The 71,674-nt window shown below is 40.6% G+C and overlaps 3 protein-coding genes and 1 pseudogene across 5 annotated transcripts; 1 reads left to right on the top strand and 3 right to left on the bottom strand.

Annotated features, from left to right (window-relative positions):
* Positions 1–15,365: 15,365 nt before the first annotated feature.
* On the bottom strand, positions 15,366–30,869 carry MAIP1 (matrix AAA peptidase interacting protein 1). 2 transcript variants are annotated; one of them, XR_010746644.1, is made up of 5 exons: positions 30,319–30,869; positions 24,187–24,258; positions 20,721–20,847; positions 17,789–17,932; positions 15,366–15,755 (listed from the first exon to the last, which is right to left on the bottom strand). XR_010746644.1 is itself a non-coding variant. In XM_066346097.1 (5 exons), exons 1-5 carry the CDS (start codon positions 30,766–30,768, stop codon positions 15,677–15,679), a joined length of 876 nt encoding a protein of 291 aa, XP_066202194.1. In that variant the 5' UTR covers positions 30,769–30,865; the 3' UTR covers positions 15,366–15,676. The 2 variants fall into 2 exon arrangements, 1 of the variants encoding a protein (XP_066202194.1); XM_066346097.1 differs by having other exon boundaries at positions 17,789–17,936; positions 30,319–30,865.
* Positions 30,870–30,990: 121 nt separating this feature from the next.
* TYW5 (tRNA-yW synthesizing protein 5) lies at positions 30,991–52,398 on the top strand. Of its 2 annotated transcripts, XM_066346094.1 has the most exons (8): positions 30,994–31,171; positions 37,082–37,236; positions 42,097–42,166; positions 43,290–43,334; positions 44,068–44,205; positions 48,622–48,709; positions 49,099–49,215; positions 51,724–52,398. In XM_066346094.1, exons 1-8 carry the CDS (start codon positions 31,094–31,096, stop codon positions 51,978–51,980), a joined length of 948 nt encoding a protein of 315 aa, XP_066202191.1. In that variant the 5' UTR covers positions 30,994–31,093; the 3' UTR covers positions 51,981–52,398. The 2 variants fall into 2 exon arrangements, with proteins under 2 accessions (XP_066202193.1, XP_066202191.1); XM_066346096.1 differs by lacking the exon at positions 44,068–44,205 and having other exon boundaries at positions 30,991–31,171.
* LOC136378828 (BOS complex subunit TMEM147 pseudogene) lies at positions 45,174–45,952 on the bottom strand (annotated as a pseudogene).
* A 5,551-nt stretch (positions 52,399–57,949) lies between the features above and the next one.
* Positions 57,950–69,463, bottom strand: C7H2orf69 (chromosome 7 C2orf69 homolog). The gene is made up of 2 exons (XM_066346093.1): positions 68,024–69,463; positions 57,950–59,453 (listed from the first exon to the last, which is right to left on the bottom strand). The coding sequence occupies exons 1-2, from the start codon at positions 68,351–68,353 to the stop codon at positions 58,626–58,628; spliced, it is 1,158 nt and encodes a 385-aa protein (XP_066202190.1). The 5' UTR covers positions 68,354–69,463; the 3' UTR covers positions 57,950–58,625.
* Positions 69,464–71,674: the final 2,211 nt, after the last annotated feature.

The following is a 71,674-nucleotide window of genomic DNA, read 5'->3' as shown; positions in this document are numbered from 1 at the left end:
ATTCAAGAGGCAAGTAATTATTGGTTTAAGGCCCTGGCGATGACTTGCTGAAATAGGGAATTGGGGCCTAGATGGGAATCGGGAGGGATCCTTCAAGCGGATGTGTACAGGTGGGTGGTGGGTCGCTACCATTGGGGTCGAGGTGTTCAAATTTGGGGGTTGACAATGTCTGGTGTAATAGGGGGTGTGATCAGGTTAGGGTGATCTGTGGTAGTGGGAGAGCCTTCAGTAAGGGGTGGTAGAAGTAAGTGGGAAGATGTTGTCACCTGGATAGTGGCTCCAAGACTTCGTAGAATGACCCAACCCAGAAGGGGTACAGGGCATGATGACATAACTAAGAAGGAGTATGAAAAGGGGAGTCTGTCCAAACTGCATGTCAGGAGTGGTGTGCGAAGAGAAAAAGAAGGGGTCTCATTCACTCCCATAACCGAGACCCGTGAGGGAACTAGAGGTCCAGAGTGTGATGGTAAAACCGAGAAAGCAGCCCCCATGTCCACAAGAAATGGACGGGCTTACCCGCTACCTGCAGCATTACCCTGGGCTTGGCGAGGGTGATGGGGGTCTTTGAGTCTGGGCCACATCAGTCGTCCATGAGACCGAGAAGTTCTAGCAATGGGCCTGCCTGGCTGGCCTAGCCTCCCATTTGGGTGGCTTGTCCTCCGCATGGGGATGCCGAGAAAGAGCCTGTTACCTGAAAGGGGCAATCGCTCCGCCAGTGACCAGCTGCTTGCAGTCAGGGCCGGGTTTAGTAGTGGCCTCGGGCAGGGGCACTGTCAGGCCCAGTGACCCCCCTGCCACATTTAAACAAGCTTCTGGTGGGGATTCCTCTTTGCGGCGCAGACTTGGGTCGGGCACCTCCTGTGCCTTGCCCCTGTTGATCTACTGACCTCAGGGCTGCCGCAAGAGTCTGGGTTTGGAGTGTTACCTTCTGCTGCATGCAGGCCTGGTGATCAGCCTCAGCCTTTTCCTCTCGACCATTAAAAACTTTAAATGCTATATTCATCAGGTCTCAGATAAGGGTTTGGGGGCTGAGAATAAGAGGAAGGGGCCTCCTGGGGAGCCCGAGGCACCCAGATCTGGTCAGAAATGCCGGAGCCAGAGGCAGGACAGGGCCAGGCCTTCCTGCAAGAACACCGGGGCTGGGCCGTGGGGTCAGGAGCCCCACAGACTCGGGTGGGGGTCAATGGCCGGCAGAGGGCAGCCTGATGGGTTAAGAACACAGCAGAGAAGGGAGGGGCTCCTGGCCGGCAGGGGTGGGGGCTTCCTGGAGGAAAAAGACCTGAGCAGAAGAGGTCTGCAGAGGGACCAGAGAGTAGTCCTGAGAGAGGGGCACCCCCAGGGGTCAGGCAGGAGAGGAGGGGGAGAGAGTTCCTCAAGGGGGTCAGAGAAGGAGGAAAGATCAGACGCAGAGGGTTTAGCTGAGGTTTCTCTGGCTAAAAAGACCTGTGTCGTAGAGCAGGCGGCACAGAGATTAGGACAGGAGCGCATATACCAGAAGCCCTGGATGCAAGGGATTTCCAACCATTTCCCAGTTCTCTGGCAATAGTTCTGTAAATTGGTGAGGGTGTTAAAGTCAAAAGTCCTTTCAGGAGGCCACCTGGCCTGGTTATCCAGTGGGTATCATGGCCAGGCCACAGTGGAGAAGATCAGTTTCTTCTTCTTTAGGGAGGAATCTATGTTTGAGAGATTTCTGATAAGGCACCCTAGGGGTGTTTTTGAGCCAGGTTTAGATTCCTGCACCTCTATGGTCGCCCTCAGCCTTGGGGTGATTAGAGATGAGAATTGGCATCCTGCAACTCAATCTCTGGCTACTGGACAGTCAGGCAGAGTGGGAGTGTCTGGGACGTCTCCACGGGCACACATGCACTGAGAAAGGGTAGGAGGTCCCTGACGCAACTGAGATTACGGACAGGGAGTCTCAGAGTTGGAAAGAACTGAGGTGAGGCCAGAGGCAGAGGACTTACTGCACCATGTGCCAAAGTAGTGGGGGGTCGGAAGTCCTGGTCTTCCTCGGAAGGGAAAGGGAAAGGAACGGTCCTTGCGGACTCAAGCTCCTCCTGTGTTTTGGCACCAAATGTTAGGTATTTTCTGCTGAGGAAGAAAGAAGGACATAGCCACCAAGTGTGGACAAGCAAAAGCTTTATTTAGAGCGCTCCTGCGTGAGGTTCACTGGTCCGCAAGACAGGGGCCAGGGAAGTCACGCAGCTTCTCCCGCCCGGGGCTAATTTATAGCGTTGGTAGGGTGGTGGTGGGTGGTGAAATTTCATTGGCTGACAGACAGTTGTTATTTTTCAAAATGCTCCTGGGCCATTTTATTTGGGGGGCATGGGTGTGGGTGGTTCCTCATATGACCTTCCCCCATTGCCAACCGACCTCACAGATAGTAGGCTTATACCACCTAGGTTTGTGTAAGTACACTCTAGGATGTTCACACAATGATGAAATTGCCTAAATGACACATTTCGAAGAACATATCTTTGTAGTTAAGTGGCACATGACTGCATTTTAATCAACAATCAAGGTTAACAACTAATTACCCCCAACATTACTGAAGAAAAGTTGAAAAGCATTAGAGGTTTCTCAGAGCAGGGTTCTAATCCCAGATCTTCCCCTGGCTGTGCAAATCTGGTACCAGTGAAATGACAAGACCTTGACTCTTATCTTCTTGAAAGAAAGAATTCAATCAAGAGACAAAGTGCACAAAGCAAAGCAAGAATTTATTGGCCATACAGAAATACACTCAGAAGGGACTGAGCAGGCAACTCAACTCATGAGAGTGAGGGCCTGGATCAGTCACAGAGCTTAGGTATTAATGGGGTTTTACTTCCTGGACTTTCCCAGGCCTGTTTTCCTTTTTTTCTTTCCAGCTTTTCCCTCTCGTTTATGCATCTTTATTATACTATGTAGCTGATACCATATCAGGAACTCATGTGGTGAGGCTTATTCCAGATTTAAGATTCATCTAGACCTGGGTGCAGAAATGCATGAGGGCAATTTATCCCCTGCCCCTTTGCCTGTCCTAGCTCATTCATATCTAACTAGATACCTAACCTAACAAATCCATGCAAGTATTCAGGCACTTTGAGCCTGGTGAAAACAAAGGTCAATGACTTTGATTAATTTTAGTTTTATAATTGCGGGTCAAATAAGTTTGTAAATATAATGTATATGTTTGCTCGCTTATAGTTTGCATTGGGTGTGGAGGACAGGCTGTAAGCAGGCAGAGTCCTTATAGCCTAAGGCTTAGTTTTTAAGACTAAGCCTTTCCTACCCTTTTAATACTAAGATCTTCTCAACACCACGCTTTTCCCCACACCCTTGACTGTTGCATGATGTGGGGTGGTGCACTCTTATGAGGGATCCCATTTATGCCTTGGATAAGTGGCTTTGTATCAGAGACTTCCTTATTTCTATACTGGCTTAAATGCTTTAATTTCTACACTATAAAATAAGGGAGATCGGGGCACTCTCTCTCTCTCTCTCTTCCTGAAATTAGCATTGCAAGGAGAGGCAGTCAAGATGGTGGAGTGCTGAAGGAAAAGCCAGTTCGTGCAGAGTTTGTGCAGAAAGAAGGAGATGGGGAACAGAGGTGAATAAGGCTGGTGAGGTAGAAACCTTTGATTCTAGGAATACTTTGGGAGCCCTGAATGGAAAGGGAAGTGCTTTCCCACTGGGTGCGAGCTAAGATTAAAGGTAATGGCCCACCAGTTTTGGGCTCCATTGTTTCATTACCATCTGTCCAAATCAAATATAAACCTGCGTTGGCCAGGCGGCTTTGATGGCGGCCATGGTTACTGGCCATACAACAGTCTAGTGCTAAAAATCATCTCTCTCTCTCTCTCTCTCTCTTTCTCTCTCTGTCTCTCTAGAGACCTAGCCTTTCCCTTGAATAATCAGCAACCCCCGAGGCAGCAGTCCAGACCTGACTAAGGGTCACAAGGTCTGGATCCGTGGCAGGCTGAAGATAACATCTTGCTATGTGTCAGCTCCTAAGCCCTAAGGTGGAATGACCCCCTGGCTACTTTCCCACGAGACCAGACAGGATGCTGGAGCAGACCTAGGAACAGACCCCAAGACCTGAAGAAATGATGTATTACTCTTATCTCATCTCTGACCAATCACCTTCCAGCCCAACCCCAAACCTAATCCACAGTGCTTTGTGATTCTGCTCTATATAATCTATGACCTACACAACCATCGGGGAGTTCGGGGCTTTAGAGCATTAGCTCCCCATTCTCTGGGTTGGCCAGTTATATACTAAACTATCTTTGTTTCTATACTGCCAACTCCTGCTCCTGCATTTCTTTGGGCCAGTGTGCACAGGCAGACTGACTTAGACATTGGGGTCCCAGTGACAACACTGGGTTTCTTAATTTGACAAATGGGGGTAATAATCCCTATTTCATTGGCTGATGTATTCATTTCCTAAGGCTATAGGAACAAAGTACCATAAACTAGATGGCTGAAAATAGAAAACTTTTCTCTCATAGTTCTGGAGCCTGGAATACTGAGGTCAGGGTACCAACAGGGCTGTGTTCTCTCTGAAGGTTCTAGAGAAGAATCAGTCCTTCCTTGTCTTGTCCAGCTTCTGCTGGCCCCAGACAGTCCTTGGCATGTGGCAGCAGAACTCCAGTCTCTGCCTCATCTTCACTTGGCCGTCTTCTCTCTGTCTCTGTGTCCTCTTTTTTCTTTTTTCTTTTTTTTTTTTTTTTGTATTTTTCTGAAGCTGGAAACGGGGAGAGACAGTCAGACAGACTCCCGCATGCGCCCGACTGGGATCCACCTGGTACGCCCACCAGGGGGTGATGCTCTGCCCACCAGGGGGCGATGCTCTGCCCCTCCCGGGCGTCGCTCTGCCATGACCAGAGCCACTCTAGCGCCTGGGGCAGAGGCCAAGGAGCCATCCCCAGCGCCCGGGCCATCTTTGCTCCAATGGAGCCTTGGCTGCGGGAGGGGAAGAGAGAGACAGAAAGGAAGGAGGGGGGGGGGGTGGAGAAGCAAATGGGCGCTTCTCCTATGTGCCCTGGCTGGGAATCGAACCCAGGTCCCCCGCATGCCAGGCCGACGCTCTACCGCTGAGCCAACCAGTCAGGGCCCTCTTTTTTTCTTATAGGAATATCAGTCAGATTTAGTCAACCCTAATCCAGGATGATCTCATCTCGCTTCTTAACTAGTTATACCTACAAAGACCCTATTTCCAAATAATATAAAATTCTAAGGTTCCAGATGGACAAGAATTTGGGGTAAGGAACACTATCAACCCATGATAGCTGATTAAAGGTTTAAATGAGAAGTGCCTCATACAATAGTTATATGCTATGGTCTTTAATAAATAAAGAGGTGTGCTGTTGTTCTTATTGATGTTGTAGTTGTTTTCCTAGGGAGTGAAGAAACAGGGGTGGTTTGGAAATGAAAGGGCAGGCCTGAGGAGTAGAGGGAGAGGGGCAGTGGAGCAAAATGTAGGCAGTTCAGAAAGGGAAGGAGAAAGTGCTCAAGCGAGAGTTGTCTACTGGGCTTGGTTCCTGTAAGGCCGGTGGCCCAGCCAGGCAGTGTCACATTGGATTCAGGCCGATGGTAGAGGAATTGCGGAAGCAGAGAATGTCGGGCCATTCCCATTTATCGGAGGCTCGTAAGAACAGGTAGATAAACAACAAAAGGGAAAGAGCTAATAAACAAAGGAAAACCTGCTGTTCGCAGTAAGGGCAAAGGGGCAAGGAAAACCGCACCTCACGGTGACAGGAGAGTAATCTGGGAGAATGGCTGCCCAGGGGAAGCGCCCGTAGCCTTATATAGGCTGTGCCCACGTGCCTCTGCCACGTGCTCACGCACTAATCAAGTACAGTGCTTGCAACCAGTGAACCCGCGAGCAAGCCTAACACCGCTGCCCCACAGTTCCTGTGCCCTCAGATGCCAGCACCTGCTAGGGTAGGATGTAGGTGATCAGTGCATCTGGTCCTGATGGCAGCCACGGCCTCACTTTCTGGTTTCACTGATTTTCTAGGCCTACAAGCTGACACAAAACTGAAGACTACATGTTCTCTTCAGTTTGATTGACATTCTTTCTCTGTGATCAATAGACCCGAGGTTTTCTTCCTAAAATCATTTAACGCCAACCAGAACTTCACTGTTCTGAGGGCTTAATGATTAAGGGAGTAGCCATGCAAGGCAGAAAGAGGCAGGTGAGTCAGGATGCTGGATGGGGCCAGTTGGAATCCAAAAGAAAGAAAGAAAGAAGAAAATGTCATATTAGAGAATGAAGTTTCTGCACAGTTATATACCCAGGACAAGCTATCATCATTGGTCAGGAACACTGGACACCTCAGCTTGGCCTGTGGGGCCCCCTCACAGTGTGGCCTCACTTTCCTGAGAAAAGAGAAACAGAAACATCTGAGGAAAGAAACCCTCTTAAGCACCCACTTCTTCCTCTCCTCGTACAGGTGCATCAGTATTCTTCTGACAAGAGTGAGAGAAGAATTGATTCTGGAAGCAACACACCCAGAGTGCTGAGGCATTCTCACTGAAAAGTAAATGATCAAGCGCTGAGTGTGGGGAGAAATTCCTATGATTTCAGAAGAAATCAGATTCCTGAGCCCTGGAGAGGAACCAAGCATAACACAAGTGTGAAGTCAATGGCAGCTGGAAAAGCTAGGCCCCTTCCTCCCCAAGGTCAGGATAACAGGTGTTGTAGATGCTCTAAACTTTCGCCAGCACAGTTCTGAATACACCGAAATTTCATTCTGTTGTTATTGTACACGGCCAAACTGGAGCTAATAGTTTTGATATTAGTGTGATACTTCTTTATGTCACCAGAAGATATGGAAGGGCAAGAGGTGAATTATGACTAAAAGTTATTAAGTATATAGATTTCCTCAAAGACTTCTCCAGAGACCAGCCTAATAGCTTCTCAACCAGGTTTCCTTAACCCTTTTCTTGGTACTGTAGGGAAAACAGCTGTGTTAGGCTTGCTCGCTTGCATTTTACACGATCAGTGTGTGAGCATGCGGCAGAGTCACGTGTGCATAGCCAGTGTGAGGTTACGGGTGCGGATCGCTTGCCCGCCACTGCGAGGGGTGGTTTTCCTGTTTGCTCGCCCGCCGCTGCGAGAAGAGGTTTCCCCTGCCTGTTTGCTCGCAGGCTGCTGCGAGAGTCTAATGAATGGGAATGGCCCACCGCTCTCCAGCTCCATAGTTCCTCTAACATCTGCCCAAATCCAGTGTAAATCTGCCTGGCCTTGGCCACCAGGATTGCTTGAATCATGAACACTTTTGACAATCTGATGAAGCCCACGTATCATAATAATGTTTTCAACTAAATAAAATAAAATATTTAAGATCACAATGCATACTAATGATCCAACGACACTTATTGAAATACTGCAAATTAAAATAACAAATTTGGGATACGGTCCATATGCACTTCTTTATTAATGCATTAAATGACAAGATCCAACCCCAGATCCTCTAGCTACCGTAATTTTGAAGTTGTGATGGATATAAACCAACATTTCAAGATCTCTGTAGCCACCTTAGTGGTATCTACAGATACCTATGATTTGTTGCTTACATTCATAATGGAAGAAAATGCTAAATTTCAGTTAGAGCTTAGTGAAAATAAACAGTTTTTCCCCCCATCAAAGTTCACAGACTTCTCTGTCCATGGAGCCAGGTGGCCCCCAAATTTGGAACTCCTAATCGGAGCAAGCTTCTGAAAAGTACCCGATTTTTGGTGGTGCTCTGAGGGCTAGCGGAAGCACCAAGCCAGTTACGTTAGCAAAGGAGGACCCCTGCTGGCCAAATGGCTTATGCTCTTCAACCCCAAACTCAATTTAATTGGCCATGTTAGAAAACAGTAGGCCAGGCAATTAATTCAGCGACTCACATCAAGAAATGGAGCGGGAAGGCTACTTGTCAGCCGGCCCAGGGATGTCTAATCGGTTTAGATTTAAAAGGCCCATTTGGTATAATGGGAAAGTGCTGATGGTACCTGCTGTTGGTCATTAGCCGAGAAGATGCTAGCCTGTTTCTGAAGGGGCTGCTGCCCCTCTGCCTCCGCTCCTGGTCAACAACACAGAAAACCTGCATGTGGCTTCCAGGTTAGACTTTCCCATGGGCTTCTCTGACCAAGATTTTTAGAAGCTGCTTTCAAAGCTTGGAGCTTGGAGCCACGGAAAAAAAAGGAGAGGAAAAATGAATTCAAGACTTACTGAGTGCCAGAAACCAGGCTCAGTATTTTCACATAAGCGATTGCAATTAATTCCTAAAGCAACCCTGCGTGGAAATGATGATGGCTATTGTTGTGGTGGTTGTTCTTTACAGAAGCAACGGGAGCGTGGAGAGGAACGCTGTGACTTGCCCATGGTCCCTCTGAATGAACGACTGGGGTGGGGGTGGGGGGCCCATCTGATGCCCCGTCTGCCCCGCAGAGGCAGCACTTTGGGATTCGTACAACAGTTCTGGAGCCTGTTGTTCAATTTAAATCTTGGGCTTCACCACTTATTAACGGTGTGAATTTAGACAAATTGATCAGTCATCCAGTGCGCCTTAGTTTCCTTGTCTGAAAATAAAGATAACTAATAATACCTCATTGTTGCAAAGATGAAATGTAACCCAACACCTGTAGGCAATCAACAAACGACAGCTACTATTACTCTCAGGTAGGTGACAGTGCCTCCTGAGTACCAAAGCTGCCTCCAGGCAGACAATAACCTACCCGAGTGCCCCTCAAAGCTGCAGGCTTTCTTCCCCGGGAGCACTCGGCAGGGTCTGGAGACATTTTTGATTGTCACAACTCAGGGGTATCTAATGGGTAGAGGCCAAAGATATTGTTAAACACCCTACAGTGCACAGGACAGTTCCCCACAACAAAGAATTGTGTGGCCCAAATGTCAAGAGCTGAGGTTGAAAAGTTCTACCATACTGAACACGAGTGAGGTAGAGTATATTTTGCCAGGTATGATGAGGTTCTATATTGAAACTGCAAGTCCTCATCCTAATGGAGGGAAGCCAGACAATCAACCAAGCAAGCAATAGGAATCTATTAGATGACAATAAATGCTGTGATAGAAATCAAACACGGTGGTGGATAGAGAGTGCTGGGGTCAAGCTGCTTCAGACTGGTGACCAGAAAGTCTTCTTAAAGGAGGTGGCATTTAAACTGGAACCTGAATGGCAAGAAGTGACCAGCCATTAAAGATCTAAGCAAAGAACATAGCTGGCGGAAGTTCCTGCAAAAATGCTAAGGTGAGGACAATCTTGATGTGACTGAGGAACAGGAGGAAGGGAGTTAGGGAGTCATGGTGGGAAGGGAGATAGGGAGTCAACTAAAATTCCAATGAAGCCCCACAGGATGGCTTCCTTTGAACAATGCTACTTCTTGGTTTACTCCTGTCAGGAAAACAGCTATTAGGCTTGCTTGCTTGTACTTTGCCTGATTAGTGCGTGAGTACATGGCAGTGCCACGTGTGTATAGTCTATGTAAGGCTACGGGTGCTTGCCCTCAGGGCAGATGGTAGATTGCTGATTGCCTGCCCACCACTGTGAGGGGTTGTTTTTTGCTGTTTGTTTGCCTGAGAAGCGGTTTTCCCTGCCTGTTGTTTATCCACTGTTGCGAGACTCTATTAAACAGTAATGGCCCAACCCTTTCTGGCTCCGCAGTTTCTCTACCGTCTTCCCAAATCCAGTGTGGACCTGCCTGGCCTCGGCCACCAGCATTACAACTCCCTGGAAAAAAAAATATTGCTTCAAAGTACTTGACGATGACTAAAATATGTGATGTGTTATGTTATTAACTTTAAATCGTTCTAAAAGTTATATTTTTCCTTTGGGAAGCAATAATAGGAAGTCTCTTTTCTAGTAATGAATTATTTAATCAAGTCAATTAGTGGATTTGGTTGCTTCCGGTTTAATAACCCTATGTCTTCCTGTCCTCTGTGTGTGGGTGTGTGTGTGTGTGTGTGTGTGGGGGGGGTATCTCTCCAAAAGCTGTGCCATAAGAAGGAAGCTAAAAGAAGGGAGACCAGATCACAGTTCTGCTTTGCTCCAGTGGAGTTTTTTAGCTGCCCTGAGTAAAATGCAATATTGCAATACACTATTTGTAAATCAATAAAGCCAGGATAGGGGGCAGGGAGGAGGGCAGGCAGAGCGCTCTGCTAAACTCATACAGCTTTGCCCATAGCTACTCTGAACTCACACCATCTGAGGCTAAGGAAAGGCTCAGAAAAGAAACAGATTATCTAATTCTTGCACTGTTCCTGGTGGATTTCTTTACATGACGGCAAAGAGTAACACTGGATACTTTGCCTACTTCTCACAAAATGCAGCCAGAGCTGTAAGCAAGTAAATGAAGTAACTTTTGATAGAATGTCCAGTAGACTAACTGGTTTATAAAAGGGGAAGGGGCAGGCAGGAGGAGGTTTCTATTTTTGAAGACGGGATAAATTATGGCTAGGGTTCTCCAGGCAGAGATGTGTGTGTGGTGAGCCCTCAGAGGTCTGAACACACTATTTGGAGCATGTTTAAACATCTCTGAAGTCAAAAGGTCTTTTCTAGGTGTTCTATTACATTTAGGTTTTAAAAAGTAGCTGAGCAATGTGTAGGCCTAGGCCCAGACCATAGGGGCTCTGAAAACTAAGGTCTAGGCTAATGAAGCTGACAAAGCAAGCCTGCCAGCTGTTTACCAGAGTCCGTGCTGGTTCATGATTCAAGTAACCCAATTAGGGCAATTTGCTAGTGGCCTCTGCCTCTTCTTAGTCTTAGGACTCCTAGTTATATTTGGGGCAATAAAAGTATCCAACTAGAACTGTATTTATATTTCCCTGCCCCATCAATATTATTTGTGTCCATTTGACCAATTCCTATCCAATGAAATTAAGTGGAAGGGTTTCGTATGACCTCTGGGAAAGCATCCTAAAAGACAGCTGATGTATTATTACCCTTTGCCTATTTTTTGCTTTCCTCCATTCTGCTGCCTGCAACATGGATATGATGGCTGGAGCTCTACCAGCCATTTTGTACTGTGAGAACAAGGATCATATCCTAAGAAAGGAAGTGGTGATTAGAAAGAGCCTAAATCTCCAAGGACTTTGTGGTGTTGGCATACTAGCCCAAAGCATCCTGACTCTAGATTTCTGTCTAGAGAAATTCTAGAGAAATGAATTACTTTTATATTATTTAAGTCAAGATTTTAAATGTTTTTATTTCATGCACTCAGAACTAACCCTCAGTGACAAACTAATCATTTTCATAATCTCTCCTTAGTCCACAATGTAAGATTGAATGACTAAGATGAAGTACTCTCATAAAGTCTTACCTAAGTTTCTTTTTTTCTTTATTTTTTAGTGAGAGAGAGAATGCGAAAGAGTGTGTCCCAGGTAGATGCTCTATCTATTGCACCACCACCTGGTCAAGGTTACCTGAGTTTCCTGTCTGATCCGTGGTGGCACAGTGGATAAAGCATCCACCTGGAATGCTGAAGTCACTGGTTCTAAACCCTGGGCTTGCCCTATCAAGGCACACCTGAGAAGCGACTGCTATGAGTTGATACTTCCTGCTCCTCCTGCCCTTTCTCTCTCCTCTCTAAAATCAATAAATAAAATCGTTTTTAAAAAGAGTCTTACCTAGGTTTCTTAAAATTATTTTGAAACAATAAACAATTTAGAAGATTAACAATAGATGAGGTCTTAACTGACCAAATTTTATTTCATATTTCCCCCCCTCGCTAATCAACGGGGTGTTTTAATGCACCTTGGCAGATCTCATTAAATGAAAGAATGGAATTGAGGTGTTCTATAGCCTTTTTTCATTTAAAACTGGTTTAAGACAACTGCAGTCGTTAGGACACAGAAAGAGAGACCCTCATCTTCCGGTTCCTATGGCAGAATAGTCAATAATTCTCAGCTAACAACGTATCAAATTAAAAGCAAGAGGGAGAATGTTCCTGTCATGTGATTCAGGAAACTCAACTGTAGTGACATTCACTCGTTTATTTGTGTGGATTCCAGCATTTAGATCCCATACACAATTAGCTCCACCTTGTGGTGTTTAGGATAAATGACATTATAGGACTATGAAAGCAAGGTCAAGTATCCAATAATACCACACACTTCTTGAGAGGGAGAATGTTTCCGATCAAAGAAATCACATTTAGATTACAAGGGCATCAAATCAAAAGCAAGAAGAAGAATGTTCCTGTCATGTGATTCAGGAAACTCAACAGCAGTGACATTCACTCATTTATTTATTCATTCAACTAATACTTACAGAGGTGTACTCTGTGTACCAGATATTGTTCCAGAACCAACACAGAAAAAACTCCCTGCCTTAGTTGGAAAGACAGATATTGGGACAAATCAACATCATAATATATATATTACAATGTCAGGTGTGATAAGTGCTATAAACCGAAATAAGTCTGGGTTAGGACACGGAGAGTGATGGCAAAAGGATGTTTTTAATAAGGTTGACAGAAATAAAGGGAAGCAGTCCACATTTAGCTCCTTTAGATCCAAAATCTCAAATATTTATAAATATGAACATTCTTTTGCAGACATAAAGTGTCAAAATGCTTCAAGATGCCCATATCTTGGTTTCTAAACATCATCCCTGCCTTACATCATACAGGCTGCTGTAACAAAAATATCACAGACGGGTCAGCTTAAACAACAGACTTTTGTTTCTCACAGTTCTAGAGGCTGGGGAGTCTAAGATCGGGGTGCCAGCAGGTTCAGTGTCTGGTGAGGGCCCACTCTTCCGTTAGCCATCTTCTCACTGTGTATCACATGGTAGAGGAGCAAGGAAGTGTTTTATTGTTTTTTGGTTCTAATATAGGGCACTAATCTCAGGCGAACTCCACCCTCATGACAATCCCTCCCAAAGGCCCCAACTCTCATCACTTTGTGTGTGTGTGTGTGTTGGGGGGGGGGGTGTCAGCATTTCAAACAGAATTTGTGGGAGGGGCACAGACATTCAGTGTATAGCAGTTGCTCTGAGAATAAAATCATGACTCCTTGGAGAAGCCACTGATTTTTCAGCTGAGGCAGGAATAGGACAAAAGATCCTGGGACGTATTGTTATGCCAGCATGTGCAGAAGCGCTCACTCGAAGACTAAAAGCAGGGTCACGTTAGTCTCTAACATGCTAAAGCAGACACGTTGTAGGGACTCCCACTGGCCAAACTGGGGGCTATTTAAGGAAAAAAAAAAGCAATCACTATTATTAACACTATGCTGGATGATTAATATTTATGCAGTGAATTTGCAATGATATTCATAAATATCAGTTTTATAGAATGCCAGAACATATAGAATTAGAGAATCATCATTTTGCCAACTATTATTATTCAAGGACCATGTTGTATATTAATTTGTTGTTGCTGATGTAACAAGTAATTACAAATTTAGTGGCTTAAAATAACAGTACATATCTAAAAGTTATTCTCAGATGGAACCGTGTGTACAATATTGTGACATATGTGTCTGGTCTTTATCCCAGTTTCTGGCATAGAACTCTTAAAACCCTTGGAACTTCCTAAGTGATAAGAGCAATAAAGGTGTCTTGATATTCGTAACAACCCCTTTCAACCACACCTGAGTTTATGTTTATGAGGTGACTTTTGAAAACCACCTGAGGATGGAGGGCTAGTTGACAGACTGTGTGATTAGAGGGTTGGGACTTTCAGTACCATTTCCCTGACTTCTGGAGAGGTGAGTGAGGCGGGAGGTTCAATCAAGAATAGTCAATAGCTAATGTTGAAATCAATTACCTCTGTAACAACTCCTCCATAAAACCCCAAAAGGATGTTTCAGAGAGCTTCCAGGTTGACGAGCACTTGCAGATGCGGGGGGTGGCATGCGCAGAGAGGGCGTGCACGCTCCACGTCCCTTCCCACATACCCTGCCCTCTGCATTCATCCCATCTGGCTGTTCCCGTTATATCCTTTTATATAATGGATATTCTGTAACTAAAATCTGAGTTCTATGAGCTGCTCTGGCAAATCAATGGAATCCGAAGAGGGGGTCATTGTAACCTCCAGTCTATAGCCAGCTGTCAGGAGCCCAGGTGATAACCTGGACTTGTGACTGGCATCTGAAGGGGGGTGGGTATCCTGTAGGACTGAAACTAACCAGTGAATCTGATGCTATCTCCAGTGTCAGAATTGAGTCGAACTGTAGGACACTCCTGTGGTGTCTCACAATTGCCTGACATTATGGGGAAACCCCTCCCTGACACATATACTAGAATCTAGTACCAGAATGGTCTGCAGGTGTGCGGAGGTAAAACAATATAATGAAATGTTAACCTTTGTTGAATCTAGGGGAAGATTATATAGTTGTATATCATACCTGTGGTAGTTAATTTTATCGTTTGACTAGGTCACAGTACTCAGCTATTTGGTCAAACATGTTTCTGTGAAGATACTGTTTAGGTGACACTAACATTTGAGTGAGCAGACTCGGAGGAAGGGAGATTGACTTCCATCACGTAGGTGGACATTAATCACTAGTCAAAGACTTTCTCCCCTGAAAGGGATTCTGGTAGCTGACTTGCTTCAGATTGAACTGCAGCATCCACTCTTCCCTGCGTCTCCAGCCTGCTGGCCTATTCTGCAGATTTTGGATACCAGCCTCCACAATCTTGTGAGCCAATTCCTTAAAGTAATAATCAATTGCCCAATATATATGGGTTCATTTCTGAATTTCTTCTGCCCATTGGTCCTTAACATTTCTTATAAAACAGGTCTTCTGGCAACAAATCAAGTTTATCTTTTCCGTCTGAAAGTCTTTCCTCACCTTTTCTGAAAGATATTTTTGCTAAATATAGAATTATAGGTAACAAGTTCTTTTCTTTCAGCATTTTAAGGGTATCATGCAAGGTCTCTAACTTGCAGTTCAACAAAAATGCAGTCTTTCTCTGTAGAGAGGTATGTTGTTCGTTCCTCCAGCTGCTTTTACAGTTTTCGCTGGTTTTCAACTTCATGATGCCTTCAGTGAGGTTTTGTTTGTGTTATTGTAGTTGTTGAATTACATTTTCCTCAATTAGGACCATTTTGACATTATTTCTTACATTATTATCTCCCCTATCCCAATTTCTAGGACTCCAAATACAGGTATGTGACAAGACTTGGTATCTCACAGAAGGCTGATGGACTCTTCTATTTGTTTTTCCTCTTTGTGCTTTAGAAAGCTTCAAGTTCACTGTGCAGTTACTAGTCTATTATAATTCCATCCATGCCTCCTTCTCATCTAGCTAGTGACAAGAGGTAATCAAATAGCACTGATTTTTGAAAGTAAATCTATACATACTTGAATTATTAATTTAAATATATTAAGCACAGATAAAATATTTAAGGACTATTAATTTAGAAATGTGTAGTTTTTCAATACCTTTTTTATTATCTATAAAATTTGTATGTGTATACATACACGTACATGTAACATCAGAAATGGTAGTGAATGATACCAACGAGCTACTGTAGTTTATTTTGACCTCTTTTCTAGAAGGTGATGACAATCTGTGGAAAATGCTTATTATATCCTGCCAATATACTGCAAGGAGTACTTCAGAATACAAAAGTCATCCACACACTTGGCTAAATGAAGATCAACTGATCCAAAATTTTTCTTCCTTAGTTTTTTTACAGCAATAAAATCAGTCCAATAAGCTGATTTTTCCAAGAAAGATTATTCTAATAACTTCGAGTGGTCAATTCGTGCAATGGTCCAGTCAGGCTTTACTCCTTGTGTGAACTCCCTCTGAAATCTAGAAAAAAAATCACAAATAATTTGAATCCTACATCAGTCCCATACTTTTTAGTTAACTAATTTTTGCAAGTATACATTAGAGGCAGTTTTTAGCAATAAGCTAATGGTCAGTGGTAAATAAAAATCAAAATAAAAATGTTCACCAATTCTATCACAAAAAATAGCCCCATAAAATCAGAAGCTAATTCTCAACTAAAACAAGTATTTTTAATAGCCTAATCTACACTCCAACAACTGCCACTCCTGGGAGAAACTGGGGTATTATTCTGTCATACTGCCTATAACATGTGCCTAAAAAGAGGAGAAAGAAATTGGACACAGTGATGAAAACAGCACTCAAGTGTTATTGGTTTACCATATACATTACATCAGTTTTGAAAATAACAGTGTTTATAGGCTGCCCATAGTCTTAGCAGGAAATATCAGAGGGACCAAAGGTTAGTATTGGTTATAGTGTTGTTTAATTATAAATGATATCACAAAAGAGACAATTCAGTAAACTCAAATAAGTATTTAAATATATATAATTATGTCTTCATTGACTTGCTTGACTTGTTCACTGCTTCAAATTTTATTAGCACAAAAATACACTATAGTGTCTTTAGAGAGAGACAGACAGACAGACAGACAGGAAGAGAGAGAAATGAGAAGCATCAAATTGTAGTTACAGCACTTTAGTTGTTCACTGATTGCTTTTGCATATGTGCCTTGACTGGGGTGCTCCAGCTAAGCCAATGACCTCTTGTTCAAGCTAGTGAACTTTGGGCTCAACCAGCCACTGTAGTCTATGATCCCGTGCTCAAGCCGGTGACCACTTGCTCAAGCTGGTGAGCCCGCACTCAAGCCGGAGACCTTAGGGTTTCAAACCTGGGTCCCCAGCTCTATCCAGGTTGATGCTCTATCCACTGTGCTACCACCTGGACAGGTTATAGTGTTGTTTTTCTTTTTAAATTATTTTTTAGAGAGACAGGAAGGGGGGGAGTGAGGGAGGGCAAAAGGATGGGGGGGAATATTGATTTGTGGTTCCACTTATTTATGCATTCACTGGTTGATTCTTGTATGTACCCTGACTGGGACTGAACACCCAACTTTGGCATGTCAGGACACTCTAACCAACTGAGCCACTGGGTCAGGGCTATAGTGTCTCTTTTAGACAATTTGTTAACCTCCTACTAGACAGTACTCCTAAAGGGCAGGAACCCTTTAATTTTATACTTGAACTTCTACCAGAGTACTTGATAAATGGAAGACAGTCAGTAAATGCCTAATGAGTGGATAGTCCATGTGCCAATTATGGCAGATTTTATTTTCCAGCAAGGGCCATTAATCACATCTCCTATCCAAGGGGCTCTTCTGCAATGTGACCTTGCTATTACCCCGTAAAGAGATGGAGTCTCTCCAGGCCCTTTTACCTGTGCAGGTCCTGTGACTGCTTTGACAAGTGGACTGTGTTGTTGTTCCAATCCTGGGCATAGCTCTTTACTAGTCTAGCATCTTCTGTCTTCTGCCTCTTGAAAGCCAATCCCCACAAAACATGTGACTAGCCTGAGACTACCACAAGCCCAAGCCACAAAGAAAGGCCTTGGAGAATGAGACATGTGGAGAAGCCAGTGAGCAACAAGGGGACACATGTGTCAGTGAAGAAGCCATTGTGGAAATGAATCCTCCTGCCCCGACACCCCAGTTGATGCCAGATGAAGCAGAGAGAACCCCATAGCTGAGTCTTTCCAAAATTCCTGAGCAGTAGAATAGGTGCAAAATAAACAGGCTGGTTGAAGCTCCTGAGCTTTGGAGTGGCTGGTATTGCAGCAGTAGAAAGCGAAACACTGTTTAATTACATTCAGAAATATTATCTCCTTCTAATTTCTGAACTCAATTGTTTCATGGCCAGTATGTCATTATGAATTTTTCTCTTCATAAATAACTTATAAAATTTCAATCCTTTCTCCTAAAGCTCCCTTTAGTTTTCATGCCTTCTTACCGCCTTCCATTTTCTCAAGAAAGGAAACAATGACATGTGATCAGACTCACTCATAGCTTGCAGTAAGAAGTTGTTTAGTTTCCATGTTTCGATCTCCCACCTTAACCTGGAACACACCAGCTCCACTTAAAGTTTCACTGGGGATGTTGGCACTGGTTAGATACCAAAAGCACATCAGGATGTTAACAAACTTCCTTCCTTAGGAAAAAAAACATACACATACACACACAAATACAGATCACAATAACCTATTATCCATATATCCAAAATGAAATCAAAATTGGTAATACTTATACAGTGCTACAAATCAAATTTTGTGCTTGCTCTAGTCTAATGTAAGATACTTTTGTTGTTGCCTTTTTATTTTTAGAAAATTCTCTTAGGGTAAGTAATGTATTTACCCTCTTCTCTGCATTGCAATAATAATAGCTACTATTTACTGAGCAAGCGTAGTATACAGATTATTTTCAATTTGTAGCATTTTCTAAAATTATAATAGATAGTTGTTGTCAAACCAAAAATGAGGGGGGAAAACATTTTCTGCTGCTAAGTAATTAACAACCCCAATCGCCAGAAAGAAGACTTCTACCCTAATTCACTTTGCTATATCTAGTGATTTTACACCATGTCTTGCGTAAAAACCAGGTCGTGACTATGATGCTAAGAGGCAGTTTGAAATATTAGGAGAGAAAAAGTACTTATGAAAAACATATACCTTTACAAATGGTTTCAAATTATGAAAAAAAATTTTAACTATTAAGAATCCAAATTAGAATCGCCTTGGAAAGTGTATAAACAAAGCCTAGATTTCCTATATGCCTGGCCTATAATAATATGCCAATATTTGTAGCAGGAATAAATAAGTCAACAAATTTTCAGGGATGCTGTAGGGAAAACATATGCATTGGACAAGGAAGATGAACCAGATAAACAATGAAGTTCCTTCTGACTTTTTTCAGTCTCCAACTAAATCTAACTTGGTAGTTCTACAGTTAATCTTACTTTCAAAACAGTCTTTAGCTGATATTATATACTTTTTCTTTTTCTTTTCAACTGAGAGGAGAGGAGATAAAGAGACAGATTCCTTCATGTACCCTGACCGAAATCCAGGGATCCACCTGCCAACATCTGTCTGGGGCCAATGCTCAAATCAACCCAGCTATCCTCAGCACCTGAGGCTGACGCTCAGACCAACCAAGCTATCCTCAGTACCTGGGGCAGAGGCTCGAACCAATCGAGGGGAATAGAGATGGGGGGGGGGGAGAAAGGGAAAGAAGGGGGAAGAGAAACAGATGGTCATTTCTCATGTGTGCCCTGACCAGGATCGAACCCGGGATGTCTACACACTGTGGTCATACTCTATCCATTGAGCAAACCAGTTAGGACCATACTTCTTCTTTTATTTCTTACCCCTTCTATTTAATACACAGCTAGACATTTAAAATGTTCAATTGTTTCCTTCCAGTTAGGAAAACTAAAACACAAATATTTTTGATTTGAGACATGGGAGCAGCTTGTCCTAGACAGAATATTTTCATCAATTTAAGTGACGATTCTCTCTCCGATGACTCAAATAGCAGTAGAGAAAAGTTCCAGATAGAAGAGTATAAGGAACTATTGCCTATCTCAACTCTTCCAAGGCTAGGGCTTTAAAGAATAAATATATTATTTTCAGGTATTGTAATGCCCCCAGCTTCATACTTTTTCTTTAGGATTGCTTTGGCTATTCGGGGTTTTTTATAGTTCCATATAAATAGATCTGATGATTTTTTGCTCCATTTCTTTAAAAAATGTCATTGGAATTTTGATGGGAATTGCATTAAATTTGTATATTGCTTTGGGTAATATGGCCATCTTGATTATATTTATTCTTCCTAACCAAGAACAAGGTATATTCTTCCGTCTCATTATATCTTTTTCAATTTCCCTTAACAACATCAGACTAAGAAGTTCTTTGCTCAGCAAGAGAAACTGATAACAAAATAAACAGACAGCCAACTAAATGTGAAATGATATTTTCAAACAACAGCTCAGATAAGGGCCTAATATCCAAAATATACAAAGAACTCATAAAACTCAACAACAAACAAACAAACAATCCATTAAAAAAATGGGAAGAGGACATGAACAGGCACTTCTCCCAGGAAGAAATACAAATGGCCAACAGATACATGAAAAGATGCTCATCTTCTTTAGCTATTAGAGAAATGCAAATCAAAACTGCAATGAGATACCACCTCACACCTGTTAGATTAGCTATTATTAACAAGACAGGTAATAGCAAATGTTGGAGAGGCTGTGGAGAAAAAGGAACCCTCATACACTGTTGGTGGGAATGTAAAGTAGTACAACCATTATGGAAGAAAGTATGGTGGTTCCTCAAAAAACTGAAAATAGAACTACCTTATGACCCAGCAATCCCTCTACTGGGTATATACTCCCAAAACTCAGAAACATTGATACGTAAAGACACATGCAGCCCCATGTTCATTGCAGCATTGTTCACAGTGGCCAGGACATGGAAACAACCAAAAAGCCCATCAATAGATGATTGGATAAACCAGGAACTGCATTATTCCATACGTAGGTGGGAGATAAAAGTGAAACTAAGAGACATTGATAAGAGTGTGGTGGGGGGGGGGGGGGGAGAGGGAGAGAGAAAGGGGGAGGGGAGGGGCACAAAGAAAACTAGATAGAAGGTGACAGAGGACAATCTGACTTTGAGTGATGGGTATGCAACATAAGTGAACGACAAGATAACCTGGACTTGTTATCTTTGAATATATGTATCCTGATTTATTGATGTCGCCCCATTAAAAAAAATAAAATCATTTAAAAAAAATATATATATATATTATTTTCTCTGAAGTCCCATAAATATCCACTCGTACCACAAAACTCACACTATTTCACAATTTCCCAGTAGTTTAGCTCATCTGGAGAATTACAGATCATCTAAAGTTTCCCGTGCTCCAGCATTACCTTTATCATCGTAGTAAATGGAGATGTCTCCTGTTGACGTGTACACGATTTCATCTATGTCAGCAGCAAGGGCGTTTTTATGGTTGTCAGGTAGTGAAGTGACCTTTTCTTTCAATACATGCAGCACCTAAGTTTGGAAAAAGCAAACTGAAATTCACCTCTTGAGTTTTTGGAACTTTTTCAAGAAGCTCAGTAAGTTCTTCATGGAATTAATTCTTCTAATCCTATTTTTAAATTTACCACCACATTTACTCAGCTTCAAAAGCAAGGCCGAAAAGTATCGTTACTCAATTAGGTAATTTTTCACAGAACAGTCTATATAAGAACAACTGAGAGGCATCATTATTTACTTATGCCTTAGTAGTAAGTCATTCTATGCTTCTGTATGACCCAAAATATCCCAATGAGTTATACAGGTACTCTACAGTGTGTCCGTAAAGTCATGGTGCACTTTTGACCGGTCACAGGAAAGCAACAAAAGACGATAGAAATGTGAAATCTGCACCAAATAAAAGGAAAACCCTTCCAGTTTCTGTGGGATAATGTGCCAGCATATGCGCATGTGCACATGATGACGTAACACCGTGTATACAGCGGAGCAGCCCATGGCCATGCCAGTCGAGATGTGGACGGTACAGAGGAAAGTTCAGTGTGTTCTGTGGCTCACTAAATTCGAACCTGTGACCAAAGTGCAATGTGAATATCGGAGCATTTATAACGAAGCGTCACCACATAGGAATAACATTACTCGGTGGGATAAGCAGTTGAAGGAAACCGGCAGTTTGGTGGAGAAACCCCGTTCTGGTAGACCATCAGTCAGTGACGAGTCTGTAGAGGCTATACGGGATAGCTACCTAAGGAGCCCTAAAAAAATCTGTGCATGAGCCTACATCGAACTGCACTGAATAGGTATGAAACTGGGAGGGTTTTCCTTTTATTTGGTGCAGATTTCACATTTCTATCGTCTTTTGTTGCTTTCCTGTGACCGGTCAAAAGTGCACCATGACTTTACGGACACACTGTATTTTGGCTGATTGCACATATACTATTTTTAAGCATATATAACAGTGGTTCTCAACCTGTGGGTCGTGACCCCGGCGGGGGTCAAACGACCAAAACACAGGGTCGCCTAAAGCCATTGGAAAATACATATTTCTGATGGCTTTAGCCACTGAGAAGCCACGCTACCGTCTGCAGCAGCGCTATTTAGCTTGAATGCATGCAGTTATGGACGTGCGTTTCAAACTGAATGCCTGCGGTCATGTGCAGACGTGATTGCATCATCCGTCTGGGGCCTAAGGGGCGGGGGAAGCGGGGAGAACGCTCTATAGTCCATAGCAGCACGGCTGCTTGTCCATAGCAGCGCATTACATGTGTCCGGCGCTTGCTGACGTCATCAGTGGGCGGGTGCAGCAAGCGCCAGAGGACAGAAGCCTAGGAGGCGGAGAGCCAAGAGAGCCTGCGAGACAGCCTGCTGGTGTAAAAAAGGTTAATAATGTAAAAACAGTACACACACCATACACACAATACTGTGTAAGTGTAAGGTGCTTTGTGTGTAATCATTACACAGTACACAAAGCAGCTTACACTTACACAGAGCACCATACATTTACACAGTGTGAACTACATCGGTCTTATACTATAAGAGACCACTATAAGATGTAGTTCACACTGTTCCCCAATGTATAATTATCTCCCATATCTCCCACTATTTTCCCATATTCTGAATGAGGAAACTGCTGAAATCAGCGGTTTCCGGCATTGAATCGGCCTCCTATTGATTTCATTGGGAGTGCGGCGGATTTTGTGGAAGAGAGCTCCTGAGAATCTCGGGTTACCACACAATCCTCCGCAGCCTCCTTTTGATTTCAATAAGAGGCGGAGAAATGACAGTTTCTAACACATTTCTTCCTCTCCTATTCAAGTCAATGGGAGGCCGCAGCAGATTCTGCTCAAATATAGAGCATGTTGCTTAATTTTTTTCACGCTAGAACTTTTCCTAGAGCAGAAAAATTCCAAAGGTGGAATCTGCCACCCCAATAGACTGAAAGAGGCCTCACACTGAGGAATCTGCTGTGCGGATTCTGCAGTGTAAAAGATCTGCCTCCTATAGAAATCTGGCTAAATGTCATGTTCCTCAAAGAAGGCAGATAATGTAGGAAACACGTAAATTTTATATTTATCCAATTTATTTTTCCAAAGTTGAAGTTTCATTTGGAATGATTTAATTTTTTCAGACAAATCGAGGGACGTTGCATTTGGTCCTTGCGGTGATAAATTTAAGTCATTCAAGATGACAAAGATGTCCACCAAGTAAGCTATTTTCTGCAGCTCAGTTTTATCGCTAAAAAGTGCTTCGAATTGCGGTCTTGCTTTCTGATTAAAAAATGTTTTCAATTCATCATGAAGCTCAAAGACACGTTTTAAAACTTTTCCTCTTGACAACCATCTGACTTCAGTGTGAAATAACAGAGCATTGTTTGGTGCATCTAGCTCGTTGTACAGTTGCCAAAACAGCCGACTGTTTAAGGCGCTCGACTTCTGTGAAAGAACATTTGCACATGCTTGCAGACAAAATTTCATCATACTTTCCTAATCTACCTGACACCCCATTTGCACTTGCCAGAAGTCCATTCACAGTGAAAGTTGAAGATGTTCCGGAGACAGCGCAAGAAGAGTTCATTGACCTAATTAACAATGATGCAGCGAGAACAGATTTCTCTACAATGCCACTGACAAAATTCTGGATTAAGTGTTTACAGTTATATCCTATTCTGTCTGAGACTGTGCTGCACCTTCTTTTTCCTTTTCCAACAACATATCTTTGCAAAACAGGGTTTTCCAGCTTGCTGGTAATCAAGTCTAAATACCAAAGTAGACTTGTGAAAAATGATCTTCGCTGTGCCCTTGCAAAGACTGCCCCAAGAATTTCTGAATTGGTAAGCAAGAAGCAACCACAACCATCTCACTGAATTTGGCAGCATACTGTTGCAAAATATTGCACTGTTTACTATTATATTACTGTTGTTATATTTAAACCTATGCTATGCCATGGTGAAATGTTATTTATTTGGAATTGTTGTTATATTTAAACCCATGCTATGCCATGGTGAAATGTTATTTATTGGAATTAGTAATAAATATTTCTCAATATATAATTAAATATTGTTTTTGTGATTAATCACTATGTTTAAATTATGTTTGATTTGTAGCAATGAGAATACATAATGCGTATCAGGTATTTACATTCCAAATCATAACTGTAGCAAAATTACAGTTATGAAGTAGCCACCAAAATTATTTTTTGGTTTGGGGTCACCGCAACATGAGGAACTGTATTGTGGGGTCACGGCATTAGAAAGATTGAGAACCACTGATATATAAGCATATACACAATGTACTGTGTATCATTTGATTGCAAGGATAATACATTTATTTTTATAGGAAAATTAAAAGTATACTTTACCTCTTTGACCACAAGTTCTTCCAACAGATCAAATTTACACTGTGACAGCAACTTGGACACATGAGCAAAAGCCTTAAAAAATAGTGGAAGGAGGGTAGTGATTATTATTTCAAAATATGCAAAATACCATACATTGTATAATGTTCAAACTTAAATAGCTAAGTGTAACAAAGGCTATTTGACAATAGAGGCAACAAACAATGTCAAGCATTAAGATATTAACGCTGGGTACAACTTCTTGTAGTTGGTTGGCTCTTCTTTTCTCATATGGCCTTCCATATGAGAAGGCCATAAACAGCAGTAAGCAGGCAGATGGCTAATTACATATCCACTCTCAGGACCCGGGAAAAGACAGTGCATGGTGTGCACACTAGGGCCTGAATAAAAATCCTCCTCTATGTTTTCTTTTAAAATAATGATGAAGTAATCAACCATTCAGAGGGTTATATGCCTCTCCCTGCCCCACACCACTTTTATCAAACACAGGTAGCAGTTGGGAAGCAGCACAATATAGACTCTACTGAGAGTCTGAAGAGCTGGGTTTTAGTTTGAACCATTAAGCTAGATAAGGCAGGTGTAGGAATATGGCAGAAAAGATCACGCCTTTACCCAGTGGGTTTCAGCTTTGACGTATGAGGTCCCATTTTAAAGTGGGAGGAACCAACTGCAAGCCTCCACATTCCCAGCAGTGAGAAATGGAAGCTTGCCTAAGACTTGTCCTGTCTTCAAGGAAGGAGGAAGGCAAGTTAACTGACGAGGTCAAGAATGATGACAAGGTTAGAAGGGGATGATGTGGGAGCATACAGAAGAGCCACCCAAGCCCATCTGGGAGGACCAGAGAGGGCTTCCTAGAGGGAGTGACATCTAAGGTAAAATCTGAAGAACGGGCAGGAGACAGAAGGTTCGCAGGCATGTCAGAGAGACAACATTACTAATTATTATGGGCTGAATTGTGTCCTCTTCAAGTTCCTATGTTGAAGCACACTAACTCCCCGGACTTCAGAAGGTGATTATATTTGGAGATAGGGCCTTGAAAGAGGTAACTAAGTAAATGAGGGTGGGTCCTAATCCAATCTGACTGGTGTTCTTGTAAGGGGAAACTTGGACACACAAGGAGGCACCAAAGGCACATGTGAATGGAGGAAACCACCATGTGAAGACTCAGAAAGAAGGCAGCTATCTATAAACAAAGGAAAGGGGCCTCAGAAGAAACCAAACTTGCCAACCCCTTGATCTTGGGACTTCTAGCCTCCAGAACTATGAGAAAATAAATTGTGTGGTTTAAACAACCCAGACTGTGATATTTCGTTATGGCAGTTGTAACAAACTAGTCCAGTAAAGCTGAATTTTGAGAAAACGCGTAAGTGCAGATGGATTCAAGGACCCTTTGAAAACACCCTTCCAGGCCCCGAGGATTCAGAGACCCTATATATTTTAGTAAGCTTTCATGTGTGGAAGATGGGTGGTATTTTGGTAAAAAGAAACAAAGACCATAACCATCATATTGAAACCCAGGCTCTATTTTGTGTGGCAAAGGCAGATTACACCTGAGCAAATTATCCTACACGGTTATAATGACCCATATGGAGGCTGCCTTGCTAAGAAAGGCTTTGATGATATAGTGTCTAACCTAAGAAGCTTTCTAGGAAATAGCCCTCTTTTTCATAGCAAAAGCTAAGATGTGCAAGCAAAATATAAGAAAACAAAAACGTGTATGATTAATATGGTTTGAGGGCAATAATAGGGAAGATACAGCAATATGCACATATCAATGGAAGGATACTGTGATACAAAAAACGTAAATTTGGTCTTCATTCTAGTTCCTGGCACAGAGCTCCTTAAAAAAAAACCCCTTTGGCCCTGGCCGGTTGGCTCAGAGGTAGAGCGTCGGCCAGGCGTGCAGAGGACCCGGGTTCGATTCCCGGCCAGGGCACACAGGAGAAGCACCCATTTGCTTCTCCACCCCTCCGCCGCGCTTTCCTTTCTGTCTCTCTCTTCCCCTCCTGCAGCCAAGGCTCCATTGGAGCAAAAATGGCCCGGGCACTGGGGATGGCTCTGTGGCCTCTGCCTCAGGCGCTAGAGTGGCTCTGGTCGCAACATGGCGACGCCCAGGATGGGCAGAGCATCGCCCCCTGGTGGGCAGAGCGTCGCCCCTGGTGGGCGTGCCGGGTGGATCCCGGTTGGGCGCATGCGGGAGTCTGTCAGACTGTCTCTCCCTGTTTCTAGCTTCAGAAAAAAAAATGAAAAAAAACAACAACAACAAAAAAAACCCCTTTGAACTATAGCTGAGTTTATGCTCAAAAGTGACCCTTGGAAGATGGGGGCTACCAGCGGAACCAACCATGCGATTACAGGTCCGTGACATTCAGCCTCACCTCCAGACTCTCAGGGAGGATACTGGTGCTGGGGATGGAGTTGACTGCCAGTGGCCAGTGAGTTAATCAATCACACCTACATAATGGAACCTGTATAAAAACCCTAAACAAAAAGGTTGGGAGAGCTTCCAGGCTGGTGGTCCTCGGAGATGCAGGAACCTGGAGGGCATGGAAACTCCACCCCCTCCCCACATACTTTCCACATGCACGTCTTCCATTCGCCTGCTCTTTTAAAGTAAACTGGAAATAGCAAGTAAAGTGCTCTCCTGAGTTCTGTGAGCCATTCTAGCAAATAATTGGGGTGTGTGGGAAACCCCGATTTATAGCTAGCAGATGAAAGGTACGGGAGGCCAGGACTTGGGTTGGTATCTGAAATGGAGGCAGTTTTGTGGGACCAAGCCCTAACTTTGGAATCTGCATTAAATGGGGGAGTTAGTGTCACTAAGCTGGCCTGATAAGGAGTATCTAACCTCAAGAGTCTTCTAGGAAATATCCGTCTTTTCCACAGAGAAGGCTAAAATGTGCAAGCAAGATAGAGTGGGAAAAAGAACATGATTAATGTAGTGTGATGGCAGTAATAAAGATTAGTGCTTACATCATGTCATGTATACACAAAATGGAGAACAGGGTCTGTGGAACTAACAAGGCCATTTATAGCACTGCATCGCCTATTCCCCTGGCTCAGGTGCTGAATAAAAGCTTCCCTATATTGTACTTAACCATCTCAATTTTAGCGACTCTGAGAACCAAGACTGTTTGTGGAGTGGGTCACAGGACAGTGGACCTTAGCAGTCACTAACTTGAGCCAATCATCTGACTTTTCTGGAACTTGGTTCCATCATTCATTAAACTAGAATGATAAACCCTAAGGTGCCTTTTCATTTTCATGTTCTATAATTAAAAAAAGAAAATGGTAATAAACATGATATAATTGATGAACTTGATATTCACAATCCAAGATAACACCGTATTGCTGGCAGGTTAGCCTAAGGAGAAAGGGCAAGTGGAATAGATACACTAGCTAATGGTTTTGTACCAGATTATTCCCAAGTCCACATTCATACAAAGGAAGATACAGTTGCATTATGAGATCTAATAGGGAGAAAGTTTTTCAGCCAAGCCTTTTTAAATCTTAGGTGTTGAAGAAGGGATCTGGCTTGAACTGAAACATATGTTAACTAACCACTAATCTAAGGGAATTGCCGAACATTTGCTACAAATGACCCAACATTCTTTCTGGATATCAGAAGAGCTAAATACACAAAAACTGACTTAGAATAGACAAAACTGCATACAGACTAGCTGATGAAGGGGTGGAGCTGCTACTTAATAGCAACGGTGGAGGGGGGCTAAAATAGCTAACAACTGAAGGACTTCTAAGATCAGAGAGTGACTAACAAGTGTCCCAAGCTCCTGTGATCAAAGGAAATAGGGACTAAGGTTTGATTCTCGCCCACGTAGGAAGATGACTTCCATTCTTTATTAACAAATAAATGAGCTGAGTTCTACATGTGTCATGATGTAGACAAGCTCATATGTCATCAACAGACACTGTGGAGAATAGGATCATGCAAATTTACCTCTGCATGGACAAAAGATTTTGAGAACTGACATGAGTTTACCCTTTATAATGCTATTAATCAAGTTTTCTTTGCTTTTTAATTTTTTTAATAAACACATATATCAGTCAAGAGTTGAGTCAGGGAAGGAGTTAATATTGACACTGATGATAACATTTAATTTATAACTGACAGGTTACATACCGTATTTCCCTATGTATAAGATGCACTTAGGGGGAAAAATTTGGCATCTAAAGACTGGGTGCATCTTATACAGTGGTTGTAGATTTTTTACTTGCATTTCTCGCTTTTTTGCACTTGTTGAGGAGTTGTATGAATTTTATGATGAATAAAACTTGAATTCAGTAACTTTATGTAATACTTTTTTTTTCCTCCAAATTTCAGGCCCCCAAATTAAGGTGTGTCTTATACATGGGGAAATATGGTAATATACAGGTATTGATCAACTTAAGACCTATGCAACTTACTGACCATTTGACTTTATGACCACAATCGCTAGCCACGACTGCTCCTTGTCTGGCAGCGCAAGCGTTGCCCAGCTGGGCTTACGACAGTACGGACCAGCTTCTGGCAGCACTACCATCTCCGCGGGCACCATTTCAACTGTTATCCCAGACTCAGTACAGCAATTTGTGTTTTGTGTCTTGGATATTTTTCACAAACCCCTCCTAAGATGTCTACCAAGGGGAACTGCTGCCTCAGATGACGACATCAACAATCCGCAGCCAAGCACCAGCGGCCAATAAAATGTTTCGTACATGTTTATATATTTTGATATGTTTTGCAATTGGGAAATGTTTCCTATGGTATTTTTTACACCTGTATTTTGTATTTTTGTATGCACCTGTATTTTGTAATTTTGTATGTTTTGCAAATATTAAACCAGTTGTACTGGTAACTCAATGTTTTACTTAAACCTGACGAATGTAAAAATAAGAAACAAAATGGTGTAGAAATGATACAAATGGCATAAAGTGAACAAAGAAAATTAAGATATATAACAATAATGAAAGAAAATTAAGATAAAATATGACAAAGATTTTTATAACATCATTTCACAGTACTGTACATATAGCCTACTCAACTTACGACCAAACCATGTTACGACCGGTCTGTTGGAACCAATCATGGTCATAAGTCGAGCACTAGCTGTAAATGGCTGTTTGTAGAAATAATCTGAAATGAATTGGGAGTAAACATCAAGACTCGTATACAACCAACTGTAAAATGATTACACTGATGGCATAATTTTAAGGTACATGGAGGCATGAACTGGGAAATAAACTATGACTTCTATTGTTTATCAATAGTTCTGAGTGTTTGGGAATGACAAACTCTCTATTCTCTAGGGAATTCAGAAGAAAGTTATTGACGGACTTGCATCCTAGAACATGCAATGTATACACACAATCTATCAATCTCAGGACCCAAAGTGACCAGCGTGTGGGAACAGTAAGGTGGAACATTATCAGCCACTCAGAAAGAGGGACAGAACTGTCAGGGTTAGGGCCACGCATCATCCGAAGCTATTTCTCATTATGCAGGCTGCTGTGCTCTCACAAGTGTCCAGGTTGTCTCAGCAAATTCTTTGAAGGAGGAAAACTGCTCATCTTTAGGAGTATAATGTGGAGGGGTCGGAGTGAAGGTAAGAGGAATAAAGAACAAAGGAGGTGTAGCAATACCTGGCAGGAAGTTTTGTGTTTCTACCCAAAATGACATTATAGAACTTTAAAAATGTAATCCCATTTACTCTTCAAAACAATCTTACCCACGAAAACAGCTGTTCAGCAAACATTCATGGAGTACCTACGATGTGCCACATTGTCTTTTGTATTTTGCAGAAAATCACGTTCATAAAAGATAAAGCTTCGTGGCTTTTAAGTGGCAGAAATGGGCTTTGAATCCATTTCAGATTCAAAACCTGTAGAGAGCGTTCAAGATAACTGGAGAACTTCACCCTTGTGTCTCAATCGAACCGAGGAGGGCCTCGGCGACCATGGAAACAGAAGCAGAAGCTTAGTTTAAAGGCGAAGAAGTGGCCCGACGGCTCTCTGCCGGGGTCACTACCCACGTTTGATCATCTGAGACCCTGTGGGACACCTCACCGCTAAGCACGTCTACGTGTGAGAGTTGAGTTGCATGACGCGTACAGGTCAACCCCAAGGAAGTGAACAAACCTGCTTCGCTCCCTCTGAGAATTCTGCGATGCTAAACTCTCTGTCGAAATAGGCCCAGATAAGGAAGGCGTAAATTCGAGTCCGAATCCAGTTGATGGGGTTGGAGAAGCCCAGAACAAACATCTTGGTTTTCTGGCGCTGCGGGGGCTGCTCCTCAGTGCTATAACCGCGCCGAGGGCAGCCAGGGGCAGCGGGGAGGGATACGGACGGCGCCGGGGGACTGAGCAGGAGACGCCGGGGGCCCCGAGCGGGCAGCGCCAAGGCCGCGGAGGCCCAAGGGACTCGAGAAAATGGGGCCGTTCTCGAGCCGAGGTGGCGACGGCAGAAGCAGCAAAGTCCGGCCAACGGCGGTCTCATCTCGGCTGCACCGGAGACCCGGGATCGGGCGGCTCCACCGGGCAGAGGCCAAGAGTAAAGCAAGCGGGGTAAAAGCCGAGTGGTCAGCGCCATTTTTGTGACCTCTAACCTCTGTGCTTGCCTGTGCTGTACCGAAAAACAGTCGGTGGGAAACCACCACCCCAGCTGGGTTCGGAGACAGTCTGGAGAGTAAACCTGACCTGCTGCTGCCACCTCTGGCGAGTCCGCCGTCTCCCCGCTCCGCAACGTACAGCCCACAGCGGCCCCGGGCCCAGCGCGTGGAACAAACGGCTCTCGCGAGTTCGGCGGCTTCGCGGACCTTTCCTCACCGGGGCGTGTTTCCGGGCGGATCGGTAGTTGAAGAACGTGTTCTAGTGCCTAGGTTCCCGGGACTGGCAGAGGACGAGCGTGAGCTCCCATGGTCGGGCAGCGCCTCCCGGTACCCCGGCTCGAGGGCGTTTCGCAGGAGCACTTCATGCAGGACCTCTACCCACAGGTGAGGCCCTCGCGCTGGGCCGAACCGCGGAAAGCCAGGGATACCTGTCCCTACCACCCAGGCGGCTCCGAACTCGTTTCTGGCGGCCCAGGGTGTGGGGAGAAGGCGGAGGGCGTCCTCACATGGCTGGTTAACTCCGTGGCTAAAGGAGAGAGCGCATGGGGATGTCAACGGCGTTATCCATTACATTTCCCGGAGAGAACGCCCCACGTTTCTGGGGAGCAGGATAACAGCGGAGAGCTGGGTGCCAGAATCGTCTTGCCTAATAATAAGCACTGCTTGCTTTGTAGGAGTCTTATTACCTAGCCTTCAGCCGTTACCCTGGCAATGAAGGGAGATTTCTGGGTCATTACCATATCCTTCCACCTTCCTATCTTCCTTTGAGTTTCTTCAGGTTTAGAGGTTTTGGTGCTTCCCTGTTGGCGCGAATGGCGCCTGTCAGTGCACTTGAGTTACTGAAATTAAAGGAGTTTTTCACTGTACTGAGACAAAGGGAAGCAATGGTAATTCCCCCAGGAAACTTCCGCTGGTCTTGGTCTTGGATTTTGACTAATCTGGGTTCTAGTTCAAACGTTAGACTCTCTTACATGTGTAATTCGAAACGGAGTACTTAAGAGAAAAAATATTATGGGAAAAATGTGTTTTTACTTGCAGTGCTTTGTAAGGCAGTTCTAGCTCCTGAAAAACATAATAAGGAGTTCAGATATTTAAAGGAAAGAAATCCATAAAGTTGTAGTTAGTGTGCATATGGTAGAAAATACCCCAGCAATTTTACTTGATATTTACGTCTATAAAGGTGGTCATAGAGCTTCTTCAGTTCTGAGTATTATAAAATTCAGAGATGAAGGTTCTTTTTCTTCTTTTAGCAGTTAGTAAGCTACAGAAGATTCAAGCCCTCATTTATTTGAGGGACTAGTACTGTATGGTTGGTTGTCTGCCCTGCCTCAGGATGTGTTAGTGTAAGATGCCTTCAGGGCAGTATTGTGAAGGTGGAAAGGTTGGTTGTAAGTGCTATGTAAAATGTATATAGCAAAACATATTTTGTAATTTAATCTTCCCAGACAAGACATATAAATATGACATAAATTATTTCATAAAATGGAAAATTATAAACAGCACTCTGGTCAGGATGTAATAAAACTAGAAATTTAGGATAAAATTGGAAAACAAGAACTTTCTGCTTGGAAACTAAAGAAAAGCTGTGAGCGGGTATAGTCTCAGTCTAGTCACATGTTTTTTTTTTGTTGTTTTTTTTTAATTTTTTTTTTTTAGATTTCTTATTTATCCATTTTTATTGGAGAGAGAGAGAGAGAGAGAGAGAGAAAGAAAGAGAGAGGAAAGAGATAGAGAGAACAGGGGGAGGAGCTGGAAGCATCAACTCCCATATGTGCCTTGACTGGGCAAGCCCAGGGTTTTGAACCGGCAACCTCAGCATTTCCAGGTCGACACTTTACCCACTGCGCCACCACAGGTCAGGCCTAGTCACATGTTTTATGGTTATTGGCTCTCAAGAGGCAGAAGACAGAAGATACTAGACTAGTAAAGAGCTATGCCCAGGATTGGAACAACAACACAGTCCACTTGTCAAAGCAGTCACAGGACCTGCACAGGTAAAAAGGCCTGCAGAGACTCCATCTCTTTACGGGGTAATAGCAAGGTCACATTGCAGAAGAGCCCCTTGGATAGGAGATGTGATTAATGGCCCTTGCTGGAAAATAAAATCTGCCATAATTGGCACATGGACTATCCACTCATTAGGCATTTACTGACTGTCTTCCATTTATCAAGTACTCTGGTAGAAGTTCAAGTATAAAATTAAAGGGTTCCTGCCCTTTAGGAGTACTGTCTAGTAGGAGGTTAACAAATTGTCTAAAAGAGACACTATAGCCCTGACCCAGTGGCTCAGTTGGTTAGAGTGTCCTGACATGCCAAAGTTGGGTGTTCAGTCCCAGTCAGGGTACATACAAGAATCAACTAGTGAATGCATAAATAAGTGGAACAACAAATCAATGCCCCCCCCCATCTTTTTGCCCTCCCTCACTCCCCCCTTCCTGTCACTAAAAAAAAAAAAAAAAAAAGACACTAACCTGACCAGGTGGTGGCACAGTGGACAGAGCATTGACCTGGGATACTGAGGACCCAGGTTTGAAACCCCAAGGTCACCGGCCTGAGTGTCGGCTCACCATCTTCAGTATGTGGTCACTGGCTTGAGCACGGGATCATTGACATGACCTCATGGTCACTGGCTTGAGCCCAAGGCTACAGGCTTGAACAAGGGATCACTGGCTCAGCCTGAGCCCCCAGGTCAAGGCACATATGAGAAAGCAATCAATGAACAACTGAAGTGCCACAACTACAAGTGAATGCTCATCTCTCTCCTTCCCTTCCTGTCTCTCTTAATCTCTTGCTAAAAAAAAATAAGAAAAAGCAAGCTACAAAAGAAATACATGGTATGCCACTTAAATAAGAGGAAATAAAGAAGTATATATATTTATGATCATGTTGCAAAAAATATATACAGGAACCATAAACCAGCAATTAATGAGACTGGTTATAGAGGATGAGTGAGTACAAGGTGGAAGGATTTGAAAAGGGTGATTTTTTTGTATAGTTTGGACTTTGGGGATCACTAATGTTTTACATTCTAAAGTAATAGTATAATTAAGGATGAAGAATGATTTAAAAGACGAAACTCTAACATAGAATTTTAAAAAATAACAAGTGTATCCGAGTAATAGGGAAGACTAGAAGTAACCCACGTCACTTTTGAATATAATACTTTGATTTTATGTTCTCAGTCTAAAGACAAAAGAACTGTAAACAAATACTGAACTCTGGTTAACATTTTGATAGTTATATGACTTAGCAGTTGTGAAAGTGAAGAGTTACAAATATATAAACAATAAAGATTAGAATTAATCTTGTGATAAAAGTGTCCCATAGAGCCCAAGCTCTACGTCATTCAGGCGTCCCTGATTCGACTTCCCCGTGTAGTGGGACACTCCTGCTTATCAGCAGGGCTGGCAGCCTCTTCGAGACTACTCTTGAGGCGGCTATGAGAATGCTACTGTTAAATTCCACCAGAGGAAAGACACGACTGACACACAATTTAGTTGCAATAATCACACAGGCAATTTATTACTCACAAATCCTTTTGGCGTGCCTGGGTACAGCTTAAGGCCCCTCCACCCCTTCCCTGTCAGCGTGCTTCTCTTGGCTGTCCTTGGTCAGAGCTCAGAAGGGAGTGGAGACAGTCCACATCAACATGTGCGATTACTTCAGCAGGGGGCCACTCAGCTTTAGTACCTTTTCTGGCCAGTGCCTTCTAACAGGTGTCAATCTAGAGGATTATCACCTCAAACCACCTTTTTGGGAGTTCCTTGCAGGGAATCCCCTCTATGTCAGTCTACTGAAATGTTTATATCAAACCACTTTTTAAGATGTTTTTAACTTAAAGTTAATGTAAATAACACCAAGCCACTTTTTTTTTTTCCTGAAGCTGGAAACGGGGAGGCAGTCAGACAGACTCCCGCATGCGCCGGACCAGGATCCACCCGGCACGCCCACCAGGGGGTGATGCTCTGCCCATCCGGGGCGTCGCTCTGTCGGGACCAGAGCCACTCTAGTGCCTGGGGCAGAGGCCAAGGAGCCATCCCCAGCGCCCGGGCCATCTTTTTGCTCCAATGGAGCCTCGGCTCGGGAGGGGAAGAGAGAGACAAAGAGGAAGGGGGGGGGGTGGAGAAGCAGATGGGTGCTTCTCCTGTGTACCCTGGCCGGGAATCGAACCCGGGACTCCTGCACGCCAGGCCGACACTCTACCACTGAGCCAACCGGCCAGGGCCACCAAGCCACTTCTTATCTAGGTATAACTTCATACACATACTAACTGGGCCCTGCTTGTAAGTCAGAGTCTGTTTATCACATTACAGAGTTATGGCACCAAGTTACTATATTAATTCCTATCCAAATGGCATAACTTTAATTTTAATAATTATTTTTAATATTATTTTAATTACTTTTATATATATCTTCCATATTTTTATATTTCTATATATTTAATAACTATAACCTTATATTACTACAACAAAAAGATCAGAATTGGAAGTAAAGGATTGGAGGTTCATACATTCACATCCATTAAGTGTGCATGTTTATATATATAGTATCTATTGAGAGAAATAAATAGATTCAAGTATATGCATCTATGTTGTGTGTGTATTTATATTTTGGAGGGTGAATATATACACACTTTCATCTATATCCTAGCCCTGTGCACTGAGAAATAATGTTACTTTAATAATAAAAACACCACCCAGATTATGGTTTCTAAATAGCATTAACCAGTAAAGAAACCAGAGCTGCTTGAATAAATGACTATAGAACTGACATAAAGTATATAAAAGGATGCTGCTTTGTGTTATTTTGCCATGAAATACGGAAGTGCTCGTATAAGAAGTAACAAGTGCCTGACCTGTGGTGGCGCAGTGGATAAAGCGTCGACCTGGAAACGCTGAGGTCGCCGGTTCAAAACCCTGGGCTTGCCTGGTCAAGGCACATATGGGAGTTGATGCTTCCTGCTCCTCCCTCCCCCTTCTCTCTCTCTCTCTCTCTCTCCTCTCTAAAAATTAATAAAATTAAAAAAAAAAAAAAAAAGTAACAAGAGCCAGCTTTAAGGGGCTCCTACTGGCTAAATCTGGAATCATTTGAGCATCAAAATTGTATCAATAGATCATAACCTAGTGAATAAAATAAATGGGAAGTTTGATCTCATTTTGACACTAGGATGCCAACTACTACATGTAGAAGATGATGGAATTTTTTAAAAACCCAATTTTATTCATAGGAATACTTAACTCGGACAGGAATTACCATTTGATGAAAATTAACATCACAAATAATAGTTTAGAATATCATGTGCCACCTGATATGTTATTCTGAGAAGGACACAATACTGCTTCTGTGATACATTCCTTCCAAAAATGCATAACCTGAATCTAATTATGAAGAAGCATCAGATGAACTGAAACTGAAGGACATTCTACAAAATAACTGGTCCATACTCTTCAGAACTCAAGGTCATGGAAGAAAAGGCTGGAAAACTGTTCCAGAGTAAAAGGGCCACTAATGCAATGTGACATCTCAGAAATAGGGTGAAAATAACTATAAAGGATGTGATTAGGACAATTAGCAAAATTGGATAGGGACTGTTCCAATATTTGGATTAGATAATAGTAAATCAGTGTTAACAATAATTTTGATATAAGATATGTAAGATAATGTCTTTTTTCCTCAGGACATATACTCAGGTTTTTAGAGATAAAGGAGCAGGAGCATGATATCAGCAACTTACCCTGAAATAATTCAGAAAAAATTGAAATCTTTTTAATAATATATTCTTCCCTAACACACATAGTGAAAATGAGGGTAGATGGTAAAGGAAATGAGGTGAAATGTTAGGTAAACAGTTGGTGAATCAGAGTAGAGGGCATATGGGAGTTCTTTGTGATATTTCACAACTTTTCCATAAGTTTGAAATGGTATCAAAATAAAAAAACTAACAATATTTGACTATAAAGTACAAATATTAATTTACAGTTATAATAATAAATTATTAGTCAATTTACACTCATGAAAAGGCTTTAAATAATATTCAGATTTTTCTTATCTCTTAGCTATTGATGGTGTCACTAGTTTGCTTGGTTTTTGTTTTCCTAATGTTAAAATTTTGTTCTGTGTATATTGGATGGTTGTTTTCCTGTTTTTTACAGCATAAATTATCAAAAGGTTTGCATTTGAGCATCTTGGAATCAAGAATCATTTCTTTTTATTTTTGTCCCTCTATTGCCAAATACAACTCCTGATATATTGTTGGTTTTTCCTAATTTGTTTGTATTTTTTTGCCCACTCTAGAGAAAACCTCTAGTGTTGGAAGGAATTGATTTGGGGACATGTACAAGCAAATGGACAGTGGATTACCTAAGTCAAGCTGGAGGGAGGAAGGAAGTGAAGATTCATGTTGCTGCCGTTGCCCAGATGGACTTCATTAGTAAGAACTTTGTATATAGGTATTATTTTTTTCTGAGGTTTACTCTTTGGACACAAATAACTTATCTTAAACTTTTAAAATATTTTTGCATTGTTATACAACGACCATATGGCACTTCATCTTTTGGCTGGCTTGATATACTCATGGACTAGCTAACTAATTTTTAAAGAATGGCTTTTAAAGGACAAGAATTCTGAGTTTATGTAATTATACACAGACATCTCAAACATTTTTTTTTTCCCTTGGGTGTACGTATCCCTGAAACCTTCTGGAATCATAGAAAGAACAGAATTGTCATAACTAGAGTTAGATTACATCTGTAGTTGAGAGTGCTGTATTCATTCAGTGCTTCATTAATTAATTGATCCTACAACAGTAGTTAATGATTACCTAGAGTAATAAATTCTAAAGTTTTTCTTTATAACCATTTTTTTTTTTTTTTTTTTTTTTTTTACAGAGACAGAGTCAGAGACAGGGATAGATAGGGACAGACAGGCAGGAACAGAGAGAGATGAGAAGCATCAATCATTAGTTTTTTGTTGCGACACCTTAGTTGTTCATTGATTGCTTTCTCATATGTGCCTTGACCGTGGACCTTCAGCAGACCGAGTAACCCCTTGCTCAAGCCAGCAACCTTGGGTCCAAGCTGGTGAGCTTTGCTCAAACCAGATGAGCCCGCGCTCAAACTGGTGACCTCGGGGTCTCGAACCTGGATCCTCTGCATCCCAGTCCGACGCTCTATCCACTGCGCCACTGCCTGGTCTGGCCAATTTTTATTTTATTTTTTATTTTTTTACAGGGACAGAGAGTGAGTCAGATAGAGGGATAGACAGGAACGGAGATTGATGAGAAGCATCAATCATCGGTTTTTCGTTGCGACACTGAAGTTGTTCATTGATGGCTTTCTCATATGTGCCATGACCGCGGGCCTTCAGCAGACTGAGTAACCAGACTGAGTAACCGCCGGCTCGAGCCAGTGACCTTGGGTCCATGCTAGTGAGCTTTTTGCTCAAACCAGATGAGCCCACGCTCAAGCTGGCAACCCCGGGGTCTTGAACCTGGGTTCTTCCTCATCCCAGTCCGACGCTCTATCCACTGCGCCACCGCCTGGTCCAGCCAATTTTTATTTTTAATGGCCCTATTTTTGGAAAGTTTTCTAAATCCAGATTGTTTTTAATAAGTATAAGCCCATGTTCTGTTTTCCTGCCCTCTAAAAATGTAGGGCAGGTAGCTGCTATGTTTGGTGTAATCTTTCATCAACTCAGATAACTTAAAAAAAAATTATACTTAATTTTCTCTTTTGACAAAATAAAATACTGTTAATTTTCCTCTGGTTTTCATTTTATGCTTTAGCATGTCTGAAAAGTAAATAAGAGATTGTTAAAAGCTGCTGGATGCCTAAATTTGAAAGCTTTAAATGCTATAATCTTATAGCTTTATTATACTATTAATTACCATGAGTTTCATAAAAATTTTCAATTTAAAAACATCTTTCACAATCTGAGCATGTGCAGTTCCCAGCAAACTCAGTCTATTAACAAACCCTGTAGTTCACAATAGCCTGATTATTAAAGAGAGTTAGCTCTCACTGTTCTTCCAGAGTTCAGAGATGAGTTAAACAGAGCTTCTAATGTCCGGGGCATTTCTTTCTCATTAGTTTTCCAAACTCATGTAGCAGCTTGCTAAAGAATTTCTCAGTTTTTGATCCTTTGAATATTCACCAGCTTTGGTTTTTAATAGACCTTGAATTGAATTTAATTGCCATAAATTTTTCCAAGTGTAAGAATTTTTCATTTTTTATTAAATCAAGAAAGGAGAAGGATGTGCTGGATGATAAGCATTTTTCACCCTGCAGTTAATGATGTTTATTTTCCAGAGAGTTCCGTGCCATCGAAAATAGTTATTGAAACTTCCTCTGGAATTGCCTTGATGTTTTGTCATGTCCTATAAACTTTGCAAAACTTGTTTTGAAGCACATATATTATGTAATCGTTCTAATCCCCGCTTCCTCCAGACTCTTCACCAGTGCTACTGAAGAGTTGCAAGATTATTTTCTTAGTGCAAGAAAAAAAGAGATTTAGTTATTTTTGGCAGGTAATGAGGAATAGGAAAGAAAGGAGGCATCTAGACCACAGACAGACTAGAAAGTAAGAAATCCTACACGCATTTATCAGTGTTACCACTTCAGTTTAGTAATACTTATACAGATGAGCAAACAGAGGCTTAAAAACATTAAGTAACTTACCTAAGATCATATAGCTTAGGCCCTGGCCAGTGGCTCAGTGGCTAGAGTGTTGGCCAGGCATATGGACATCCTGACTTGATTCCTGGTCAGGACACAAAGGAGAAGCGACCATCTGCTTCTTCCCCACCCGCTTCTCTCCCTCTTCCCCTCCTGCAACCAGTGGCTCAGTTGGTCTGAGTGTGACTGGGGTGCTGAGGGTAGCTCCATTGGAGCACAGCGGCCTCAGGTGTTAAAAATAGCTCAGTCGATGAGATGGATCCTGGTCACTGTGCATGTGGGAGTCTGCCTCACTGTCTACCCCCCTACCTTAAAAAAAATCGTATAGCTTAAAATGATGGAACCAGGACTTATACCCAATGTGCCTGACTGCACAGAGCCCATGATTTTAACTCCCCTTTGATACTACCTCCCTTACTAGTCTGTATGTCAGTCCTGACACATGGAACTTCAATACTAGGTACTCTTTTTGGGGTGCGGGGGGGATAGATAAGTACTTAAGGCCAAGGAACTTCCCAATGCATAGACTTAATTTCCCCCTCTCTCACCTTTGCTTCTGCAGAACCTCTGACAGGTACCACTACCTAAGGGGAAAGGTGCTGAGGGGCACCCCGTTCTACTTCTTTGGACTGAACCACTCTATCTGCCATGCACTTGTAAAGGTCTTTAAATACTTTTGGGTTCTCCTTAGTAAAAAAGCTAAGGCTGAGCAACTGCACCAATTACAGAGGGAGCTCTGGGCTAGAGAGGCTTCCACGTTGTTCCACATCTCCATCTCTTTGGAGATGCTTTGGTAGGAACGAAGGGTATATGGTGAGGTTGGAGATGGAACACATTGAATAGGAAGATGCCAGGTAAATTTGTTGATATAATAGAAACTCTAGAAGGAGATTGGTCTGAGCAGATGGAGACTCCTTTGTCTCTCTTGCAATGCTCACTCTACATTACAAGCAGTGTCCTCAATTTCAGATTGACATTCATGCTCACAGGACCTCCTAGTCCAGAATCTTGCATCAAATTCATTTGGCTTTGCAGAAAAGCGCATTCTAGCAGGATAGTATCTTTTGGAGTCCTTATACCAATCCAGGAGCCATTTTTCTGGCTCACCAGCTGTGACAGCTTTGTTACAGGGGAACAAAACTATAGAAGTAAGTGCAGAAACACTCTAGCTTAGACACCCAGTAGCACAAAATAACCCATGACCTAGTCTTGATTCCTCCAAGGGACATACTCAGTTGCAAGAGTTATACTGCACACAGGGAGGTCAAATCCCCTGTTTCCTAACAAGTACGTATAGTCCACCACCAGCTTTCTAGTCAGACATAGTTCACCAATCAAGAGTTATTTTTACAATAAACAATATTACCCGATATCAGAGTTGACATTCCTCATTTATCTTAATCCAGTTTGTTTCTGGAAAAACATTGCTAGCAGAAAGTAAGTCCAAGGTCGTCTTACAAAGAAGAAAGGGTTTTGTTAATAACCCTTGCTCCCCATCTCCCCAGTACAGATTTCAAGTGGAATGTAAGAGTGAAAAGATGACTCGTTACCTGAGGTCTGGAGGCTGGAGAGAAGTGCTGGAGGAGGGGAGAGACTTTTGACCTGGGTGCTTTTGAGGACTTGATTGTCTTGATATTACTGATAAGGGGTCATCCTTATGTGGTGGGTAGTACTGTTGAGTCTAACCCTGGTTGGCAAACTGTGGCTCGTGAGCCACATGCGGCTCTTTGGCCCCTTGAGTGTGGCTCTTCCACAAAATACCACCTGCGGGCGCTACCTCGATAAGGAATGTACCTGCCTATATAGTTTAAGTTTAAAAAATTTGGCTCTCAAAAGAAATCTCAATCATACTGTTGATATTTGGCTCTGTTGACTAATGAGTTCGCTGAGCACTGGTAGAAGGTTGAAGGGATAGGATGGGACCTGGAGAAAAAATAACCCTCGAGGCTTGAGAATGTGAGGTAAAGGAAACACACTTGCTTCTGTGATGTTTTGCTCTGTTCACCCAGTGGAAGGAGCCAGGCCTTTGGGCACAAATATTGAAGAGTAAAGCTGTCAGTTCACTGGAATTCTCCTTGAGATATTCCTCAGAAGTGTTAAAATGACAGAGGGTGGTTCAGGAGGTGAGAGCACTGTTCTAGGCTTCTGTGTTCTGTGGTGGTGCCGAAGGCAGGAAATCAGTGAGGAGGGGGACTTCATCTTCATGGAACATTTGCCTACTCTCTTTTCCAAACAGCACTGGGAGTTGCTCCATCATCACAAGATGTGTTTTGCCATGATACTTGAAAAGAGAGAGCAATAGGAGCTTGAAAGCATATATTTCTAAATGTAACCAGACACCATAGAAACATTTCTCTGACAGTAACGTGGAATAGGAGGATCTTGACATATGAGAAGGATCCATCTGTACCATAGATTTAAAAATCTTTCATTTTTGAAATCAAAATTTTAGAGGACCTAGGTCAAATAAGCACACTGCTAAATGAATTTTAAAAATTTAGAATTCTACATAATAGGTTATAGAATTATGGATATTATAAAACAGAAAGTCATATCCAACTTGAGCAAGCCCCTATATATATAGTGATCAGAGTATTATTATTATTAAGTCCAAGGATTCTTTTGTGTTTATTTCAGAACTTTACCTTTTGACAAGTTCGTTCAAAGGGCAGCTGAAGAAAAGCATAAAGAATTCTTTATTTCAGAGGTAACTGGTTTTAACATTTTCTTTAGGAAGCATTCACATTTATAAACTAATGGATTTTCTAATAGGAGAATATTATATATACAAGGGCTGTATTCTTCTCTGATAGCCACTCTTAGGTTTGGTTGTATATGCCATAGATATTAGTTCTATTTACTGGATCTCAAACCTTGGCCAAGTTATTTTTCTGTGCCTCAGTATACTTGTCTATAGAATATGAAAAATACCAGTACCTATTTTATAGGGTATTTTGATGATTAACTAAATGTAATCTGTAGAGTATTAGCACAGTGCCTGAATAGAAACTACTCACTAAATGTTTGCTATTAGTATTACTTCCTTTGAAAATGCTTTGGTTTGACATACCAAGTTCAAATGCTAATGGAGATCTATTTCTATATTTTATTATTGTCAGTGTGATTTTTTTTTGGTATTTGCTGTAATTTTTTCAGAAGAATTTACTTATTATAATCAACCTTTAAATAATTCAATTTAATATCATGGAATTCCTAAGCACTGTTAGAGGAGTCGTGGGTTGGGTAGCAATGTCAAGACCTTTTGTTATTTTGTACAGTCTCATTAGTTGGGGCCACCCCAAAAAGAGCATGACCTTGGGTCACAGGCTGAGGTGGACCTGAAGGAGTTAACAGCTGGCAGCTCTGAGTTATTTCTTGCAGCTGAGCAGTGGGGCCTTTCCTTAGGAGGGGTCTGAGAGGTACATCTCTGTATCTGCCACATGCATTTGTTTTTTAAATCTTGAAATATTAGAACCAGTAGAAAAAACTCTTAGAATTTTGAAGAACGTATTTTGAAATGTATTTAGCCTGTAATAAATTTATAGAATTTACCTGATACGGTGCGATTAAAAATATAAAAATAATGACTTGGAAAGTTTAGTTAAATTTATGATCATAGATTTAGAATATGTTGTTAGGGTAAATAAGATATATTTTGAAATTTGTATTTCTTCAGATGGCCACCAGGGAGCATTAGTAGAAAGGGTAAGAAAATGTAACTTTTTTGGAAACAACTTAAGTGGGTTTGATTTTAAGACTCATTTCCTTTTGTCTTTACTTTCTAATTTTTTAAGTGAATATTGATGCTATTTTTCTTTGGGATGTTTAAGGATGAGAAATACTACTTACGATCACTTGGAGAAGACCCTAGAAAGGTAAGAATTCTGAATGTGAAACAATTGTTCAAGCTTAAATGGATGTATATATTTTAACTGGCAGTATAATTTTTATACTTATTGCTTGACATACAATCTGTTTTATCTTTTTCCATTCTTTTCTCAGTGATTTGTTCCCATAAGTAAGTACAGTTTTTAAAAGTTGGGCCAGACCAGGCAGTGGTGTGTGTATACAGTCAGACTGGGACATGGAGGACCTAGGTTTGACACCTTGAGGTCCCCAGCTTGAGTGCAGATTCATCTGGTTTGAACAAGGCTCACCAGCTTGAACCCAAGGTCACTGGCTTGAGCAAGGGGTCACTCACTCTGCTGTAGCCCCTGGGTCAAGGCACATATGAGAAAGCAGTCAGTGAAATAAGATGCTGCAACAAGTTAATGCTTCTCATCTCTCTCCCTTCCTATCTATCTGTCTCTCTCTTGCTTAAAAAAAAAAAACTTATTAGGTGATAGTTATATAAATCTTGCTTAAAAAGTGGAAAGAACCTTTCTATAAATGAAGCATATTAAGCGTAACAATAGTGATACTATTGAATCTGCAGTCTTGTTACACAGTCTGTATTCCTTCATTTGTTGGCTATCCTCGTACTTTAAAGCAGTGAACAGAGTTTTACTCCATTCCTCCTTTATATCATGGGCTCTGATTGGCTGCCTTAGATAAAATAAGCATTGTCAATGTTGTGTTTATTAAAATTCTTATTGTTTCTCAATGCAGGATGTTGCAGATATCAGAAAGCAGTTTCCTTTATTGGAAGGAGATATTAAGTTTCCAAAGTTTTTCAAAGAGGAGCAGTTTTTTTCCAGTGTTTTTCGAATTAGCTCACCAGGATTACAACTTTGGACCCACTATGATGTAAGCTACATAAATGAGAAATCTAAAGCTACAGTATATCTTAAACAGTTATAGATTTAACAGTCACAGTTTCACCTCTCTAGGCTATCCTAAAGATATTTGACATGTGCCTGACCAGGTGGTGGCACAGTGGATAGAGCGTTGGACTGGGACACAGAGGACCCAGGTTTGAAACCCCAATTTCGCCAGCTTGAGTGCGGGATCATCTGGTTTGAGTAAGGCTCACTAGCTTGAGCCCAAGGTCACTGGCTCAAACAAGGGGTCACTCGGTCTGCTGTAGCCTCCCGGTCAAGGCTCATATGAGAACTCAATCAATGAACAACTGAGGAACTGCAACGAAGAATTGATGCTTCTCATCTCTCTCCCTTCCTGTATGTCTGTCCCTATCTGTCCCTCTCTCTGTCTCTGTCACACACACACAAAAAAGAAATTTGACATGTAATTTGCTGAAACATGAGGTTTCAGCAGTGATATGGAGTGGATTACTAGCTAATGCCGAAGCCTAATTTCTCACATGTTCATTGCTCTGTGGTCTTGTTCTTGATTTGTCATCATATATATAAAGGATATATAGATACACACACAGGTTTTATGATTTATTTTTTAACATGAGAAAAATTACCATCATATGAGGGGGAAAATTGTGAAACTCATAAAAGTAATAAGGTTGTGGTATGAGGATGTTGAAGTAATCCATGAGTAGATGGAATTGTTATTCAGGAGAAAGGCAGAAGAAGCTTATGGAGATCCACTTCCAATTAGAAGAATATGGGGCTGTCTGAAGGTCTTAGGATATATATACGGTCTGCTGGAAAGTTCTGTCCGTTTTTGGAATAAAACAAATACGAATTTTTCTTACCATCAATAAACTTTATCAAATAATATAATTGCCATTATTATTAATGATTTCTTGCCAGCGTGAGGGCAATTTGTATATCCCATTTTTGAAAAATGTTTTATCTTTTGATGCGAAAAATTGAACCAGTGCTTGTTTGATATCTTCTTCATTTTTGAATTTTTTGCCCTTCAAAAAATTTTGTAAGGACAAAAACAAGTGATAGTCAGAGGGTGCTAAGTCCAGGGAATATGGTGGATGCGACAGAATTTTCCAGCCTAGTTCTGCAATTTTTTTTTTTCCCCCGTTTACTTCACTAAAATCTGGAGACAGGAAAAAGGTGTGTGAATGCCTGGGACAAGCCTAGGAGTGTACGTTGACAACGGCGACATACAAGGCCAGGGTGCTGAGGGCCAGCAGCCTAGTCACTACTGCTCGGGCCAGAAGTGCCATCCAGCTGCCCAGGGAACAAAGGTGGACGATGGTCTCCATGACAAAGGCCTTATAGACGCTGAGGAACATCAGCAGGAGGACAGCTGGCCGGAAAGTGTGGTAGAGGTCATAGCGTGTTATCATCCACACTTGGGCAGATGTGACGATGTAATGAACCAGACTGATGTTGGATTCAGTGCTCATCTGAATGTATTTCCAGTCAAATTCAATGCCCTGGGCTCCAACCCAGAGTGGGATGCAACCCAATGAAATCATAGATGCCGCCTTCCCAGGTGGGAAAGAAAGTGGCCAGGAACAACATCTTGCACAGCTGAACGAAAAGGTAGGTGACCCCAGCCTGGACACACTTCCAGAAGGCATTGTACTCGGACAGGCCGCTGCACTTGTAGGTGATGAAGTAGGGGAAGTAGGCCAGGACGAAGCAGTTCCCAAAGTGAAACAAGGTCATAGCGCCGGCCTCTGGCCTCACCCTCCTGGCGCCCGAGCCCGGGCCTGGCGCCCCTGCCTCCGCCGCGGCCCGCGCAGCCTGCTGGGAGTCTAGTTCTGCAATTTTTTGACGCGTCCCCAAAGCAGCATGTGGCCTGGCATTATCATGATGCAGTATGATGTTCTTCCTATTGAACATCGCCGGCCTCTTTTCTTGGACTGCTGTCTTTAAATTACCCAGCTGCTGACAATACTTCTCCGAATTGAGCTTTTTGTTCGGTTTTAAAAGCTCATAATTTATTGGTCCTTGAATGCCCCACCATATACACATTCTCTTATTCAGAGTCAAATATGGTTTAGAGGTGGAAGGGCCAGGTTTTCTGGGTTCACAATATGCCCTTTTCCTTACGATGTTTTCGTAGGTAATCCACTTTTCATCCCCAGTTATCATCTGGTTCAAGAAGGGCTCGATTTTGTTCCGAGCAAGCAGAGATGTGCATATGACAACTCGATCATCCAAATTCTTCTGACTTAACTCATGTGGCACCCATCTTGAATATTTCCACACCAATCCTATCATCCGAATATGGTCCGAAATGGTTTGCTGAGCTGAATTAAGCTTTTCTGTGATTTCTGTTGTTGTCAGAAAAGGATCTTGCTCCAACATGGTCTTAACAACATCGTCATCGATCAAAGATGGTCTCCCAGAACGTGGCTTATCAGAAAGGTCGAAATCACCTATTTCAAATTTTTCGAACCATCTTCTGCATGTCCTATCAGAAACTGTACCTTCACCAAACACTTTCAATAAATTTCTACATGCTTCTGTAGCATTTCTTCCTTGTTGAAATTCGTAAAAATTACAGTGGCATAAATGAACTTTATCAGTAGCCATGGGTACACTATCGCTTCACACATAAGACTAATGTGAGTCAACTTTGTTTTAGTTAATTTGCTACGTCAGTATATATACATTAAGTGATAAAAATAGGCACACATGCGCCAAATAAACATGTGCTTACGTGTCAAAACTTGTGATAGAAACGGACAGAACTTTCCGGTAGACCTGATATTCCCTGAGAATATCAAATGTCTACTGTATTTGTTGAGTAGAAAGATGTGTAGATTATTGAACTTGATAATTTATTTAATGGTGTTTTAATTGTATTTGCTTAAATATCTGTAGATAAATGTTTTAAAACGAATCTAGTATTGTGTATGGTTTGGTGTTGGGTGAAGAAATTTAGGAAGCTAAAAATAATACATATTACATTTATAAAGGAATTTTTTTAAAAGTTCTAAATCCAACTATTTTAATTTTTAAAAGTGTGTTTTATAATTCAGCTGAGGACCTTGGGAGGATTTTAACATAGCACCTCTATAATTAAGTGAGGTAGACATCTTAGAGTATTGTTATTTTTGGAGGTTTTATGTAAGTGATACAGTGAGAAAGTGATGTGAAAACTTAGATACATTTTTAATTGCATTTCATGACTACATTTTAAATTTTAAGTACTATCCCTTTTATATTGAATTATAATGAAATATTATAAAGTGTTTCTTAAATTAAAAATAGGTCAAAGGAATGCTGGTTATAGTTATTACAAGGTTTTATATATAAAGGGTTAGTGGTAAAAGGAGGAATGCTTAGGTAGTTGTGTTCTGTACATAATCATGAATATATCTATTGCGTAGTATTTATTTTAATTCCTTAGTTGAGAAGTACGTAGCTCTGAATTTTAACATTTTTCACAATTTCTACCAACAAAGCACACCCTTGCATACACAATAGTCAAGATTACTCTATTTAGAAATTAAAATGTGTATAAAATTATGGTTGGCCACATATTATAAGTTATTATAAGAGCACTGGTTGCCGCAGTACCTTATATTTTCCCAACATCTAATATTTCTAAGTGCTTTTAATCTGTTGTGGAATGTTGGCCTTATAGTATTCCTTGACAGACAAGTAATATAAACTAATAAGGGGAGCCTTAAATAGGTGTAACTACCCTCACTATTGTAATGGTTGGGCAAGGGCAAATATGTTTGAATTCAGACTTCCTAATGGCTTGCCAACCCTTTCCATTTTAAAGCAGTGCCACAGGGGGAGAAAATTATATATATAAAATATATATTTTTTATTTATTTATTTTTAAGTGAGAGGAGGGGAGATAGACTCCCTCATGCGCCCCAACTGGGATCCACCTGGCAGCCCTGTCTGGAGTTGATGATGCTCTGACCACCCAGGGCCAGTGGCGACAGAGCTATTCGCAGCACATGAGGTGGAGTTTCCATGGAGCCATCCTCAGTGCCTGGGGCCCATGTGCTCGAATCAGGGGAGTCATTGGCTGTGGGAGAGGGAGAGAGAGAGAGAGGGAGGAGAGGAAGGTGGGAAGAATCAGATGGTCACCTCTTCTGTGTGCCCTAACTGGGAATCAAGCCGGGGATTTCCACATGCTGGGTCATTGCTCTACCACTGAGCCATTGCCCAGGGCCGGAAATATCTTTAATTAAAGGAACAGTTGTGTTTGTAATACAAATGTTTTCATTGTTACATTAGACCATGACTATAAGAGTGATAGATAATGTGAATCAAGGCTTATTACAGGATAAGGTTTACAGTTCACTGTTTGGAATACCATTGGTTCTTTTTGTGAATTTTAGATATTGTTTATTCATAAATTCTTATTTGTCTTCAGGTAATGGATAACATCTTAATACAAGTGACAGGAAAAAAACGTATTGTACTGTTCAGTCCTCGAGATGCACAGTATTTATATTTATCAGGTACTTTTTCAAAAAAGTTATTGTTTTTGAAGTCTGGTTTTTTCAAGTACTCTTTTTGAGAAATCTCTTTATTCTCATAGAAAAAATTTTTAGGGCTTCTTCCTAAAAATGGATTATGTTATCCATTGTGTATGTGTATACATGTAATGTTAGGCTCTGTGAAGAATGAGATTTACAGATTTTCTTAATTGTATTACATGGATGTCAATGGTCACAAATAAAGGATGGGTCATTGAAAAATGTGTTAGGTTTCAGGAGAATAGTAATTGTTTTCACAGTTTGGGTACAGTAAGTAATGTATAAAAAAGAACAGATTTTCAAATTTATATTTGTAATTTAAAAAATGCTAACCTTACTCAATATATATTATTCTTTTTGGAACTTTTCAGGTACTAAATCAGAAGTACTGGATATAGATAACCCAGACTTAGTTAAATATCCACTGTTTTCCAAAGCTAGAAGATATGAATGTTCCCTTAAAGCTGGAGATGTCTTATTCATTCCTGGTAAGATTTCTAGACCTCTGTAATTTGCTGTTTACAAAATATGTACTCTATCACTCATCTATTACATGATATTTTAGTACAAAGGTATATTTTTGGCTCTGGCTGGCCAGCTTACTCAGTGGATAGAGCATTGGCCTGGCATATGGACTCCCTGGGTTCAGTTCCTGGTCGGGGAACACAGGAGAAGCTACCATCTGTTACTCGCTTCCTCTTCTTCCTCTTCTCGCCCTATTCCCATCCTGCAGCCAGTGGCTCTGATTGGTTTGAGCCTTGCCCCAGGCACTAAGGATAACTCATTGGTCTCAGCGTCAGCCTCAGGTGCTAAAAATAGCCTGGTACTCGAGCACTGGCCCATGATGGAGTTGCCGGGTGGATCCTGGTCAGGGTGTGTGCAGGAGTCTATCTCACTATCTCCCCTCTTCTCACTTAAAAAAGAAAAAAAAAGCATGTGTTTAAAGTATGCTTAGACAAATTTTTATAAAATTAAGTCTTGCTTTTCAAAGGCAACCTAAAATATATATTTATACTCTAAATCAGGGGTCGGGAACCTTTTTGGCTGTAAGAGAGCCATGAATGCCACATATTTTAAAATGTAATTCCATGAGACCCATACAACAACCCGTGTATGTTATGCATTATCCTATAAAAATTTGGTGTTATCCCAGAGGACAGCTGTGATTGGCTCCAGCCACCCGCAACCATGAACATGAGCGGTAGGAAATGAATGAATTGTAATACATGAGAATGTTTTATATTTTTCAAGTTATTATTTTTTTTATTAAAGATTTGTCTGTGAGCCAGATGCAGCCATCAAAAGAGCCGCATCTGGCTTGTGAGCCATAGGTTCCCGACCCCTGCTCTAAATTAAATGACATCAAGCAAGATGCTTTCTATCTGGGAATAGATTATACCTGGTTGTTCTTTATAATCATTTTATTTTAACTATGTCAGTTAAGTATTTATCAGGAAATGGTAAATATACTTCAAAGCAAAAATAGATTAGAGATATTATAACTAGTATCAAAATGATTTATAATCAGTAATCCATCTTTTTAGTGATAGAATGAAATAAAAAAGAAATAAAATCTGCTGATCTCATTTGGAGCTAGAGTATAATAAAATCCTTGAGAACAGGAACCATATTTTGTTAATCTTCATATTCCCCAAGGGGCTTGATACAATGTCCTTTGCATAATTGTCCATAAAACTTTGACACATTGACTTCTTATTATATTCATTGAAAACACCAGCACACTAGTCTTTAAATCTATTGCCATTATTTATTTATTCATTCATTTTTATCTTTAGAGCATGGTTAAGGGCTATGTAGTTTTCCTTTATTCACAAACTTATAAAAAAACAAAAAAAGCCAGAAAAACTGAACATCTGCATTTATTTTGAAATATAAGCAAAAACCCCATCTTTGGATTTAAATTGAACAGAATGGTTAGCATTTTTCTTATTATACTGAATAAGGAAAAAAAGATTCTGAAAGAAAGAATGGTTAAGATTAAAACCATGTTTGAAAACTGGTTTTGCAAATCAAAACTTTTTGTTTTTCCTATGGCTTTGAGGTTTTTTATAAATTTAACATAAGTCTTCTTTTCACCCTTTCACTAGCTTACCCACTTTTTTGATGTGATTAGTATTTCCTCTTTGTCATACTGTGCTATTGCTTTAGTATTCTGGTAGTGCCTACATTTTGAAAAAATGTTTAGACTCAATTAAAAACAAAGAAGTAAACTTTGTAGTGGAAGTAAAAAATTAATTAGCTATAAAATATGATAAAGATTACTCATTCTCTCTACTAAAATTCAGGAGTGAGTCAAAGTAGGTTTATAGTTGTAATACAAATAAATAATACAATAATTAATAAATAATAGAAGAATAAACTCATATAATCGTAAACCTACTTTTGCCCACTCTTATATTTGCTTTAGTTTTATATACTTACTGAAGAAGAGCTGAAAGAAATAAGAGCATAATTGCATTAGATATATAAAACTGAGGAGGCTACATTGAATACAAATTTAAGCAAGTTAGAAAAGCAGATGCAGCTCAAACAGGAAGTTTTAGAGAACAAAAGTATTGTACTGAGTCAGAAAAGGTCAATATACTCCTCAAATAATTGAAATGTTCTGTGTACAGAAAATAAATACTTTTGATGTGGTTGTGTGACTCAGGAAGTGTAAACAAGTAACACAAAACACAGTCCCAAATTATAGAAGTACAAAACAAATATAACTTAATTATGTCTTTCAAGTTAAAAAATTGCTATTTCCAAAGGTTTTAAATGTAGGGTTGTGCTACTGACACTTTAAATTGGTTGGCAATTCATAAAAGTTAAAATGATTCTGTTAAAAGCTGGGAGTGTGCTAACGAAGGGATCTAGTTACAAGAATTATTTCTTACATTGGTTATATGCAATACGTGATATTTCACTGACATTTTGGGATTTTTTTTTTAACTGTAGATTTTATTTTTAACTTCTTAAAAATTTTTCTTTAGCATTATGGTTCCATAATGTAATTTCTGAAGAGTTTGGAGTGGGAGTGAATGTCTTTTGGAAGCACCTTCCGTCTGAATGCTATGATAAAACCGATACCTATGGAAACAAAGATCCTACAGCAGCATCAAGAGCTGCACAAATTTTGGACAGAGCCTTAAAAACACTGGCTGAATTACCAGAGGAATACAGGGACTTCTATGCACGGCGAATGGTCTTACACATTCAAGACAAAGCCTATAGCAGAAACTTTGAGTAAATAACGAAGGGAATGCAATTAATATAAACTTTTAAATACAGTTCAGCTCAAATATTAGAATATAACAAGATACAAATTAAGATTCTGTTGAAAGAGGAAAGATAAATCAATTTAAGATGTATAGGCCCTGGCTAGTTGGCTCAGTGGTAGAGCCTCGGCCGGCATGTGGATGTCCTGGGTTCAATTCCTGGTCAGGGCACACAGAGGCCACCATTTGCTTCTCCACCCCGCTCCCCTCCCACTCCCTTCCCCTCTTGCAGCCATGGCTGGATTGGTTTGAGCCTATAACCCTGAGCCAGGAGGATGGCTCTATGGAGCCTCCACCTGGGGCGCTAAAAATAGCTTGGTCGTGAGCATGGCCCCGGATGGGGTTGCCAGGTGGATCCCAGTCAGGGCACATGTGGGAGTCTGTCTCCCTCTTCTTGCTTGGGAAAAAAAAAAGGATGTACAGATTAAATAAGTACAAAGGGGTATTTAAGTGGTTTCTACTTAATACAGATTGTTATGGTTCAAAGAATGCTGTACTAGCACCCTTCTTGAGCTTTCAGATGTAAATAACTAAAACTTTAACTTAAAATGACAAGAAAATGTATTAAATCATTATAGATAAAGTCTGCTGGTGTTGGGCTCTAGTATTTCTGAGCCAATGGTTCAAGTGTCTTTAAGAACCTCGGGTTTTATTCCTGTTTTCAGCTGCAGCATTGGCATCATCCTAAGGCTGGCTGCTTTCGCGGAATGGTTGCAGTAGCAGTTCAGGCTGTGTGCACCTTTATTTACACGCAGTGGGGGAGTCAGGCTGGATTCCAGGGGCCCTCTCAATATAAGGAAGCTTTCCCAAAATTTGCCACCAAATCCTTTGGTCTCTTTGATCTAAAGTGGTTTAGGCCTGTCCATCTCTGAGCCAGTCATTTGCAAAGGTTATAAAATGTCCCTAAGCCAGTTTGGTCTACTGGAGCTGGAAGCAGAATTCTCTTCTCTAAGGCATGTGTGGGCAGACTAGATTGTTTAAATCAGGTTCTTTTGAGATAGGGAAAAAGGTGGGCAACCAACGTCTACTGCATGAAACTTTTGAGCTTTAGAAAACAGATGCCTAGGTCCCAATTTTATAGAATTGAATTAAGTGTTTTGGGGGGTTTGGTACTGCTATCTATATTTAATAGATCTTACAGGTTGTTTTGATGCATAATCAGTATTGAAAAAAACTGGATTGGATGATACTAATCTGGGTTACTACTTTTGTGATTCACCCAAAACAAATGTTTTATCTGATCCTATTAGTTTTTCTTGGCACCCAGTATTAAGTCAGGCCTGTCCCCTTTTTGTCTTTAAATGTCAGAAAATATTCATATCTGTTTTAATTTATACCTAAGGCTAATCAGCTTTCACCTAATTAAATTTTTCCCCACCAAATGCTTCCCCACCTTTCCCTTATCTTAAAGAAAAAAAATTTTAATTACAAATACACAATAGATCCCAATAATGTCATCAAAGACAATGAGCCATTGTATATAGATCTGTGTCATTCTTTGTTTTGAACCTAGTAATTATTTGCACTGTCATTGAAGATGAAATATATTCACTTGAACACAAATCTGCCCGTCTAAAGCAATCTGAGTATATAAGTTTGGTATGTTTTAATTAAGGAGAAAATAGTTTCCTCCATTGAAAATGATATCTGCTTATATCTAATGTTTAGAGTTGGATTAATTTCAAGTCTAAAAAGCAAATGACAGTAAATAGGAAAGGAAAAGTATATAAAAAAATTATCCTGAACTTCCTAGGCATCTCTGAGATGTTGAAGTTATTCAGCTCAACAAAAGTGAAGACAGCCTGTCAGAAGATTGTTGTATTAGCCAGATCTAACTTAGATTTTGATATTTGGTGACTTACGTTAAGCAAAGAACTTTTAAAAATACTTATTTTCCTTTTGGAGGGATAAAAGGACAAAACCGGTTAATTCGAGCAGGATTTATAGTCAGCTTTTTAATGAAGCCTCCTTGGTTTTGCCTTTTTTTTTCTAACCAGTAATCAGTGCAAAGTATATATCCAGAGCCACATAGAAAATTCAGAAGTAAAACAGATTATAATTTGCTCAGTGAATGTTCATTTCAATTCAGTTTTATTTGGGAAGCAAAGTGAATGAGTTAAGGCAAGTTAAATAATCTTTATGGAGATTATTTTGCTCATATTTTAAAAGAACTAAGGGTTGCTACAGAAATACAAGGAGATTGTTTAAGGGCAGGCTCATATTTGGTGGCTAGTGCTAGTTCCCATTTAATTATATTCCTTTGCTGAGAGATTTTAGGAAAATTATGGTATCTAGAAAGCTTGAGATGAACACTTTGGCAAGTTTCACAGTTATTTCCCTGGTCATAATTTTTAGTATTGGTGTTTAATCTTTTTTGCCTACCTGGTTGAGACCAAATAACATGTGATTTAATGTTCAAAATATTACACAATATTTGTGAACTGTAACTTCTCAGGAATTCCAAATTTTAGAATTTTATTGTTGAAAGCGATCTTAGAAATCTTCTAATAAGCCTGACCTGTGGTGGCGCAGTGGATCAAGTGTGGACCTGGAACACTGAGGTTGCTGGGGCAAAACCCGGGGCTTGCCTGGTCAAGGCACGTGGGAGTTGACCCTTCCTGATCCTCCCTCCTTCTCTCTCTCTCTCTCCTCTAAAGTGAAAAAAAAAAAAAAAATCAAATCCAGATCGTTTAAGTGACTGTCCAGGCTCACACAGCTGTGTGATAGAAACTGGAATTATATGATAGTTGTTGTGACCAGATTAATAATTCTCCATTAAGTGCAGCTCATCTCAAATACTTCTGAGTACAATATATAGTTATTCTTTGAGTACAGTTTCAGGGCTTGACCTGACCCCCAAAGGACAGTTTTTCTCTGCCAGTATAACTTCTCTTTGTACTGCTTGCTACAAGGAGTACTTTGTACTCCTTGCTAGACAAGGGATACAAAGTAAGACTAATGATGAACAGGTAGACAACAGAGTATAATATAAAAGTGGAATACTACACAAAGAATGAGGCAGATATGTATATGTATATGTACCAGTAAGGGATTTTTCCAAGGTAATTAAATAATAAGTAACAGATTTGAAATTATGGGTATGGTATGCTGCCATTTATGTAAAACAAAGAGATGCTGTAAGTAAACATACAGGGGTGGGCAAAAGTAGGTTTACGGTTATAATACAAATAAATAATACAATTAATAAATAATATAAGAATAAACTTTCGTGTACATTCATTTGTGAACCTATCCCTGTATATTTGTACATACATAGAATTAACACTGCAGGGATACTCAAGGAACCAGTGATAGTGGCTATGTCTAAGTTAGACAAGTAGATGAGCAGACGAATCTGCAATTGTGAATTACTTGAAATTTCTTTACCGCTTATCTATTATAGATTTTTAAAATATATGTGTAGATTGTAATTATTAGCTTTTCATGAACATTAACAGTATTGTGGTACATAATTACACTGGAATTCTATTTATTCACTAATTAAGTTCAAACTGTCACTTCCATGGATCAAAACAAGGGAAACAAAATCAACCAGGCTTATTTTGTATCTTTCTGTTCTTCTGAATACCAGCTATGTGAACATTTGGAAATAACTTCAGGAACAAGGCTTTTTTCTCACCTATCTAAAGTTGCCAGAAGATATCTAAGCTGAATTTAAGAAATTGACAAAAAAAAATGCAGGAAGCTGGAATGCAGGTCTGGGTGGAGTTGGAACTGTACTGCTGTGACTCCTTCTCGCAGTGCTGAAAAACAGATATAGTCAGGAGGAAGTAACACAGATTGGCAGTCACCCACGTATCTCTGGTGTTACCTTAATTTCAAGCATACAGGCCATAAAGTGTTTGAATGTCTTAAATACACCTAAATTGTATTCTTTTTAAAGGTCCATTAGAGATACTAAAACGAACATCTAAATTATTCTGCCCGTCTCTACCATTAACTTACAGCTATCTGTCCTATCTCTTTGTAAAAAGCTATCTGAACTTACAGATGAGGTCTGTCTACAGGTGTATCTTATCCTCTAGCATGTTTCTCTTCAAGGTCCCTAAAATACAACACAGTAGCTCTTTTAAGAACACTACCTTTTGTTTCATAATTTACCTCTTAAGCCTTACACATTCCTATACTTATGTGTTGGGACTGTTTGTCTATACTATTACTTCCTTAGTGCTTAGACTTTCCTTGTCCTTGATGGGTGCTTAGATATTACACGAAATGAAAAAAAAAATACACTATATTCTAACCAAGTCTCTTAAGGACAGCGAAAGGAATACAGATACCTGAGGTAATTAACATAGAAAAGGAAGAACTTATTTTTGAGAGATTTTGTTTTCTAGGAAATCCAACAGAAGAAATGGAAATATTGCAATTTTTTGTGGAGCAATATAAAGCAGAGAAGAGATGTATTTATAGGAAAGTTTCAAAGTTACACATTTGAAAAACATGGAGGTTAATCCATTAACACATACAAAACCAAACTGGCAAAGTGAAGAGAAATAGCTTCCTTCCAAATAATGATGTGAAGTTTCAACAACATAAAGCACATCCAAACAGACTTCAGTGGATTCAATTTAATACAATGTACATTCATGCTGTGGCAGTAACTTTCACATTATCTGTGTGACTTTTCTCAGTTGACTGAAGACAAACACAAAGGCACAATTCAAAAGAATACACTAACATTTACAATAGTTTTAAACAAATGTAAAGAACAAATTTGAAGTATTAAAATATTTGAATGTAGATCAACCTGAATATATTTTAATTCAAGAAATACTCTACTTTTCAACACTCATTTCAATGTGAAGGTAGTTCCAGTTGTCCAGTGACTTACTATCCATTTAACATATAACAATAATAAAGCATTCACATGACTGGATAGCTAAAGAACCCAGATTTTGAAATATCTCAGGTTTTTTGTAATGAACCCTGCTGAAAGTCCTTTTTCTATTTTAAACATATAAAAATAAATGCCTTTCCTTCCCTCCTCATTACAGCATTCAGTAACCAAGGATTATGAAATACTGAAAGAAACCAATCAATTATGGTGCTTTAGGTAATAAAATGCTGGAATCAGGCTGACTCATTTCCTTGTTGCAAATTTTTGGTCTCAAAAGAAACAGAAGCAATATAAAACTACTTTGTTCTTTAAAAAAAAGACTATTGAGAGATAACTATTCTGTAATTTATAGAATTAAAGGGTGTCATTTTTAAGCATTTGGTAAGAATCCTTTCACATGTCTGAATATTTGGAATGTGTTTATGAGTCATTAAAATGTAGTTCTAGGGAAAATACAAGAAGTTAACATTTTCATTCTATATTCTATAAATTTAGGTCCTGTGGATTATTAAGATACTAAGCTTCAGCCTTTTTGTTTGTTTAGTCTGAAAGCAGCATGTTATTTCCCTGCTTTATTTCATGCCCTGCAAAAGCTAATTATAATAAAAACGTGACCACTCACCTTTTATTTTAATCACACAACTATGTTTCAATGTTGGTTGACATTAATTAGATCTTGGTTTCTCAAAATGTGTTCATCTAAGTCAAGAAAAACGCAGAAGGAAACCTCCCCTAAATGTTAAGCACATTGTTCCTGAGCCAAAATTAAATCATGTGTCTTTAAACTTTCTTGTAACTTTTCTTATAGCAAGGCAATTTTTGCATTCTGGCCAAAGAGAGCTGCTTTCTTTTGGCAAATAAAATCATGCTTCTGGAGAAACACTGACTTAGATCTACAGAATTTGTCCCCTTGTCAACAGAGCACTAACAAATACAGTATTATATATTTATTTTACCTAACTTAAACGCTTTCAAAAGATTGATATGAAAAAACTTTCAATCTGTAATATATTTTTACCCAATATGTTTAATTATGTTCATTTTAAAACTTTCCCCAGAAGAACTGGTTTTTGGCCAAGATTTAAGAAACTCCAAAATGGCTTAGCCAAAAGTTGTCAATTAAAAATTTAGCCACAGTGCTTAAATGTAATGTTTTTAAAAAACCAACTTGTCTCTACTTTTCATTCTTGGATATTTGGAAACATATATTTTGACTCTTGAGAGAAAACACTTGGTGGCACACTAAGGAAGGAGTCCATGACTTAACAAAACACAGAGGCAGGGTAGTTACTCCAAAATGATAGAAAATATCTGTGTGCCTTTTGCTTTGTTTGAAGAGAAATGGAGTTTATCTACTCAAAAGTTTTCAGTGCCCAAATCAATAATTACTGTTAAAATGCCACCAAAATTAAATATTACTCATAAACTAAACTATTTCCAACAATAACAATTTTAATTACCTTTTATAAGGACTACAATGTAACTTTCATTATTAAGAGTCTTATATAGTTCCTCATAGAATTATCACAAACCACCTTTTAGATTTCGAATGAACTAGTTCTAATCCAGTCCAAATTAAAAACTGTTCACATTCAGAGTACTAGTATTGCACGTTACACTCATATATTAGGAATGTATTTTCTCCCCCTCAAATGGGTTCATTATCTATAAATTACACCTCATCTGAATTTATAAAACTCAAAAGTGCTGCTTCTCTTCTACTGAACAAATAAAATACATTAATATTCTTGTAGTCTCAAAATACTTCATGAACCCTGAAGTGATTCTCTATGGAAGGAGCTTCCTTTGCAAAATGAATTTGGCTAGTCACCTGCATACCAAAATCTCCAAGAATCTCAACAAATTTCTTGTGCTCCTTTCCAATCCAAGATCTCATTGGATCACATACTTGGTAAGGTGTTACATGGGTATGAACAATAATCCCTGTTTGTGCAAATTCTTTCAAGACTTCTGGATGAGTGATCCAAGTATTGCTTCCTCCAGAATGACCGCCATCCAGCCAGTACATGGTTTTTATGCTGTTGATAAAAGCATCTATGGTCTTGTCTTTCTTAGCTTCTTTCAATTCAAAAAGCAACTGATTCAAAACAACACAACCTTTACTGAATCCAATCAAAGTAAAAGAAGCACTATTTAGTGATGGTGGATAAAAACTCATGGCAGACTCAGCATAGTTTTCACAGGGGCTCTCTTTTTCTCCCTGGCAACCATTAGTAGTATGAGAAGAACTGGAACTACAATTAGATGCTTTGGAGTCTTTATTCAAATCTTTCACATTCTTCTTTGGTAGTAAACTGTTCTGACTTAAGTTAAAAGCATTAACTAATAGTGTATAAAGGTGCTTAAAAGCTCCAAAGTCAGTATTGTGTTCTGGAGCACCAAACATATTACTTTTCACAAAATTGTCATAGCAGCTGAATTTGTGCAAATGCATTCGGGAACACTTTATCACCCAAATATAACTATTGGGGAACCGGTGGGCTAAAATGGTGGCAACATTTTCTAGACTCCAGTTTTCCCACTGATAATTCTCAGGATGGTGAGTCATAATTTCATGATAATTCTGAAAGGTAAGAAAGATGAAACAAGCATTAAATACATATTAATATAAAATTATTTCCACAAAATAGTTTCCCATTTTTATTGGAAGTTGAGATGTTACAACCTATAGTTAATACACTATAAATGAAAACTATAAATCTGTCATTACTTTCTGGTTATAAAATTTTGACCAAATCATTTCTTCTGTTTAAGCCTCAAATCCAAAAGAAAAGGTTATAAGACATAATAGCTAAATAGCATAGTAGAAATTTAAATAATAAAACACTTCAGAAAGATTAGATATTTTTCATAAATTTTATTTAGTATACATATGATCTATTCATAAAACATTAGTTGAAAATAAAAATTTGGTATATTAGAATTTTTGACCAACACACAACTTAAAAATATTTGCCCATTAAAGATGCTATCCTGAACCTTGCCCTATTTGGATTACTCTAGCAACCTGAATACTATGTTTGATTTCAATTTTTGTTTTACAAACAAAGTTGCAATGAAAATTACAGGAAAATTCTTTTTATGTATCTATGATTACATCCTTACAAATAAGTTCCTAGATAAGAAAAAGTAGGCCAAAGATTATTCATAATTTAAGGTTAGGTATTTATATAGACTATAATAATACTGTCTTCCAGAGAGGTATGTTTAACTTTCCTTTTATGTTTGTTAAATTTCATAGGCACAGGAGTGATATTCTAATTTGGATTTATTGAAAATTTTGAATGAAGTTGAAATTTTGTTCATATATTAGCCACCTGGATTTCTACTTGTATAAGTACATATCTTTTGTCCTTTTTAAATTCAATCTGTAACTTTTTTGTTTCAGTTCTGGGACATGCATGTAAAGTTTGTTTTTCTGTTAATTTTTATTCATAACATTTTTTAAAATGGGAGAGTCATTTAAACTTATTTACTCTAAAAAGTTTATTGGATACCTACTGATTGGGTATGGATTAGAAAAAACTAAACTCCTCTCCACATGGAGCTTACATTCTAAGTAGAGATATACCACAAACAACTATTAGTAAATAGAGCAACACTGTCCAACAGAAATATAACATGAGCTACACATAAAATTTTCTAGTAACTATATTCAAAAAGCAGATGAAAATTATTTTTAATAATACATTTTGAGCCCAATATATCCAAAATATTACAGTTTCAACATATAACCCATATAAAAACATTATTCTATTGCTTTCTCTTTCCAATCCAGCTATATTTTACACTTACAGCACATCTCAATTTGGATGCTAAACTTTCACTGGAAATAATTGGAATTTAGATTTCATAAAATTTATAGGTGAAAAAGTAGATTCACATACCAAGTTGTTCAAATATACTTAAAACTTTTCCAGGAACTGACTTGAGCATCAGTTTTTAAAGTTAAATACAATTAAAAATTTATTCCTTGATTAGACGAACAACATTTCCAGTAGTCAATAGCCAGTGGCTGGCGGGTGGACAGCACGGAACATTAGACGGCAGTAAGCGCAGTGGAGTATGAGAAAGCAGGGAAAGGAGCACAAGATTTTGAAGAGGGTGGGAGATTATTATTATATTATTATTATTATTATTATTTTTTTTTGTATTTTTCTGAAGCTGGAAACGGGGAGGCAGTCAGACAGACTCCCGCATGCGCCCAACCTGGATCCACCCAGCACGCCCACCAGGGGGCGACGCTCTGCCCACCAGGGGGCGTCGCTCTGCCGCGACCAGAGCCACTCTAGCGCCTGGGGCAGAGGCCAAGGAGCCATCCCCAGCGCCCGGGCCATCTTTTTGCTCCAATGGAGCCTCGCTGCAGGAGGGAAAGAGAGAGAGAGGAAGGAGAAGGGGAAGGGTGGAGAAGCAGATGGGCGCCTCTCTTGCATGCCCTGGCCCGGAATCGAACCCGGGACTTCCGCACGCCAGGCCAATGCTCTACCACTGAGCCAACTGGCCAGGGCCGGGTGGGAGATTATTAAAGACAGGGTGGTTTCCAATGAGGCAATGGTTGAGAAGTAGTACCTCAAGACTGAGGGAGTGAATCGTGGTATTTCAGGCATAGGAAAACTGCAGCTGCAAAGGGCCCTGAAGTGGAAGTATGCTTGGCAGACCCAAGAGGCCAGAGCACCAGGGGAGTGAAAAGGAGCAAAAGTCATTGCCAAGAAAAGATTTCTGGGGAGGAGGGACATGCTGTTCATGCCTTCTGAGACATCATGAAGACTTGGCTTCTGCTCTGACAGGGTTTGGAGCAGAGGGGTGATACAGTCTATATTTGAAAGGATTACTGTATGTGAAGGGGCAACAGCTGATGAAGCAGAGGCTACTGAACTATAATCCCAACGACAAGGTGGTTTGAACCAGAGTGGTGGCAGAGCTGAAGGTGGTAAGAAGTGGCCAGGTTCTGCATATATTTTAAAGGTAGAGTCAGCAGCACTTGCTGATGGATTGGATGACAGAAAGAGAGTTGTAACTTTTCCTTATTTCCAACAGTCATATACTATATATATATATCAGTTTTAAATGCACCTCCCTTTTGATTTAGTAATTCTACTTCTAAAAATTTACCTTAGCGATATATTTGTCTACATGCGTAAATATGTATGATTATTTCGGCTTCAAAATATTGGAGCAGTTTTACGAGTACTCATGGGTTGTAAAGTAGCAAAAAATGTTCTGATTCCTAATCAGGTTGAATATTTTTCTATTGGCAACTTTCATTTTTCTCTTTTGTTAATTCTCTTTCATGTCCTTTGATTTTTCCCAACAGGATGCTCAAAGTCCTTCATAACATTATGTATCTCATTAATAGTGTCATATATGTTAAAAGGCTATCATTTAATTTTTTTTAGATTATGCTATTTACCTTCTGCATATCAGATTTGTGATAAAAAGTATGGTAAAATTATCATAGGAGTATATATCTGAAAGGGCTCATCTAAATTTTTTATAGCTAAGGAAACTGAGGTCATAAAAACTATGTAGTTATTTATTTAGTTAATGAGCCAAAATTAACTCAAGATTTTATGATTTTTTATCACATAGTTGATAAATCTAAAAGCTTGGTATTTTCTTTGATTTCCTCCATGATCGGAAGGGTAAATGTTTATACTAAGGAACTATGTATACTAAAATGTAAAATAGGATTTTTACTGTTGTGCCCAAGCCCAGATCTGAGAACAATGGATAGGTACTCCCATTTTCAAAAGACATCACACTTCTCATAGGACTTGCTAATGAAGTAACCAAAACTGGTTCTACAACCCAGATAATGACTAAGACAATCTACAAAAAAAACTATAAGACTCTGGAAAGAGTTTTGTGTTTTGTTTTTTTTTTAATTTTCCACTGATTTGAAAGAGGAAGTGGGGAAGAAAGGGAGTGGGCAGAGAGAGGGGGAGGGGAGCGAAGAGAGAGGGGGAGAGGGAGAGAGAAAAGCATCAACTCACTGCTCGACCTAGTTGTTCCATTTAGTTGTGCACTCACTGGCTGCCTCCTGCATGTTCCCGACTGAGGATTGAACCTGCGACCACGGCAAGCAAGCTGGGACAACACTCTATCCACTGAGCAACCTAGCCATAGCCGAGAGGGTTTTCTCTTTGAGAGTTTTCATTCTAGTTGGGAATGCAATGCACTTATTCTCCCTGTAGGGGTAAAGTGTGGGAGCACGCTTCTCCTCATTCCCAGTGAGGCAAATGGCAAGAGAATCTACTAGAGAGATGATGGGATGTTTACTAATCTGCAAATATTTATAGGCCCACCCCATACTGCTACTGAAATAAAGGTACTAAGGATTTTTAGGAAAACTTGATGAACGTCTCTAGGAATTTGTAGAGATTCATGATAAAGATTTAAGCTCGGTGGACTAGCCTTACAGGAGAGTGAGGAGACCTATATTAGGTACAAGCTATACTTTCATCAAAAATGGAGCAAAGGCATGCCCTTACCAGACAGCTTGGTTAGTTAGAGCATCATCCTGAAGTGCAGAGGTTGCCAATTCGATCCCACAGTCAGCACATACAGGAATAAATCAATGTTCCTGTTTCTCTCTCTTTCTCTCCCTTCCTCTCTGACAAAAATCAATCAAAAAAGGGAAGGAGGGGGGATGCAATATATTTGCTGAGCATAAAGTAGATATCCTAAGTAAGGAAGTTTGACGAAAACAGGATCCAGCCTAAGAAGGCTGCCTGACAGAGCCACAGGGGTACATCACCATGTGTGAAATAATAAAATATATACACCGGGACAAACATAGGTTCACAATTTTGAGTACATGAAAATTGTAATCTGCCTGACCAGGCGATGGCACAGTGGATAGAGCATCGGACTGGGATGTGGAGGACCCAGGTTCGAGACCCCGAGGTCGCCAGCTTGAGCGTGGGCTCATCTGGTTTGAGCAAGGCTCACCAGCTTGAGCCCAAAGTCGCTGGCTCGAGCAAGGGGTCACTCAGTCTGCTGTGCCCCCTCCCCCTGGTCAAGGCACATATGAGAAATCAATCAATGAACAACTAAGGAACTGCAACGAAGAATTGATGCTTCTCATCTCTCTCCCTTCCTGTCTGTCTGTCCCTCTCTCTGACTCTCTATCTCTGCCACACACACAAAAAAAGAAAGAAAATTGTAATCCTACTTTTGCCCAACCATATTTATGATACATATACATACAGGGCTCTGCCCCTGGTTCCTGGCACAGGGCTCCCAAAAGCCCTGGAATTTCCTCCGTAACAGGAATGTCTCTTGTTCTAATGAGGTGACTTTTGGTGGGCTCCTGGATGTGGGCTAGTCACCAGAAAGATCCACAGATGATCAGAAGTTTGGAACTTTCAGCCCCACTACCCATTCTCCAGGGGGGGCTGGAAACGGAGTTAATAATAGATCATGACTATGCGATGAAGCCTCCCTAAAATCCCAAAGTACAGGTTTGCGTATCTTTCAGGTTGGTGAACATATGGCAGTGCTAGGAAAGTGATGCACTCAGAGAAAACAAGGAAAGTGCACCCCTTCCTACATATCTTACTCTGTGCATGAATTCTAGGTGGATGCTCCTAGCTAATGAAAATCCAGAAGAGGCAAAAACTACAGTGAAAGAAAGCAGATCAGTGACTGTATGGGGCTGAGAAAAGAGACTGACTGAAGTAGGCACAAGGACACTTTTCAGGGTGATGGTGATGTTGTACAACATGATTGTGGTGTTGGTTACATAATTGTAATATTTTTCAAAATTCATCAAATTGTAAACTTACCTTTTAAAAAGACAGAGATAAGTGTAATTCTATATCCTGAGGCTTTATAAAACAAGATAACTCAAGAAAATTAGAAAGCACCTACTTATTAGAATCCTGACCACCCTCCCAAATCATCACTAATGGGTAAGAAAAACATCAAAAGATATCTAAAGAAATATGAATTACTATGTCCTCAGCCTTCCTGGAATTTAAGTGATAAAAGGACAAGTATAGAATAAAAAAGACCAACAACAAAAGATACAACAGGAATATTAAGAAAGTAATGGTAATTAGGATTTAAAATTACAGGGACAACCAGATACAATTAATAACAATGAACCTGTGTTAAGATGAGGCAAAGCTTCCAATGATATCTGACAAAGTTCTGTTTGGCCTATTCTATTCAGTACTTACCCAAATTACAAATAAAGATATAGAAACAATGCTTATTTAATGTATATGTAATACAAACCAAAATAATGGCTCTAAAAGGATCAATACAACTGGAAAGATAAGATGTGTAATGGTAAATTTCATATGGATAAGCATTAAGCTCAAAAGAATCAAGTACAAAGATATGGATGAGAAAATCTGAGCCTAAATACATTTTATATATTAATAGCCAAGACTTATCAAACACTTCATGCATTGATCAAAGTAACTTACATACATTCATTCATTCATTCATTCAACAAATTATCTATTGAACACCTACTACATGCCAGTCACTGCATATATCAGTGGAAACAGACATGAAGCTTACATTGCAGTGATTGAAGACAGACAAACCAAAATGAATAACTAATACATTTGGTTATTAAACCGGATGGCCAGAAAAGGCTTCACAGTGAAGGCAACTTTTGAGCAAAGACTTGAAACTGGTGAGGTAACGATTCCTACATATATCTTCATGAAGACTGTTCTTCCAGGCAGTATCTTCAAAACTTTTGAGGTGAAGTGTGCCTACCATGAGCAATTTGAAGAAGGCTGGTGTGGCTAGAGCAGAGTAAAAGAGAAAAAAGAGATAGAAAAGCCAAGAGATGGAAAAAAGTGAAGATAGTGAAGGGCCTTGCTTGCCATCAAGAAGTCTCTGGCTTCTATTGAGTGGCATGGGAAGCGATTGGAGTCTTGAGCAGACAGGTGTGTCATGATTGGACTTACACATTTTAAAATAATTATTCTGGTCATTTTTAGATATATCAAAAAGGTGAAGCCACTTTGTTGATGGGTTAAGATATGCAATGTGAAAGACAGGACTAAAAGAAAACTTCAAAATATCTCACCTGAGCAACCGAAAAGAAAGTTTCCATTAACTGAGATGAGGGAGAAGACTGCAGGAAGGACAGGTTTAGGGCACAGATCTGACCATTTTAGGTTTGAAATATTAAATATTTAAAATGAAATACTGTACATGCAAATGGTAAGTCTAAAGTTTGTGGTGTATGTCCAGGCTAGATACACAAATGTTGAAAGTTGTCACGAGTTACAGGTAGTTTATAAAACCACAGGACCAAAAGAGATCACTAGGGAGTCAAGGTAGACAGAGAAAAAAGCCCAAGAACTGATCACAAGGGTACCCTGCCCATACTAAAAAATGTCACCAGAAAGATGTGAAGAAGTGTAATTCAATGGTATTCACATTTTGAATCCTCATTGATACCCCATCAATTATTATTCCCATTTTATAGTTGAAGTAGGTGCAATTGGTCACAGAGAGATTTAATAGCTAAAAAGTGCAGAATCAGGGTTCAAACCTAGGCAATCTGACCTAAATGCCCTTTGATGAATTATCTTCTATTCTGGATTTTTAGAGCACGTCATACACTACATAAGTCAACAGTATATCATCTAAAAAGATAATGGAATCTCAGGCTACATAAAGAAATGGATGATGTCAAAACAAAAGCAGGTATTACTCTAACTGTATTTAGCATATTTTAGACCTCACCCGAAGACTTGCACTGTATTCTGGCTGGTACAGTTTAAAAACACTTAGTAGGTGCTCAATAAAGGTTGGTTATCATACTATCAACACCATTATAATAGCTGCACACAATAGCTGGTCCACAATCTGGAAGTCACTGCCAGCAATGTCATGCTGTTTTCCCAAACTGAGCAATAGGCCATTGAGCAAATTGAGCTTCTTTTCTTAAATCTAAATAGTAGTTTTTTTCAGAGTGTTTATTAGCAGTCAACTAGATCAATTATTTTGAGGACAAGAGAAAAAAACTACAGATATCTTCATCATTTGACCCATGGCACTGAATTTTTAAGTATATAATTTTAAGCATCAATTTCAAAACCAATAATAGTTTCATGATATAAGAAACATGATATAAGACAGGTATCTACACCAACACTATTCAATAGAACTTTCTGTGATAATGGAAATGTTCTGTGGAAACCTTCTGTATATATTTGCCTTACTCATTAGAGCTCACAAACCTACTGAGCACCTGAAATGCAGCTCCTGCGACTGAGGAACTGGATTTTTAATTCTATTTAAATTATTTTTAATTGCCACATTTAATTAACGGCCACGGTATTAGACAACACAGTTCTAGATGAAGATCTACACTGACACCCAGCTTTCCAGGACAACACATCTACGGTTATTTGTCTGAAGCTATAAAATTAATAATGAAGAAAATAAAATCACCCACAGGGAAAAAAAAGTACAAATTAAATAAGCATAAAAATGTGACATGTTTAACAATTAATGTGCCTGCTTACTGTCGTACCCCTGACGTGGTATTTTTGTTTACTTGTTGGCTTTTTAATTGCTGCCAGTGGAACACTATGCGCTAAGTTAATTTAAAAGCCATCTCTGTCTCCTGCCCAACACACACACACACACACACTCACACACACACTCACACACTCACTCACACACACACACACACACACTCACACACACACACTCACGCACACATTCACATTCACTCACACACACACATACGCACACATTCACTCACACACACACGCGCGCGCTCTCTCTCTCTCTCTGCCTCTGTCTCCCTCCCTCGCTCCCTCCGAGAAACCACGTCATGGAATGAATATACGTGTCTCATTCCTATGTTTCAAATTCTACTCCCTTGAAGCGTGGACTGACAACGGACTCTTAGGACGTCGTAACTCCGCAAGGACGCCTCCCCCCCGCAGCTACAAGAGGAGGGGGTCAGGGGTGTGGAAGGGGCGGTTTGGGATTTCGTGCAGTAACGGAGGAGCCATCCCCCCGCGAGCGCAAGCGTGGTTGTGTCGGGGCGAGGCAAGGAACCGGGCACCAGCTACGAGGGGAGAACCGAGGAAATTCGCACACACGCACAAGAGGAAGGCACAGGTGCCCAGGCCGGCCCCAGGTTACCTGCACATCCCCGGGGAAATAGACAACGTGATGCTGGGGCGGCGGCTGCAGCTCCTCCTCCGCCCGGCCCCCAGTGGGATCCTGCCGCTCCGTTCCCTCCGCCGCCGCCAGCAGGAGCAAGTCGTTGCTGCGCTGCGGGTCGGCTCCCGGCACCGTAGACAGCCGCAGGAACTGCTGCCGACGCCCCTCGGCCGCCGGCGAGCATCGCGCAGAGCTGCCGCCGCCCGAGTTCACGGTTCTGGCCTGAGAGAGTGAGGCGGCCATCCCGAGTCCGAGCTGCGGTAAAAGGAGCAGCAGCGGCGGCGACCGCAGGAGCCCGAACCCCCACATGAGTCGCCGCCGCAAGAACGGTTGGCCGAGGGGTGGAGGAGGGGAAGGTCCTGAGGGAGGGACCTCGATAGGCCGCCCAACGGTCTGCTCTAGCGGCCCCGGCCAGACACGGCGCCGGAGCGATGACGGCGTCAGAGGCAGACGTCCTGTCGCAGAGTGCGTTAGGGAGAAGGGGTGTGCGCAAAATCCGACTCGGTTGCCGGGGGGACCAATGGAGTGGCGGGCCTGAGGAAGGACGTTTGTGATTGGTGGGTTCTGTCACAGCCGGGAAGTTCAAACGGAAGTCTGGGAAAAAGCCTGAATGACTGCAAGGAGAAAAGAACCAAGGACGCGTACCCAAAGCCTGGATTTGTGGCGCATGCGCAGCAGCTGGAGCGGCTATAAGGCCACAGTCCAGTGTTGCGGAAGGGTTTTGAGTTATCAAGATTACCATTCCAGTAGGCTCACCTTTCAGGTGAAGGTTTTCTAGGCCTTTAAGCCTTAAAAGGGACACAGCCCCAAATATATGTGTAATAAATATTCTCTGTACAGAAATCTGTGGAAAGTCGTCTACAGGCCTTGGATAAAGGGATTCTATCTCCCTCATACCTTGGAGTTTTCTTTGTAGAATACCAAGATTTCTAGGTTTATAAGAAATTGTGATTAGGCATGAAGTCTAATGCGTCTCTGATTGTGAGCAGGTTTGGGACAGGAAAAATGGGGGCAAGGCTTTACTTGTTATACATTTGCTGTTGTTTGGTATTTTAGGGTTTTCAAAAACCAGTTTGAACAGTGGGAAAATCATAGGTGTCCAACAGCTATTTGTGGCCAGTCTGTAGGAATATGATTCAGCCAAATGTATGCTGAAGACAGAGAAGAGAGGGGGAGGATCCAATAGTCTAAACTCAAGTGCTTGGGAGGCAAGGCAATGTGTGGAAACTTGTGGGAGAGAATATTAGTGAGAATTATAAAAACTGCGGCCACCATTTATTGAGGCCTTACTATAGACCAGGAATCAAACTAAGCATTTTATATATTAACTGTCCTGAGTCTATATTGGTCAAATAAGTTTTTAAATATGATATATATGTTTGCTTACTTATAGTTTGTATTGGGTGTGGGGGACAGACTATAAGCAGGCCAGGTCGTTGTAGCCTAAGGCTTAGTTTTAAGACTAAGCTTTTCCCCACACCCTTGACTGATTGCATGATATGGGGTGGTGCATTTTCATGAGGAATCCCATTATGCCTCAGATAAGTGACTTTGTATCAGAAACTTCCTTATTTGTATATTGGATTAAAGGTTTTGATTTCTACACTATAAAATAGGGGCAGATCGGGAGCTTGCTCTCTCTCGGTTCCTGAGATTAGCATTAGAGAGGAGAGCAGAGAAAGGCCACGTGGAGGAGAGGAGAGGCAGCCAAGATGGCGGAGTGCTGAAGGAGAAGCCAGTTTGTGCAGAGAGAAGGAGATGGGGAACAGAGGTGAATAAGGCTGGTGAGGTAGACACCTTTGATTCTAGGAAACTTAGATGTCAGTGGCTTTGTGAGCACTGAATGAGTGGGTTTTGGAGCCCAGTGTGTGTTTTTACTTGCCCGCTGGTTTCAAGCTAGGATTAAAGCTAATGGCCCATCAGTTCTTGGCTCCGTTGTTTCATTACTGTCTGTCCAAATTGAATGCAAACCTGCATGGGCCAGGAGGCTGTGATGGTGGCTGTGGCTACTGGCTTTACATTCTGTATGTGTGTATATGTGTTTAAACACACATGCTGTTTTCTTAGCTTCACATACCAAATATTAATAGTAGCTTTTGAAGTAGAACACAAATGAGCAAATGATAAAATTTAATTATATAATTAAATTTAATTATATGTTAACAAATAAAGAACCACATTCAGGCAACCAGCCTTCATTCTATTTTGCCAATCACATACATTTTACCTTCTCTCATTACATAGAGGATTACTGAAATGTAATCCAAAAGCCCATACATGTACATGTACTTCAAACACAGCTTTTGATTTTTGTGGTCTTTGTTGTAAAGTAGCGTTCCTTATTTTCACGGGTTTATGTAGAGACACTAAGTTCAAATGAATTTTTGAGGGGTTTTATTGATTAAGCTGGCTGCATATGACTAACATGGGGTATAGTTGACCCAAATCGTGCATGTCATGAAATAGCCTTGCAGCTTGTTATATAGACTTGATCACATATTGTTTTGGGGGAAGGGAAAACAAAGGGGAGCATGACATAATAATCAATTCATTAATAAGCTTATCACATTTGTCTATAGGATTTATAAAAAATTCTTACATATTAAAACCTATAAGGTAACATAATAGTGATGTTGCTTTACATATCAAAGACATTCACAAATCTAGTGTCTACTTCCCATTCCTTTGTCTAGAGCAGTGGTCCCCAAACCCTGGGCCGCAGACTGACCGGTACCGGTCCATGGGCCATTTGGTACCAGTCTGCAGAGATAGAATAAATAACTTATATTATTTCTGTTTTATTTATATTTAAATCTGAATGATGTTTTATTTTTTAAAAATGATCAGATTCCCTCTGTTACATCTGTCTAAGACTCGCTCTTGATGCTTGTCTCGGTCATGTGATACGTTGCTGCTAAAATTAAACCCATAAACTAGCAAAATGAGTGAAAAACAAAATTCCATCGAAAGTTTTTTTGCGAAGTGGAAAAGGGCCAGTGAGGAGACAGAAGAACCTACGACCTTGAAGAAAAAGAAGGCTTCATTTAACAGACAATACCAGGAGTCCTACTTGAAGTATGGATTTATCGCAACTGGTGATTCTCCGCGCACCAAGACCGCTCTGCATAATATGTGGTGACCGGCTAAGTAATGAGGCAATGAAGCCTTTGAAAGTGCTTCACCACTTGGAGACCAAACACCCTACTTTAAAAGACAAGCCTTCTGAGTATTTCAAAAGAAAAAAAGCATGAACAAGAAGGACAGAAACAATTACTGGTGGCAACTACATCAATACATGCGAGTGCACTGAGAGCTTAATACTTGGTGGCTAATCGTATTGCTAAGGCTAAGAAGCCATTCACCATTGGTGAAGAATTGATCCTTCCAGCCACTAAAGACATTTGTCGTGAACTTCTAGGAGAGGCTGTGGTTAAAAAGATAGCACCATCACACAGCGTATTGAGGAAATAGCAGAGGACATTGAATCACAATTGTTGGAAAGGATTAATAAATCACCGTGGTACGCTCTTCAGGTTGATGAATCTACAGATATTGACAACAAGGCAATGCTACTTGTTTATGTGTGTTATCTTTATCAAGAGGATGTGCATGAGGATATGTTATGTGCAC

This window comes from Saccopteryx leptura, chromosome 7 (assembly GCF_036850995.1).
Source record: "Saccopteryx leptura isolate mSacLep1 chromosome 7, mSacLep1_pri_phased_curated, whole genome shotgun sequence".
NCBI classification, from domain to species: Eukaryota; Metazoa; Chordata; class Mammalia; order Chiroptera; family Emballonuridae; genus Saccopteryx; species Saccopteryx leptura.
The sequence above is the reverse complement of the archived record's forward strand: the minus strand, read 5'-3'. Positions and strand labels throughout refer to the sequence as shown.

Bases quoted from the DNA above. Each gene is read 5' to 3' on its own strand.
- TYW5 (XM_066346094.1), top strand. From the start codon at position 31,094: ATGGTCGGGCAGCGCCTCCCGGTACCCCGGCTCGAGGGCGTTTCGCAG. The intron at 37,237-42,096 runs GTATTATTTTTT...TGTTTATTTCAG, and splicing joins AGTAAGAACTTTGTATATAG to AACTTTACCTTTTGACAAGT. The intron at 43,335-44,067 runs GTAAGAATTCTG...TTCTCAATGCAG, and splicing joins TTGGAGAAGACCCTAGAAAG to GATGTTGCAGATATCAGAAA.
- C7H2orf69 (XM_066346093.1), bottom strand. From the start codon at position 68,353: ATGTGGGGGTTCGGGCTCCTGCGGTCGCCGCCGCTGCTGCTCCTTTTA. The intron at 59,454-68,023 runs GTAACCTGGGGC...CTTACCTTTCAG, and splicing joins ATTTCCCCGGGGATGTGCAG to AATTATCATGAAATTATGAC.
- MAIP1 (XM_066346097.1), bottom strand. From the start codon at position 30,768: ATGGCGCTGACCACTCGGCTTTTACCCCGCTTGCTTTACTCTTGGCCT. The intron at 24,259-30,318 runs GTTTGTTCACTT...CTATTTTTTAAG, and splicing joins TCTCAGAGGGAGCGAAGCAG to GCTTTTGCTCATGTGTCCAA. The intron at 15,756-17,788 runs GTGAGTCTGATC...TTTTTTTTCTAG, and splicing joins CTTCTTACTGCAAGCTATGA to ATTTCAGAGGGAGTTCACAC.